General features: G+C 40.9%; 1 protein-coding gene across 4 annotated transcripts; it reads left to right on the top strand.

Moving 5' to 3' along the window:
* The first annotated feature begins 11,658 nt into the window (after positions 1-11,658).
* On the top strand, positions 11,659-63,603 carry TLE1 (TLE family member 1, transcriptional corepressor). Of its 4 annotated transcripts, none has more exons than XM_056523732.1 (20): positions 11,659-12,362; positions 14,039-14,139; positions 19,645-19,708; positions 19,794-19,838; positions 31,886-31,948; positions 33,069-33,143; positions 38,569-38,770; positions 39,331-39,347; positions 41,648-41,764; positions 43,096-43,149; positions 43,274-43,426; positions 44,720-44,864; positions 45,570-45,763; positions 47,203-47,279; positions 49,604-49,853; positions 51,925-52,172; positions 55,688-55,835; positions 60,750-60,900; positions 61,180-61,256; positions 62,661-63,603. In XM_056523732.1, exons 1-20 carry the CDS (start codon positions 12,339-12,341, stop codon positions 62,766-62,768), a joined length of 2,313 nt encoding a protein of 770 aa, XP_056379707.1. In that variant the 5' UTR covers positions 11,659-12,338; the 3' UTR covers positions 62,769-63,603. The 4 variants fall into 4 exon arrangements, with proteins under 4 accessions (XP_056379707.1, XP_056379688.1, XP_056379681.1 ...); XM_056523713.1 differs by having other exon boundaries at positions 11,660-12,362; positions 33,069-33,173; XM_056523706.1 differs by having other exon boundaries at positions 11,660-12,362; positions 33,069-33,173; positions 38,566-38,770.
* Positions 63,604-72,089: the final 8,486 nt, after the last annotated feature.

Genomic DNA, 72,089 nt, shown 5'->3' with positions numbered 1-72,089 from the left:
TCAAGAAACTCAATAATAAAATAAGACTGCCTATTGCCAATAAAAAGTTTTCAAAAACATTCAACATTGAACACGGCTGAAATCGGTCTAAATACTGATCTGAATGCTAATGCATTTTGATCCATAATGCTTCATAGAACCATTAGTGTTTGAAATGCATTGGAGTTCTTGTAGTTTTATTTATGATGTATTTTAACCTGATAAATAAATAGAGGTAACATTTATATGTTCCTGAGCTGGAGGTTTCTTTTGGATTTCATATTGTCTATTACCTGGCAGCCATCAGTATCGGTTTATCTATCTCATCTCTATATATCTGTCTATTTATCTATCATTTGAACTATTACCTATCTCTTTCATATCTGTCTGTCTATTTACCTATCTATCTGTCTTTGTTTCTATCGTTCTATCGATCTATCTATCTATCTATCTATCTATTTCCTCTCATATATATCTCGATCTATCTGACTATCTATCCTCTTATACCCATCTATCTACATTATCTATCTATCTAAATAATCTATCTATCTACATTATCTATCTGTCTTTCTATCTACCAGCAATGGTAGAAGCAGCACAACCGAAGTAGCAATATAAGTCGTGGGGTGCAAGCGGACTCTACAACAGAACCAAGGCCACAAGGAGGGTCCAGCTGCACACCAGTTTGGAAGCAAAACATGCTTTATTTAGCGCATGTATAGGTGGATGCTTACACCTATACATGCGCTAAATAAAGCATGTTTTTCTTCCATACTGGTGTGCAGCTGGACCCTCCTTATGGCCTTAGATCTATCTATCTATCTATCTATCTATCTCATATCTATCTCATATCTATCTATCTAGAGCAAAAAAGACCGTAGCACTCACAAGATGAGGTGAAGGAGTAGCTTTATTCCATCACAACATGGCTGGTGATGTTTCAGCTACGCAATTGCAGCCATTGTCAAGCAACATGAGAGTGGACATAGGCTAGTATATATATGCACAAACGTGATTGGTCAATTAATACAGGTGTAACATACATTAGGCATAATTATAGACATTTATCAACGGGTTTAGTCAGGTTTTCTTTACTATAATTGTCGCAAAATTGTCGCAACTGCGACTACGCGATTTTTCGGGCGACATTTTGACTGGAAAGCGAGAAAAGTAAGTTTTCCAAAAATTAACTATGTAGTAATAATTTTTAAATGGACTACGGGTAGTCAGGTATTTATTAACTGCGACAGTCGCAACTGCGCAAAAAAAGTCGCAACAGCGTTAAAAATTGACTAAATTTACTCCAGCTCAAACATGGAGCAGAAAAAGCTACTACGAAAGTAAAAAAGGAAAAATTGCTTACGTGAAAGAAAATTATCAACAGGCTGAAACCAGTTGATAAATAAGTCACACATAAGCAAAAAAAAGTAAGGAAAAAATTACTAAAAAAAATGCAAATACAAAACACAAAGCATCATCCCTAAAGGGTAGGTAGGTTGCTCTTCAGTTAGATAGGTTGGATCTTTTTCATATGCTTTTAACTTTCTCTTCCCTTTTTCCTCACCCAACCCCCCCCCCCCCCCCCCCTTGACTTTTTCTGACCCATCATTGAGTACTGGCATAGATCATCTATCATTCCACTATCTGCCACTGCCAACCATCTACACTACGCTTCCAAGAGTACAAGTTGGTGACACAAGACTCTTGATTTGCAAGTTACATGCCTATGCCATTGTATCTTGTTCCATTCTGTTATATTTGCATTTATACCATTGTTTTCCATTTGGCCACCTACATTCTTTCTCTTAGGTGATTGTATGAATGTGTGGATGACAGGGGTGGGACCACTCCGTGGTCACTGGTGGCGGTGGTGCCACGATGGTGGTCCTGCGGTGCCCACTATGTGGGCTTGCGGCTCCTCCACCTGCCACTTCACCAGCGTGACTGTTGGGTGGCCGCCTTCGTAAACTTGGGGCCGGGAGCCCATTACATGTATGTATGTTTTGATTGTCACCTATCATCCTCTAGGACTTATTGCCATCCTGTTCATGCACACCTTTATTCATCCTGGCTATGGCCTTAAATGGTATTATTCCTCCCCTTATGTTTGTCCCTGATGGCCTCCACTAGCAATTAGTCATTTGCTCTTTTTTTTATGTCACCTACTATACATCCTTGCTCTCTCTGGCAAGTTTGCTAGGTTTCAATATGGCTGTCCGCATCCCTCGCAGCACTGAGGCTGAGCATTAAGTCGCCTGTACGCCCATTTACCCACTGGCATCACTATACTATTTGTGCATGCGTAGCTCTGCACTAATCGCGCGTGCGCATGCGAAAACCTCATTCCTCTTTTCTCCTGCTCCCCACTCCTCCCAACATAGGCGCAGTATAGCTTGCGTCTTCATATCATGGCGCCGATGGCGTCCTCCTCCATGTGAGTCCATTCAGCGCCGCCCCTAGTAAGTTTTTATCCACTATCTCACTGTACACTATTACCCCTTTGGGGATGATACTTTGTGTTTCGTATTTGCATATGTATTGTCATTATGCCTAATGTATGTCATACCTGTATCAATTTACCAATCACATTTGTGCATATATATACTAACCTATATCCACTCTCATGTTGCTGCCCGCATCCCTCTGCAGCACTGAGGCTGTGCATTAAGTCGCCTGTACACCCATTCACCCACTGGCATCACTATGGTATTTGCGCATACACTGCACATCGCTAATCGTGCGTGCGCATGCAAAAATCTAATTTCCGGTTTCCCCTGCTCCCCGCTCCTCCCAACATAGGCGCAATATAGCTTGCGCCTCCACATCATGGCACCAATGGCATCTTCCTCCACGTTAGTCTCCTCCATCCAGTGCCGAGTAAGTTTCTATCCACTCTCTCACTGTACACTATTATAGAATTCCCCTTTGGGGACGATGCTTTGTGTTTCGTATTTGCATATGTATTGTCATAATGCCTAACGTATGCTCCACCTGTATTAACTGGCCAATCACGTTTGCGCATATATATATATATATATATATATATATATATATATACATACTAGCCTATGTCCACTCTAATTTTCCTTGTAATGACTTCAATTGTGTAGCCAAAACATTGCCAGCCGTGTTGTGATGGAATAAAGCTGCTCCTTCACCTAATCTTGTGAGTGCTATGGTCGTCTTTTACTCTATATCTCATCTGGGCCTCAAACCTCGACCGTGTACCTACAGCACCCGAATGCCACCTACACCGTCCAGAGTGTTGTTGCTTCTCATTCTAAAGTGTGTATATCTATCCTTCTCATATCTATTTATCTATCTCATATCTATCTATCTATTAGTCTTCCTTTTATCTATCTATCTCATATCTATCTATCTATCCATCTAGAAAGAAATACTGGAAGAGCAGCACAACACAAAAAAAAAAAGCGTGCAAAAAATAAGAGGGTGCAAGCAACTAGTTGGGCCTGGTATGAGGCCCCAATCCAGATACAGCCATAGAATATAGTTGCAGCACTCCAAAGTAGAAAAAATATAAAGTGGCTTTATTCCATTTCACAAATACAAATGCACTTGTATTTGTGAAATGGAATAAAGCCACTTTATATTTTTTCTACTTTTGGAGTGCTGCAACTATATTCTATGGCTGTATCTATCTATCTCATATCTATCTATCTATTAGTCTTCCTTTTATCTATCTATCTATCTATCTATCCATCTATCTATCTCATATCTATCTATTAGTCTTCCTTTTATCTATCTATCTATCTATCTATCTATCCATCTATCTATCTCATATCTATCTATCTATTAGTCTTCCTTTTATCTATCTATCCATCTATCTATCTCATATCTATCTATCTGTCTTCCTTTTATCTATTTATTTATCTATCTATCCATTTCATCTCTATCTATCTCATATCTATCTATCTATCTCATATCTATCTATCTATCTATCTCATATCTATATATCTATCTATATGTGTCATATCTTTCTATCTATCCATCTATCTCATATCTATATATCTATTTAGAAACCAAAGAATATTGCAGCACTACTCAGCCTCAATGTGTGGGTGCCAGCGTCCAAAAACTTCTTGACCCAAGTCCTTAGTTTAGATAAGATCCAACGACAACACAGCACTCCCAAGAACGGTGAAAAAAGTGTTGATTTCTTTTTGTCACATCAATGCTTGAAAATGGCTCCATAGGAGCAGAAACGTTGCTTGTATTGATGTGACAGAAATAAATCAACACTTTTTTCACCGTTCTTTGGAGTGCTGCGTTGTCGTTGGATCTTATATATCTATTTATCTATCTATATATCTCATATCTATTTATCTATCTATCTATATATCTCATATCTATCTATCTCATATCTATCTATCGATCTATCTATTTATCTCATATCTATCTATCTATCTATTTATCTCATATCTATCTATCTAACTTATATCTAGCTATTTTATATCTATCTATCTCATATCTATCTATCTATCTTATATCTATCTATCTCATATCTATCCATCTCTCTAATAACAATCTATCTATCTCATATCTATCTATCTCATATCTATCTATCTATGTATCTATCTATATGTCTCATATCTATCATCTATCTATCTCTCTGGTAACAATCTATCTATCTACCTATCTTATATCTATCTATCTATTTCATATCTATATATCTATCTATCTCTCTAGTAACAATCTATCTACCGTATCTCCTATCTATCTATCTATCTATCTCATATCTATCTATCTATCTATTTATCTATCTCCTATCTATCTATCTCATATCTATCTATCTATCTATCTCATATCTATCTATCTCATATCTATCTCATATCTATCTATCTATCTATCTATCTATCTATCTCTGTAATAACAATCTATCTATCTATCTCATATCTATCTATCTATCTATCTCATATCTATCTATCTATCTATCTATCTATCTATCTATCTATCTCTGTAATAACAATCTATCTATCTATCTCATATCTATCTATCTCATATCTATCTATCTATCTATCTCTGTAATAACAATCTATCTATCTATCTCATATCTATCTATCTATCTATCTATCTCATATCTATCTATCTATCTATCTATCTCATATCTATCTATCTCATATCTATCTCATATCTATCTCATATCTATCTATCTATCTATCTCTGTAATAACAATCTATCTATCTATCTCATATCTATCTATCTATCTATCTATCTCATATCTATCTATCTCATATCTATCTATCTCATATCTATCTATCTCATATCTATCTCATATCTATCTCATATCTATCTATCTCATATCTATCTATCTCATATCTATCTCATATCTATCTCATATCTATCTATCTCATATCTATCTATCTCTGTAATAACAATCTATCTAGCCATCTCTGTATCTATTATTCTGTCGGCTCTGGTATTCCAGTTCTTCAGGCATGTAATGAAGCGCAGCATGCACAGCCAGCGAGTTCACATAACATCCACTGTAACCTAATAAGTATTTATCTTTATAATCTTGACCATGCCGTGTTATTATGCTGACACCTGGAAATGTTTTACTTTGTAGATATATGCACTGCTGATCTCCCCAGGGGGATAATAAATGAGAAATGAGGAAATGTGTTATTTGGTAATAAGATGGAAACCATGACTGAAAATTCCCCTAAAATAAACATAATGCAAATCTTTAACCCATTTGATAAGCTGCCTGGCCTGGGAATGTAAAGGCTCTTTGTACTCCTTTGTTTGCATGATCTCTTAGTACAGCCCAGAACCTTGGTAATGTCACATGTTATTATGACGAGAGGATGACAGGAGCAAGGCTATCAGTAAACACAGGCTACTTGCTTTGCATACTGCTAATAAGGGCGACCCAGAGGCCTTGTGCTGTATTTCTAGTCATTTCAGGTTCACGTGTGCCTTTATTAATGGCCGTACTGTAGGCGCTGAAGGACTGAAGACTAACAGAAGGCCTGGAAGCCTGCAGGAGCATTAATCACTATATTATCCCTAGTTGGGGAGGATTATTACAATTATAAGCTAAAGATGCTTTAATTAGTCTTTACGTTTTTCTTGTTATGTTTTTGCTCTAGTTGGATTTCCCAAGTAATTAATGCTCTTATTTCACGCAGGCACCGGGCGCTGCATCCATATTTAAAAACACTTAGGATTGTAATTGATGGTAACAACCTCGTTGTCGTTCTATACGTGGAGCTACAATATCAACAAAGGCAAATCCTGGTCTGCTTATTATAAAGAAGGCCACAAGATTTCCCAGTCATTCCAGAGCACATAAACTATGCCACGTAATACATTTCACGTGGACTCCTTGCCGTATACCAGTAAGATGTATGTTTCCTATGGTAAACTACATCACCTCTTGGCAGACGGAATATATGCAAATACTTGAAAGGACCAGAAGTTGAAGTCATTTCTCTACAGTATTTATTCTACAGTAATGGGAAATGGATTGGATAAATGGGGCAAAGGAAGTTTCTGTATGTTCTCACCATACTTGGATTGGTTTTATAGAAAGAAATGGCTAGTCCGGTTTCAGACCACATTTTAGCCTCTGCAATATGTCCCCAACACCAAGACTCCACACTAAGATTTTGTGATATGTCCAATACACCTAAACTCCACTTGACTCTACGAAACGTACACAGATGAGCATGCAAGGTCAACCCTGAAATTCAGGCATATTCTAATAATAGGTTAAGAGAAAACTAACCATTCACGCACTTGTGCATTGCCCGGGTGTCTACACAGGCCCTTAATCCATTGCAGAGTTACAGAACCATTAAACATTACAAAAATCATGGCTTTACGAGCCGCTACGAGCCATCACAGCTGAAGGCACACTGTAGGGTCTGTCATTGGCGGATCCGCAGTGTTCTGTTCCATGTGAGCCCTGTGTCTGCAATAATGTTCAGGAGCTGGCTGTGCGTCACAGTTATGGCATTGCGCGTGGCCGGCCTCCGAACCTTATTGCAAACACAGGGCTGTAGCGAGGAAAACTCTGTGTCTGCTCCTAGCGCATACACATATTTCCCGCTGACAGGAATAGGCTCCTCTCACATTGCCGTTGTGCCCCATCAGAAAATGCCCGTTAGGCTCTTTTATTTATTTATTTTTATGCCTTTAATGTCCGTTATCCAGACCAGGCACAATAGGATTCAACAGATCCCATTTAGTATTATGGGGTCTGTCTGCGCCGTTGATTTTAAGACGTCGTATGATGTATATTTTCTCCCGCTATTCTCCCGTTTCCCTGACGTGTGTTGCACTGCCGTGTTCAAATGGCAATGTGAAAGAAGCCATACAGTGAATGGTGAAATTGTTATATACACCATTCACAATAGTCACAAATGATGGTCACAAATTCGGCCACATATTTTCACAAATTCGGCCACATATTTTAATTTGCTTGTGAATTCTTAGCTGATCGCAGGAAAAATGCAGCCAAATTTTTTGCAGGGGCATTTTTGCAGATTGCATCTGAATATGCACTAGGAAAAATGGCCAAATTTTAGGTTGTGTGAACATAGCCATAGGGATGATTTTCCTGTTTCATGTTCTTTGGTGAATGTTGTCTATGCCTACTTTAGTAGAAATGTGTGAAATTATAAAGACCTTAAAATGTGTCTGTTACAGGCCAAGTTAGACTGACCCTTCCACATGGGCCAATAATCGGGCAAATGAGGCCATTAGACCTCCTGTCAGGCCATGACTTCCATCCATAATACGCATGTGTGAACATAGCCTTAGGCTGTTTTACATCAAAGTATTTGTAAGCCAAAACTAGAGGTGAAACCTACAGAGACGAAAATGTGATGAAAAGATTTGTACCTTTTTTCTGTCGTCTGCTGATACAAAATATTGAATAAAATGCTGCCATGTAAAACATATTCACACACACACAGGCTGTGCATTTGAAGTGGTAAAATCCGCAATTGCCGATCCGGAACTGCAGATTTTACAACTGTGGACAAACAATTGTGAATCTGTTGTGTGTGAATACACCCTAAGGGTATGTTCATACGGACAGATTACCTGCAGAATTACCGCAGCATATTTTGCCACCATTGACTTCAATGGGTCCGTAGGAAAATCTGCAAATCTGTCTCTACTGCGGATTTTCTGCTTACCCATTGAAGTCAATGGTAACAAAATCTGCTGCAGATTTTCTGCAGCAAATACGCTGTGAAAATTCTACAGGTAATCCGCCTGTGTGAACATACCCTTAGGCTGTTAAGCTTCAGCTCCGGTCCAGCTTGGGGCACGGGCGGAGCTTAGTGACGTTACCGCTGCTGTTCTCTAGCAGCAGGACCCAGCAGGGAGCAGCAGCGGTGCGGTCACTAAGCTCTGCCCATGCCCCAAGCCGCTGCTGCTCTCTGCTGGTCTCACAGCAGCAGTGATGTCACTAAGCTCCGCCCGTGCCCCAAGCCGTGTGCCCTAGCTGGAGCTAACGGCCAAGATTACCGGAGATCCCCGCCACGGAACGGGACAAGGTGAGTACAGTTATCAGCAGTGTCACCTGTCGGTACCGACAGGTTAGTGCAGGTGACACTGGTGACAGATTTATTTTAACATTTCTAATATACTTCATAAGAAAATGTTATTTCCTTTTTAAAGAAATCATGACTTATAAAAAAACACCACTAGGGGTCCTTGTACTATCCAGAACATTATACCGTCTGGAAACAGCATCATCTTTGTCCAAGCTGAAATAAAGGCTGGGACAAAGTCCAGTAAATGAGGGTGGGAATAGCACTACTCTGTGCTCACTCCTGTTCTATCAGACTGCAGCATGAAAACAGAGAAGAGGGGGTTACAGAGCAACCTGCAGTGATTGGTTGAAGAGACTCAGCACACAACAGCAGACTCAGGGAGGAAGTGAATGCATGGTGAGTGAGGGTGAGTTCAGTGCTTGCTTTGGACACGCCCCTTCCTGGGCAGTGGATGTCAGAATGAGTGAGCAGTGAGCAAATACACACTGGACACACTAGACACATAAAAAATAATAATAATAATAAAAAACATGTAAAGCATCTGCATGTTCTAGTGAGTAATATATAGTTATAAGCATTCTTTTTTTCTGTCATATAAAAGGTAAACTTTAAAATATTGAGCAAAACCCTTAGCTTTATTTTATGTGGTGCTAATGTGTCCTGGCGCCAAATATATTAAATGATAACAGGGCAATTGACATTTTCTTGTGCAGGTGTACATTTCTGGAAGTACACCATTTTCTATGTTTTAATTGTGGCGTCAAATGTTGCAAATTTTTATCCCATTGCGTAAACAATGTTGCAACTTTTCTCCACCTACCAAAAAGCTAAACCATGTTTGGCTGGTGAATACTTGCAGTAGGTGCATTCGCACCACGTTTTTGCAATACAGTTCCCGTATACGTTTTCAATTTGAAAACCGTATGGAACCGTAATGTAAACCGTATGCATTGACTCTCCATTGAAAACCGTATGGAACCGTATTGTAAACCGTATGCATTGACTCTCCATTGAAAACCGTATGGAACCGTAATGTAAACCGTATGCATTGACTCTCCATTGAAAACTGTATGGAACCGTAATGTAAACCGTATGCATTGACTCTCCATTGAAAACCGTATGGAACCGTATTGTAAACCGTATGCATTGACTCTCCATTGAAAACCGTATGGAACCGTAATGTAAACCGTATGCATTGACTCTCCATTGAAAACTGTATGGAACCGTAATGTAAACCGTATGCATTGACTCTCCATTGAAAACCGTATGGAACCGTATTGTAAACCGTATGCATTGACTCTCCATTGAAAACCGTATGGAACCGTAATGTAAACCGTATGCATTGACTCTCCATTGAAAACTGTATGGAACCGTAATGTAAACCGTATGCATTGACTCTCCATTGAAAACTGTATGGAACCGTAATGTAAACCGTATGCATTGACTCTCCATTGAAAACCGTATGGAACCGTATTGTAAACCGTATGCATTGACTCTCCATTGAAAACCGTATGGAACCGTAATGTAAACCGTATGCATTGACTCTCCATTGAAAACTGTATGGAACCGTAATGTAAACCGTATGCATTGACTCTCCATTGAAAACCGTATGGAACCGTATTGTAAACCGTATGCATTGACTCTCCATTGAAAACCGTATGGAACCGTAATGTAAACCGTATGCATTGACTCTCCATTGAAAACCGTATAGAACCGTATTGTAAACCGTATGCATTGACTCTCCATTGAAAACCGCATGGAACCGTATTGTAAACCGTATGCATTGACTCTCCATTGAAAACCGTATGGAACCGTAATGTAAACCGTATGCATTGACTCTCCATTGAAAACAGTATGGAACCGTAATGTAAACCGTATGCATTGACTCTCCATTGAAAACAGTATGGAACCGTAATGTAAACCGTATGCATTGACTCTCCATTGAAAACCGTATGGAACCGTATTGTAAACCGTGTGCATTGACTCTCCATTGAAAACCGTATGGAACCGTATTGTAAACCGTATGCATTGACTCTCCATTGAAAACCGTATAGAACCGTATTGTAAACCGTATGCATTGACTCTCCATTGAAAACCGTATGGAACCGTATTGTAAACCGTATGCATTGACTCTCCCCCATGTGTACGGTGCAGCAGAACCCCATTTCTGAGCTGAGTATTTCAGGGTGTGAATACCGTCTAATGTGTGTGGCCAGTGTTTCCCCAATAGTGTTGGGCGCGAATATTCACATTTCAAATTTTTATCGCGAATATTGTGAATATATTCGCTATATATCTGAAATTACGACTATTCCCTTTTTTTCCCCTCATATGCGCATAAGTAAATATTCTCATATTCCTTCTTTTCACTTGTGGGCCAATTAGAATGATGCAGATACACTTGTCATAGGTTATCAATAACATCCATAGCAACCAATAGTAAAGTTGCCCACCCCCTCACTGTTTTCTTCCTCGAATATGCAAATATGCGAATATTCACATATGCGAATATAATGAATAAGCGAAATTTGTGAATATAGAACAAATATTTGTCTAATATTCGCAAAATATTGTGAATTCGAATATGGGCAATGCCGCTCATTACTATTTCCCAACCAGGGTGCCTCCAGCTGTTGCAAAACTACAACTCCCAGCATGCCCGGACAGCCGTTGGCTGTGCGGGCATGCTAGGAGTTGTAGTTTTGCAACAGCTGGAGCCACCTTGGTTGGAAAACACTTTTTTTAATATGAATTTTTGAGCCAAAGCCAGGAGCGGATCCACATAGAAGGAAAGGTATAAATACTTCTATCCTTTGTATCCACTGCAGCTCCAAAACCGCCATGTGTGACTGCAGCCTTATGGGGGCGTTCCCCCTTTCATCTATCCCCAAGCAGAAGCCCCATAATACCCGGCCATAGATTCTACTATTATAAACACACACGCTGCTTGACGCTCCCGGCCCCACGTTACTTTGATTGACAGTCAGGCAGCTACTTCTCCATCTCGCCGCCCTTCCCACTCTGCTGCCACTTAGCTCCTCCCACGCCCTGACGCTATTGGCTGCCCGTTGCGCCCTGCAGTCCGGGTGGAAGGCTTCCCCAGGAACGACAAGGGGAGAGCACTGATTGGCTGCAGCGCCGAGGCGACGTCATGACCCCACGTTGGTCCAGCAGCGCGGTGATTGGCCGGGGCGCGCCGAGCCTAGCATGGTCGGGGCGGGGCCGGGTTCTGGTTAGCTGGAGGAGTGTGAAACCGCGTGTTAATGTAACCAGTTGTGGAGAGGAGAGGGCGGCCCGAGTGTGTTCCGTGTCCCGTGCTGACAGTCCGACTCTCCGCCGAGGCCTGGATCCCGTGTTGGGGCGTCGAGTCTCCGGTGATAGCGCCGCCGCTGGGTTTTGGTGTGTTGAGAGAAGTTGGCGAGGAGGCTGTGCCCGTACCGGGGAAGGTGGGGGATGAGCGCTAGATAGCACCGGGATAAGGCTTTGTGCTGTGGATGGTTACTGCTCGCCGCCCGGGCTGCTGAGAAGAACCTGTCCGGATCTGCCGCCAAGCCTTGTGGATCTATCCGCTTTTCCTCGGAAACTTGTATAGCCCGGAAAGTTTTGTGGGCAGCTCGGTGTGTGGCCCCCCGGGCAGGGAGCGCCAGGGTCCGGGTTGTGTCGTTGTTCTGTGCAGACAAAGGACGCCCCGTAGTGAGGAGGAGGAGGATGCTGGCGGGCTGGGCTCGGTGCTTGTAGCTCCCGCCACCCGCACTCTTCTACCGCTGGAGTTACCGCAAGTCGTCAAGAATTGAGCTACAAAGGGGCAAAGCGGCGGCTGGGAGAGCCATGTTTCCCCAGAGCAGACACCCGGTGAGTGGGGGCATTGTGTGTGTGTGTGTACTGGCCTCACTCATGGCTGCCATCTGTTGTGTGCAGGGGGGCACATACTTATCTGCCAGCCTGGTGATCCCCATCCAACTTCCTGGTTACAGTGCACACACAAGCAGCTTTATTCCTCTCTAGTGTCCCCACGTGGGGAGAGCACAGCCTCCTGCCTCTCCACTGCCCCCTGGCTGCTGTCACCTGGATGTGTCACCTCATGGATGGACCTGATACCCCAGTGCCAAATTACTGCTATAGCATTGGGGTCTTTAGGCCTAGGTGTGAGTTCTGCCTCTATACCCCATGTGGCAGTGTGCCTCCAGCTGTTGCAACACTACAACTCCTAGTATTGTCGCTTGAGCTGGCTACTTACAGGGGACAATGGCACGCTTTGGACTGTGTATAGCCAGGACTCCACAAGCCCTTGACCAGTGCCCAAGGTAGTGTTTGCCAACCAGGGTGCCTGTGGCTGTTACAAAACTACAACTCCCAGCATGCCTGGACTTCCTTTGGCTGGTTGGGAAATACTGGTATAGAGGTAGTTTACACACTCGGGTCCTGTAGGCCGCAATACTATAATATTCTAAACTGCCCACAGTAAGATTGGGCCCAGGACCTATAGTCTTGTATGAGATCAATCAATTAGTCCTTGACCAATGCCTAAGGTAGTGTTTTCCCTACCAGGGTGCCTCCAGCTGTTGTAAAACTACAACTCCCAGCATGCCCGGACAGAAGTTTTTTTTTTTTTTTTTTTTCTTGGCATACTGGGAGTTGTAGTTTTGCAACAGCTGTAGGCACTTTGGGGAAACACTGGCCTAAGGCTGTGGTCACATGACTGTTAGTATACAATTTGCGTTTATGTGTAGACAGCACTTCTATTGTATACATGATTTGAATGCATTAATGTATAGTGAAATGTTTCTTTCTCATAAATCTATTTATTTATCTATTTCCATGTTAGTATGCATGCGATACGATTGGTCTTTACTGTATTGTAAAATAGAAATTAAATATACACTTAAGCTATGGACAGAAGTGTAGGCTTTTGCGCCTCTGTCCCACAAAGTATAAAGACAAAACTTTAGTCAAAAGCATGCACTTTGGCGCTCTATTTTGTCAATTGAAGTCAGAGGGCACGTAAAGCGATGCGTTTATTTTTCTGACTGAAACGTGCATGCTTGACTGTATTTCTGAATGATGTGTGTGGTCCTCGGAGGGAGCTCGGGCCTACTAGCAGGTCTGACTCCTTATTGGCGGTTCTGTAGCACTAGCTCCGCCGCTGGAGGGTATGACGTTTACACCTTGGCTAGTTAGGCTCGGATGTCAGAGTTGTCACCCCATGTGTATATTGTGGTGGGGAAGGCAGCTATTTATATGGTCACAGCTGGGGGGTTGGAACAATGTGTCACACCTATCCGTCCAGAGAAAAATATTGGCTGTGTTTGCTGGTAATCTTTTCATTCCGGACTCGGAGGAGTTAATCGTCGCTCCTGCTTTGCTTGGCAAGTCATATGGAAACATTTCTTGGTGGCTTCTATGAGACCGTTGTGGGAATAAGACTGCGGGGTATTATGTCTGCTTTGCCTCCAGTATCATTCGAGTGGAAGCTGTATTGAAGTTTTTGTTTTAATATTTAATTTCATTCCTGTCTTTTGGTTCCTCAGACGCCGCACCAGGCCGCAAGCCAGCCATTTAAATTCACCATCCCGGAGTCCTTGGACCGGATTAAGGAGGAATTTCAGTTTCTCCAAGCGCAGTATCACAGGTGAGTATCTAAAGCCTGGAGGATGGAGCTATACCATGTGTGTGTGTAGCACCTATTACCTGTCTCCAGCTGCTGCAGAACTACAACCCCCAGCATGCCCTGGTCATTCCACATGCTGATAGTTGTAGTTCTGACACAGCTAGGGAGCTACATGTTTTGAGTTTACTATCCTATTAACTCAAGCTTCAAATAGCTTAAGGTCAGCCCTTGTAATAGAGAATTAGATTCTATTTTTTCTTTCTTGTATCCCCTGCTATGATGGTGTAATATGAGCTGTCACAACATGTGGTGCTACTTTACGGGGACATGAACGTCTTTGCGTCCATGGTCCTGGGCAATGGGGTTATGGTGATGGGAAGAATGTGTGTTTTTGGGAATGCGGGACTGGAAACTCACAACCTGGTAGATACCTGCCAACAGGCTCGCCACTGGTACCGTAACTGTCTTCATATTAGTGTTATGGAATTGTCCAAATGCTGCGTCAACTAAGCCATGAGCACCACAAAACCAGGATGTGATGCCAGGGGCATCCCTTCACGATAGATGTGAGGCAACATCTCTACCAGGGCTGTTCTAAAGAATCCTATAGCAAATGCTTTAATTTCAGTGGGATGGGCCAACAGTCTTATTTTTTGGAGGGGGTGTCCTGACAGAAGACGTTTGGGGTGGGGGGTAGTAATCAGGCAGCTGGATATCAAGCAGGAGGTAAAGTCTTCATTAGAGGTGTCTGGCAGCAGCTCATTCTCCTCTGCCTACTGGGAACTTATGTACACTTGACCTTAGAGCAGTGGTCTTCAACCTGCGGGGGTTGGGAGTTGTAGTTTTGCAACATCTGGAGGTCAACAGGTTGGAGACCACTGCCTTAGAGTATGTATAAGGAAGGGGGCACGGAGAACTATGTGGGAACAGCTTTTGGTCCTTGAAAGCAATCTGAAGGCGTATGGCCATCTTATAATGCTGCTTAGCTTTATTAGGTTACACAAGTGGTCTCCAAACTTTGGACCTCCAGCTGTTGCAAAACTACAACTCCAAGCATGCCCTGAAAGCCAATGGCTGTCCAGGTAAGCTGGGAGCTGTAGTTTATCAACATGTGCTACTGGCCCTTTGATCTATTTACCAAATGCTTGATGGATGAGACTTATGAAAACCTGTGCAGAGGGAAAGTGGTGCCGTTGCCCATAGCAACCTATCTATCGATCTATCTATTTTTTTAACTTTATTTTGTCTTAAAATGAAGAAAGCGATCTGACTAGTTGCTATGAGCAACACCACCACTTTTGATCAATCTCCCATACTGTTTTTGTGCATGGGAGACCACGTTTTGAGTCTCATGCAGACAGCAGATATGTTCAGGGATTGGACCAAAGTAAAGTTAAATTTGGTGGGGGGGGGAGATGTTATGTTTGGAAGGAGTGTTTTTTGTCTATTTTTTTGGCACAGTTGTTGCCTCAAAAGTTTGCATCTTTTGAAAGAGTATTTGTAAGGTGGTCAACAGTAGTCAGCTTTTCATATTGGATTGGGGAGTGCTCATAAATTTACTATGTGCACTTAAAAAAAAACAAAAAAAAAAAACTTCCAGAATTCTGCTACAAACTGTACTCCAAGAAGGCCCAATCCACACTTGGTAAAGTGCCCATGCAGAGCTATTATTGGATGCCATTTAATCTGCACCAAACTTACCCCATGGTGTATGTCTGCTGATATCAACATGAGAAAACATGTCTGGCTATAAGTCAGGTGTGAATGAGCCCTAAAACAAACAAAACAAAGTTAGTGTCTCTTTAGCAGGCCATTTCATTCATTGATGGAGACTGCAGTTTTGTGCATCACCAGTAGGTGGCGATGCTCAGCAGAGTTTGTTGTTCACCCCACACTATTGTTTTCAGAATGGTTTGTCCTGTTCAAATAAACTTGTCTCCTTTCGCCCAGTGTTGTGTTTTCTACCTGCCTGAGAACTGTCAATATTTGCTCTTCGTTTTGTAACAAAATCTTGACTTGAAAACACCAGATGAGTCAAAGCTGTTTACCTACAGGAGCCTGCTTAGCAGTAATAAGGCTTTGTTTAAATAGGAAATTAGGTAGTGTTTAGAAAACTGACTGATGCACATGCAGACAGAAGTGACGGCAAGAACAGCTTAGGCCCCAACAATTTATCACAGGCTATTGCTTTTAGTTACTTCTAGGGAGTGTTCACACCTGTTGTGTGATGCAGATTTGCATGCAGAAGAAAAAACATTTGTACATAAAGGCTTTGGGAAAAATAGACACAGACTCTATAAAAATAATGACATTTTCCGTCCACAATGTGTCAGTTTGTTACTGATATGATTTGATTTCATAATCCAAACTTTATATTCCCAGCATTTCTGCCCTGTGGGTATTTCTATCTCAAAGTAATCCCCCTTTATAAAGGATAGTGAAGAACATTCAAAGGATTAGTCCAGCACTCCTGTAAAAATGCCAATCTTTTACTGTATTCCATTTAAAAGTCCATAATGCAGAACAACACGCCCCTTAGCTGCAAAGACATCAGTGAGGTTGGATACATTTCAAGTGCATGATCAAGAGCGCACATGCACTAGAAACGCGGCAACCTTACTGATGTCTTTGCAATGAGGTGGCGTGTTGTCCTGCATTATTGGCTTTTACATGGAATACAGTAAAAATTGGAATTTTAACAAATGTGCTGGACCAATCCTTAACACTTTTTCTTGTGGACTGTGTAAATCACCTGACCAGGAGAGGTTTTGAGTACACTACACAGCAGGTGAGCTGAAGATTTTTCTGTTTCTATAGCGGATACCATGCGGATCTGTAAGAGTCTGACAGCTGGGATGCCCACAAATCCAAAGCACAGAGACAAAATTGCTTCCAGAATGAATTGGAGCACATTGTTTATGCAGCCAGTGCCCCATTTTGCAATGAGAACAAACAAATTGCTTCCATGCATGAGCCTTGCGCTGCAATTATTTAAAGGGGTACTCTTCTGGCTCCAAACGCTGTGCGCTTGCTGCAGGGTTTGGCCACGTCCCCTCAATGCAGTCTATGGAAGGGGGCATGGCGGTGTTAGGCCCCCTCCCATAGACTTGTGTTGGGGGGGGGGGGTCTTGGCCTGATGTCACGGGGGGGTGGGGTGGCCCGACCTGTCCCGACCCCCTCAGCACGCACACAGCATTCAGATTTAAATGTTCTGGACTCAGCTGGAAGGCTGGCTAGTGGAGTACCCCTTTAAGAGGTCATTTTACCTCTGTTCTCTGTGATCTTTATGGTCGGACCCCCATAGAACAGCTTATCCCCTATCTTGTGGAAATGGGAACACTTTTTGTGATGGGAATACCTACATTGATATAGATGTAAACACCATGACATGCTGCTTCGACCCCATGACTTATGCCTGTTTTGGTTGTAGCCACTTCCACTATGGTGCATTTCCATGTGCCGATTTGACATAACTGCGCATAAGTGTAAGGCCTTGTCTACGCTTTGTCTTCATGTAGGACTACTGATCAGTGTCCCACAACATTACATATTTATATATGTGTTGCTTTGCACTTAAGCTTGCCACAAAAAATCAACATAGCCCAGGCCTGCCCTGTTTTGGCCGTCTATAAATGTTTACTTGAGCATAACATTTGTATTTAATGCAGTCATATATTTATCAGTGGTTAATGCTACATGTTCTGGACTGCACCTTTTTAAACAAGATACTTGAAAACATTCCCTGGCGAAAATAACCACCATACTCAAAGGATGTTCATCCAGTAACTTTTACACAAACAAATGAAAGGAAGTTTATAATAATGGTATATGCTTTCTTCAGATCAAGGGAAAATATGGAATCTCCTTGTCATTTATCTTCAGAACAGATTCTGTTGCAGGTTTTAAAATGTGAATTAATCTTCTGAAAAAAGGAAGGTACTTGCAGACTGGATTCAGCTAATTCCAAAGAACATGGTCCTAATAAGAAATTTTAATTGAAGCAATATAAAGGATTATAAAATTCCCGGAGGTTGGAAATCCTGGCAAAAAGATGTTGTTGGTTCACAGCCAGCTGTGTGTAAAAGTTTGTTGCAAGCATAAACAAAATCAGGATATCAAGGGAAAACATACAGGTAGACCAAGGAAGACCTCAAAGCATAAAGTTAAAAACTCAAAGCAATATGACTTGAAAAAAAGAGTGCACAATAAAACAATGTAGACAAGAAATTACGACTGAACTGGGATTTACATATAGAAAACCAGCACCTAATAATTTAGTGATACTCAATGAGGAATCATCAGTCTGCACTGGTCCATGATCTCTTGTCTTGTGCTGATCCAATGAAACCTAAAAAGATGCCTGAACAGAACCATCACTCAGTTTATGATATGAAGTTGTAGGTCAGGTGATGGATTGGTAACAGTTAACAATTTAACAATTCATTATTATCTTGGCAGTCAATGTACGGAAAAATTTTTTTTTTTTGTATTTTTTTTTTCCCCATTAATTGAAAATAGATTTGGTGATTAGTTATTTTGTTTTTCGGATGATGCATCTGCCACAGCAAAAAAAAGCAAAGTGCTGAAAACTTATGGTGGATATGAAATCAATTGGACTAATACAATGCTCCTTCCTGTAAAAATGGCTTGTTACTTGCTGCTCTTGGAACCAGCTTGATGTAGAATATGACTTATCATTGAAGTGCATATCTCAAATAATTAATGGCAGTAAAACGCCAGAAGAGGAAACGCAAAGTACCCATTGGGATTTATTTTTTAGGTTGTCTATTTATTTTTATTTTTTCCCCCCAAACCCAGAATAATTTTCTTGGTCTGAAGTATGTTTAGTAAAGTAAGGGTACATAATAGTCCCACTCCCTCAGTCTAAAGCATACAATCATACATAGTGTGTCTCTTATGCACCTTTACCAATAATGGCTAAAAGACCCTTCTGAGGATACTTTCTTACTTGCAATTTCTTTTATTTCCTATTCCTTTTGGATCCACTTGATCCCTAAAAGCGCAGTAGCGTTTTCTTCCCCAAAATGCTGTGACACCACTAAGGCTGCTTTCACACTATAAAATTCATCCGTTTTAAAGATCCGTTTGTGCAGCTATGAAAACCCTGAAAATCTGCCATTAAACGTCCGTTAGAAAATATCATAGGTCCGTTAGAAAATCCCATTAGTCTATGGGATTTTTACATTATCCGTTTTAATACGTTATAGTCCGTTATGAATAACTCCGTTAATAACTGACTATAACGTGTTGAAACGGATAATGCAAAAATCCCATAGACTAATGGGATTTTCTAATGGACGTTTAATGGCCGATTTTAAGGGTTTTCATAACGGAACATCAAATGGATTTTTCAAACGGATGAATTTTATAGTGTGAAAGCAGCCTTAGAGAATGCGTAAAGCTCAGTGAGTAGACTTAAATTGTGTTCTTACCTGTGTACAAGAAAACATGATGATCAGAAGTTGCATTTACTTGTATTTACGGTACATGTTTTTATTTCTACAGCCTTAAGTTGGAATGTGAAAAACTGGCAAGTGAAAAGACAGAGATGCAGAGGCATTATGTAATGGTATGTAGCCTTACATTGTGTATTTTCCTTTTTCATATTGCTATTTAGATTGATATAGTCACATTATTTATCTTTTAATCCACAGTATTACGAGATGTCCTATGGACTGAACATTGAAATGCACAAGCAGGTAAGTTATGTAGTGTGTGGCATGGCCTGACCTGTGTGCCAGTTATAATATTCAGCCATAAACTGTAGGTAGTGACATTTGTTAGAGACTCTGTATGGACAGATTCGTGGTCCTGTAGAAATAAAGATACATCTTTGAGAAGACCACTCAATTGTATTGAGAGGTTCCTCTATGGGGGGGATCTTGAAGAAAATTTCCACCATGCATAATGTATGGTAAACTGAAAATCCTTTTACATGAAATTTGGTCTGGATCAGGAGGTGATCTTTTGCAGAGGTTTCATTGTAATATTCACTTAAAGGGGTACTCCACTGCTCCAGAGTTCGGAACAAACTGTTCCAAACACTGGAGCAGGCGCTGGGAGCTTGTGACGTCATAGCCCTGCCCCCTCATGACATCACGCTCCACCCCCTCAATGCAAGTATATGGGAAGGGGCATGACAGCCGTCATGCCCTTTCCATAGACTTGCATTGAGGGTGTGTGGCTATGACGTCACAAGCTTCCAGCGCCGGCTTCAGCGTTCGGAACAGTTTTGTTCCAAACGCTGAGCAGCGGAGTACCCCCTTAAACACGTGGTAATAAACAAGTCTAAGGTAGTTAGAAATTTTAATGGTTGATCTACTTGGTCTTCAGTGATTGGATTGACCACATGGAGGTATCTAACATTTCAATTATTCATACTTGGAAGCTCCCCCCCCTTACTACTTAGCTGCTATTTCTGTGCTGGGTCAAGTTCAGCATGTTAACTTGGAAAATCTCAGCAGTTGAGGAGTACAAGTAGGTCACTGAAATTGGAAACTTGAGGTATATACATTTTGGTTTGTGCGTTCCCATAAAATTCTCACTTATGACCACGATAATGGTGAATAAAAAGAGTATTGAACTGGAACAAGGCACTAAGGGCCTCATAAGAGAAGAGCAGCTAAATGATTGCTCAACCCAGAGGACCCTCAATTGAGCTTGTATTGTCTGCCAAAGAAAGCATTACTGGCAGGGTGTAAGTATTCAGAAGATATGCTGACGCTTACTTTTTCATCGAGATGATGGTACAATAAGTCTTTAAGAAATCGATTGCCTCTTAAAAAAGATTATCATTAGATGAAGTTGCACAGTTGGACACATTTCAAAGTGCAACAATACACTTCGTGCCTGATGTATATGTGCTACTCCGTCTAAAATTCTTGTTTCATTAAATTAAAGAGCATGGCTGACCGACCAGGGCGCAGCAGAGGAATTGATTAGTTCAGGCTTCAGGTCTGGAGGAGATTCAAAGACCTTTAGCAGGCAATTGTAAGGAGCTGAGCTGCTGTGGGGGGTTTTTCTTAGTCTATATGTGGCTGGAGGGTAGACATTAGCATTCACGGCTGCTGTAAATGATTCCAAGGAAGGGGCTTTGTTCAATGCTTGTGGTCACGTGGGTCCTTGTAGAAGCAGATTGTGTTCCTTGCCTCCTGTGCATGTTCAGTGTAACGTGTGTGCATCTTTATTTAGAGAGCTGACAACTGTTATACGTCTTGATCGGTGCTGGATTTTCTATCTGTGGTGATGTTCGCGCTGCGCTCATGTTTTAGTAATGTGACAAGGCCTAGTGTAATAACTAATATTCTCCAAAGTGCTCTCTACTGTTTTCTGTATAGTGGAAAAAGGAAGCTCTTTATTGGTAATTTATACAGTGCTGCAGATTCACCGTGCACGCTGAATACTTATAAAGAAGGGGATTGCCCTGCCATTTATCAGTAGTGGCAGATTTTGCCACTTTATCCTTCAAAAACCGGGGCATGGGATGTTTTCTTTGGTTGCAGCCATTAATAATTGTATTGAGACATTTGATAGCTAGTAATCATAATTCTTATTAAAACGGGTGACGTGTAGACCCCAGGGTGCAGGCAGGCAGGCTCCAATTGCTGCTTTTTGCTGACTGATCACCAGCATGGCCTAAGTGCTCATTATGTTGTAGAAAGGGCCTTTGGAGCACTCATTACGTTTGACAGGAATTCTCTCTAGGGGAAAACTGGGCATTAGCTAGACTCCTGACAGGCTGAAATTATTCCTGCTTTATGGCTTATAACCAAATGGTAGCAAGGAATCATCTGGGGACGCAAAAAAAATGTCATTTCTGACAACATCTTTGTTACTGGGAGATGGGAAGAGGGGCAGAGGAAATCCATAGAGACAGCGTTAACATTCTTACGCCCTGGCTGCTGCTGTGTAGATGCTTCACGTACGTTTTGTGAAAGCCGCCTGACTACTGTCATCTCTTAGCACTATGATGCGTGAATAGGATATGTACTTGGTAAATATGTACAGACTTTTTTTTTTTTTTCCTTTCTCGCTCTCTTCTTTACCATCTGGTTTCCTTGAATATTTGAATAAGCTTTACAAGAACTATGGACACTGCAGCAAGCCTTTCCTCCCATAAAACGTTGGCGTTTCAGGGCCTGTAGTGTTATCATGCCTTTCTAATCTTCAAGATGTGTAATGTCTTAGTCTGATGGAGGCTTTAGTGTAAGATGAGATCTCCCCCTCCCCCCCCCATGGCCAAGTAACCCCTGGGAGATTGATCACAGCAGAGCCTATTGAAGAACCGTAAAATTGTCCTTGGAAACAGTATTCTCTTGCTAAAGTGATAGATCAAGCCTTTGTTTCTTTGCGTGAATAGGGATAATGTTTGGGACCTGCCCTGTAGTGAACGGTTTACATGTGCCTGTAATTCTGACCCTCTAGCCACCTGCATTGGTTCCCTGGGCAGGCCAGGGCAGAGTTGTTGTTTAACGTTTTGCCTACTACACATAATTGGCTAACTAATGACTTAAGTCATTTGCCTAATATTAGAAGTACATTTTTATTTTTTTAGATTTTATTTTTATTTAAGAAGTGACACCACTGCTGTGTATGATCTGCATCTGTTATTGCAGCCCGGCCCTATATTCTATTACTGGCTGAGTACCCGGCGTTGCCCGGTTTTTCCTTCCTAATCCATATTGTGGAGGAAAATCAACAGAGGAAGCAATTGACCTCCCATCCCGACCTCCTATCCCGAACGGTAATATGTGAACCAGGTATTGAAATATCTCCAGCCGTACGGAAGTTATGTGGGAACATACATTTCCCATTGATTTGCATGGGACTTTAAACAAACCCTGACCCTCACAAATGGGGGAAGTTAAGGGTTAAATTAACTATCCTACATTTTAAGTGGACATATAAGTAACATGTGACCAAGTATTATCGAAATATCTCCAGCCATTTGGAAGTTATGCTGTAACATATATTTCCCATAGACTTGTATGGGACATAAAACAAAAACCCCGACCCTGGCAAATGGTCGATCTCCTGTACGGGGCCCCGGCAGCCTGCGGGAAGGGGGCGTGTGGACCACTGTATGAAGCGGCGGCCGACACGCCCCCTCAATACAACTCTATGGCAGAGCCGGAGAGCTGCCTTCTGCAATCTCCAGCTCTGCCATAGCGATGTATTGAGGGGGAGCATCGGCCGCCGCTTCGTGCGGTGGTAGACACCCGCTATCTGGCCAGCACCCACTATATGGTACAGGAGATCGTGGGGGGGCCCAGCGGTCAGACCCCCTGTGATCTGAAACTTATCCCCTATCCTTAGGATAAGGGATTAGTTTTTCAGCACTGGACTACTCCTTTTTTAATGACCTATCCTATGTTTGTTGTTGACATATAAGTAACATGTGTGCCAAGTTTCATGTTAATATCTTTAGCTGTTTGGATGTGATGCTGGAACACATACATACACACACATACATACACACACACACACACACACACACACACACACACACGCATACATACACGCATTCACATGCATACACACACATACATACACATATGCATGCGCACACGCATACACACACGCACACAGCGCATTGACCGAACAGCAGCAGTGGACAATCTAAATTTGTGACCGTAGTGTATGGGGGAAATTGTGGTTTGTCTTCACATTCCACACGCGGCAATAATAAAAAAAAAAAACAGGTTTAGGGGTGCAGAAAAATGTGCAATAAAATACAAGATTAGCCGCGGTTTTCCAATGATCGTGTCTATATTTTTATATTTTTTATTCATACTGCTAGACGTGTCCTCACTGTAAATGTGAATCCTTGGCTTATTCAAATAGTGTTCTCATACTGACCACAAATGTTAGTTGTTTTTTGTGCTTTTTCTCTATCAGTGCATTAGAATAAGTCAAAAAGGTAAAATGAGGAAGTATTGAAGGTAAGCCAGGGTTTCCCAAACCAGACTTCCTCTAGCTGTTTCAAAACTACAACTCCCAGCATGCCCGGGCAGCCATTGGTACCCTAGTTGGGGAATTGCTACAGTAAGCACTGTAGGAGGAGAGGCCATTGGGATTTTCCATAAATAGGCTGCAGAACACACAGTTGTGAATATAGCATATTTAGCAGGGACCGGGCTGTTATGGATTTTTTCAGTAATATTTAGAGGCTGTGTTGTATTCTGTAGGGTTTTTTCTTTACATCTCTACGAAAATGATGGAGTTTAGTATCTTGTAATCTGAAGCATTAATAGACTACTCAGTACGGGAGAGAACAGATGTTTTTTTTGACTTTTCTGGACTCATACATAGTGTTTGGTCAGCTGCTAGATTTTACCACCATAAACAGCAAGGTGAATGGCAATTTACGCTCTGCAACTGCTTTTTAGAGCATTTTCAGTTTTACCTTTTTATTTTATTTTATTTTTCTTCTTCACTTCAATAGAAGAAAAATGGTGTCATGAAAGCACAAGGAGAATGGTCATACTGTACATAGAGTGGAGCTGTTGCTCATAGCAACCAATTAGATTAATTTTTTTTATGTTTTTGAGGCATTAAAAAAAATGTTAAAAATTGTTGCTATGTGCCATTGACATAAATATTAAATGGAACCTCTCTGAAAGTATAGTCCAGTCTATATAGGCATCATGTTATAGAGCTGGAGGAGCTGAGCAGATGATAGTCTTGTGGGTAAAGTTCCAGTATAACTTGTTTTATTTAATCTCCACTCATCCTGAACTAAGTAGTCATGTGGGTGGTCCTTTTTTGTGATTAATAACTCTTTATACACACTTTTACACAGATTGTTGTCAATCACTGTATAGGACCGCCCACATGACTACTGAGCAGAGAGTGACTTGAATAAATGACAAGTTATCCTGGAACCTAAAACTATATATGAACTCAGTCATGCTACATGTAAGATAGAAGACAAATGGTGTGAGGCTGGTTGTGTGTTGGATCAGTAATGCTTGTGAATGTCAATCCAAAAACTCTGCTAAACAGACGATTTGCTCATTGATTTGTAAAGTACAGATAAAAACCATAACAAATGGCATCTACTGCTTGTTACTATACAAAGGCACTTAAAAACAAAGTTAGGCCCCATTTACATTAAGTTCTGTTTACAGGAGGTATATGTTGGAATATTGGCAAAAACGGTAATCTGACTAATAGTGGGGAGTTTAATGACAAAACATGGTCTACTGCCAAATATGTACACTTTTTGGTGTGGGGCTTAGTGTATAAGTATACAAGCAGACTGGGCCGGATGTAATCCCTAGTAGACCACGCGTGGTCCCTTAAACTCTGTGAACCTGCCAAAAGTATGCTGCAACATATGTCTACTTAACTGTTTGCTGCAATGCCAACATATAGCTTGGATACCTTGGTAAAATATCAGCGAAATGGGGCCTTAACTTTTTGTAAGAAGGGGGATTCTTTGGAGGATATCCATACAATATTGGACACATGCATTCAGTTTCCTGTTAGCTAAAAAAAAAAAAGTTGGCATGTTTCCATTTTTTTATGGGCATGCTTGGTTATCTTACCAGAAGAAAGGCGTTATGATGTGGTGCCAATATTTTAAAGCCCCAAGTTTCTCGACCATGGGAGAGCAGTAAGGTGGTCATTTTGTTTAGGGACTCTAGTGAAGTGGTTGCTTGACACCTCCTTATGGTGGTATTCTGGTATTTGCTTGCTGTAGCTCTTAGTCAAGCCTTGTCATCTGTTGCTAATTGTAGCCTATAGTATTTTTATGTCATGACTGATGTCTAGGAGCCAAAGGTTCACTTTGTGACAACATGACACCTGCTTGATCGCTGACACGTTCATATGCTCAGTAAGTGTAAGTATTTTGAGTAATGCCAAATTGGCTTTCTTCCCCCCCCCCCTCCCCTCCCCCTCTCTCTCAGCCCTCACAAAGTTTCTCTGCTCTGTGAAAACACTGAGGTGTCTCGCAGACTTGTCAGGCACTCAAGGGTTATCATGTTTCAAACTATGGTTAAAAGTTCTGACATGCTAAAGATGTACAAGAGCAAAACTCTTGAGATCGTGACAAGGGTTTTCTGCTGCCAATTGGCTTTGTCAGCAACAGTTCCAGCTGCTAGTGAGCTGGACATTATTTACTCGCTGGGAGATGTGGTAGAGAACACTGGCCTGAAATCTTCATTCACTGATTCATAGGGTTCTTCTTATTGTCATTTATTTAAGAACCCTTTCTATTCATGGGTATTTCTCTTTCTCTCTGGTTCACATACTTAATCTCTGGACAGCATTTAGTCCTCATTTTGATCAGTTTAACTAAAACTAGGCGTGGGTCCAAAACACAGACAAAAGGGCAAAATGTTCCATTCTAGTTTTGTCTGTTCCACTCCTATATTTGGCTAGAAATTAATGTTGGCCAAATACTGCCCAAAATGCCACATGCAAAGCCAGCCTTGGGGTTAAAATCTACTTCCAGTCCAATTTCCAAGGATTTGTAACCTGGTAAAACAGTGGTCTTCAAACTATGGACCTCCAACTGTTGGCTATCCAGGCATTGCAACAACTTGGAGACCACTGTGCTAAAACAATGTGATCATCTGGGCCTCTTATAGGGCAGTGTCTACCTGTTCAGCCAATAGACCTGTGTAATGGTGCCTTTAGGGTATTTCTTTTATATTTTTTTGGGCAGTGGTCTCCTGACTCTAGACCTCCACATGTTGCAAAACTACATTTACCAGCTTGCTGGGCACTAGTTTTGCAACAGCTGTAGTTTTGCTTCTTTAGTGGGGAAAAATATCAAAACCACACCTAAAATGTTGTAGGTACTACAAACTACGTCAGTACTTTCAGCTTTCTATGCTGTGTGAACTTTAGCTGTACTATATCTGTCCGTAAATGGATGAAAGAAAAGTATGTAGGAAGGGCACGTGCAGATAGCGGTTCCTAATCCCAAATGCTCTTTGAGATACAACCTCTGCAGTTTGTCATCTTCCAGTTAATATGGCAGTAAAGAGGAGATGAATGTGGCTACTTTCCTAAGCCTTTTACTCGGGAGACCTGTAAATTTGATTGGCTGCTCCAATTCCAGCAGAATCATTCGATTTGAGAGCAATAGCGAGAGATAAGATATCCAATTACCCAAATGATTTGAAGGGTTAGCCAACGTTGTCATGGCAACGCGACTTGGAACAAATTAAATTTTGAGCAATAAAATAATTTTAAAGCTCATTTGGGATCATAGAAATTTGGCAGTGGCTTACACCTGAATTGATTCTTAGCTTGACATGCTGTTTGACATTGATATACTGTAGGGACTGCAGCTTCCAGATCTATATGGTTTTATTTTTTTTTACTTTTTAATGGATCGTTCCTTAGTAATTTGCAAACGCACCTTCCTGACGTTCACTTTCCGCAAGTTTTTGTCTAAATCAGGCATAGGCAACCTTCGGCACTGCTGATGTTTTGGACTACATTTCCCATGATGCTTTGTCAGCATTTTGGCTGTAAGAGCATCATGGGAGATGTAGTCCAAAACATCTGCAGTGCCGAAGGTTGCCTATGTAATGCCTGGTCTAAATGGTAAAAATGTAATGTTGTGAATGCTGTATTGTATATGTCTCTGCTTGTTATAATAATGGGCTGCCTTTTTAGAAAGGGCTTGGGGGAGGGTCTGCCCGGTTGTGTTTGTGTGGTTTCTCCTTAACCAATCAATTAATGGATTCCTGGTTTACATAATGAGTGCCAAGCATTTAAGAAGAGTGGCATGGATTTAAAAAGGAAGAATGCTCTGCGCAGAGCATCCGCCCCCCCCCCTTCCCATATGTCTGCTGTTAGACAGATGGAGATGAAAATTGCTCTGAGGTCAATAAGCCATTTGCAGCGTTCTCACTGCCTTCGATTTTTCTCTCATCCGCCACACAGATTATCTCAAATGATTCAGTAATGACAAAAAGTGCAACATTGACCTTTATCCCTTTGTGGTTTACAGTGTTGCATAGTATAAATGGCAGGAAGTCCATTTTTATGTCTAGGAGGGCTTCTGAGCTATCGAGCCAGGCCTTTTAACCCCATTTCAGGAACTGAAGGCCTGTTGTGCCACTTCTAAATGTAGGAAGTGATGGTTATTTTTATTTTCCATATAGGACAGCCGTCAACTGGGTTCTCTAGATTCTTGAAGATAAAGCATTAGCGCAATGTATGATTTGTTAGAGTCTTCTCCTAAGGGCTACTTCAGAAGGGGTCTCTAAGATATCGATACGAAGAGTGGAGTACCCCTTAAGGTTCGGCCAGTTGGAGGACAGTCTGGTTATGTTGAAGGTTGTAAATGGGGTTATTCTGCCTTTTGTGCACTACACTACCATCAACAATGAGGTATTCAGCAGTGTGAACATGGCAAAAACCACTACATAACAGAAAAAAATTATTCATTGGGGGCGCGTTCATCTAGCTAATGTATGTTTAACATAGCATTAGAATCAAAGCCTCAATGACACCTGTATTTCACAGATATTAACTATAAAATCTGAGTAAACTGTCTTTAGGGCCTTTTGACCATTGTACCGCTGTTCTCATAAATATACCTCATTTGGTTAAAAAAATGAAGAAGAAAAAAGTTCAAAATGAATATATTCTCTTACAAGCTAAGTGACAGGTCAGCGTTTAGCCTATAGTCTGCTTGCCGTAGGCACCACATATACTTTCAATCTAGCTTCTTCGATTTACAGAATGTTGGAGTTTTTCTACTAATTTCAACGATCCTTAGCGTAGAAGGACAGCTCTTGAATAGAGGGCACTGCTACAAGCTTGTCATTTACAAATAAACCCTGGTCATCATTGTTTAGATAGCGGGAACCAATGAGTGAGGTTGTGTTGCTCGCCTTTAATAGGCTGTACACTTGAGCCAGCTATTAAAAATGAACACACTCGAGAGAGTCGGCATTAGGAACATAAACAATTAAGGGCTCTTGAGATGTTCTGAGAGCTGCCATACAGATACAAGAGCCTTTTCCTGACATTGTAGGCTGTGGTTTATGGTGCCAAAGAACTTGGACAATTATTACTCTAGTGTCTGCCAGAGCTGCTTTAAGCATGAAGGATTTGGTTTATTCCTGCTTATCTTGATTTGCAGTGCGGGGCTGAATATACACGTTACGGATCTGTAGTCTGGCCGCAGATCCACTCAGAACACTACAGAGATGCATAATTGCTGGTATCCTTGACACACATTGCACGTCAGGATATTTGTTGCAGATCCTAAGCACTGCTTTTGTCTCCTGTACACATGCTGGCTTGTTATAATGTATTAGTGCATTGCCCGCCTCCATTTTTATGGTATCCAATTGTTTTGGTTGTTTAATGTAACACTGTATCTTGGCTTATACCATGGTTAATAGACTAGCTCTTATTGTCCTGAGGATGCCATGGCCCCCAAATGTTACCAAAGTCATGGTCCTAAAACATCCATTAACTTGGAAGTGGAAAGTTTGCAAGTTAAATCTTACGCTGGGTTCATTCTACATTCAGGCAGTACATTGGAGGTATATAGTGTAATACCAGCACAAAGGTATGCTCACTTATACATGGTGGAACCATTATACTTAATGGACCAAATGCCATCTACTAGTCACTACTTTTGATTAGTTCCCAAGCATATACTTTTACAGCAGACCATGCTGTTAAATGGGTACTCCACTGGAAAAAAAAAATTTCAACTGATGACAAAATTAAACAGATTTTTAAGTATGCAGGTAAATCGAAGAGAAATGAAGACAGTTGCACTCACCACTCCAGACCAAATTCTTCTTCAGGTAGCTTCGGGTACAGTCATAACTGATGCAGGGGCGCGTCCAGGGGGGCGGTAACCGTTTCGCGTGATGTACACGCTTCAAGCCAATGCTCAGGACTGAACAAAGGGGTGGGGGTTATCTGTGCACTCACCAGGTTAGCATAATCAAAAATACAAACAGTGATAAACATGAACTTGTCAGTTCTATCGTTAAGACAAATTGGTCCTAAGGCATTCAGCTTGCTTATCCACTTTGCCTCCGTTTGTAGGAGGATTGTTTGTTGTTTTCCTTCATTGCGAGGTGGTTTAACTATATGCAGTTCCGGCAAATTTCATAACATTACAATTTCCGCTGTGGTGTTCTCGTATGTGGACTATTAATCGTGGGGCTCCTTTACTGGTACGGATTGAATAGAAATGTTCATGTACTAGGGTAAATAGAGTTCTTATTATTTTTCCCACATAAAAGAACCCACATGGGCAAATCAGGGCATACACCAAAAAACTAGATTGATAAGAGATGAACTGATTGACAATGTGGGTATAGCTCCCTAGCTTGACAGTGCCATTCTTTACATTCTGAGAGCAGAAATTAGTGACCGCAGGCGAAATTTCCTTTTTGGTGCACTTCTATCCAGCCAGGTGCTTTCTTTTTTATTTTTATTTTTATTTATTTTTTAATATATAAAGCACCTGGCTGGATAGAAGTGCACCAAAAAGGAAATTTCGCCTGCGGTCACTAATTTCTGCTCTCAGAATGTAAAGAATGGCACTGTCAAGCTAGGGAGCTATACCCACATTGTCAATCAGTTCATCTCTTATCGATCTAGTTTTTTGGTGTATGCCCTGATTTGCCCATGTGGGTTATTTTATGTGGGAAAAATAATACGAACTCTGCAATGAGTGAATGAAATGAAATTTGCAGCCGCCGAGAAGTTTGTGATGAATCAAATTACTAGAAGTTTGCTCATCTCTAGTCTTAACGATAGAAATGACAAGTTAATTTTTATAATGTGATTGCTGTGCTGTATATGTCACTGCTGTTTATTGATTATGCTCACCTGGTGAGTGCACAGATAACTCCCGCCTCTTTGTTCAGTCCTGAGCTATGGTTTGACGAAGTGTGTACATCACGCGAAACGGTTACCGCCCCCTGGTAATGCCCCTGCATCAGTTATGACTGTACCAGAAGCTACCTGAACTTTGTCAGAGTAGTGAGTTCAACTGTCTTAATTTCTCTTCGATTCACCTGCATATGTGAACTGCGTTCTGACTGTCCTCCAGCTGACGATACCCCAGGCTGCTAAAATTGCATGCAGAGTTTTTGTATTTCCTGTAAAAGTGCCAGACATACATTGCTTTTTGCTAGATTTGTAAATTACTTCTATTAAAAAATCTTAGTCCTTCTAGTACTTATAGACTTCTGTACACTCAACAGGAAGTTCTTTTCTTTCTTAATTTCCTTTTCTGTCAGGAACTGTCCAGAGCAGGAGAGATTTGTTATGGGGTTTTTCTCCTACTCTGGACAGTTCCAAAAATAGACAGTTGTCAGCAGAGAGCACTGTGGTCAGACAGAAAGGAAACTCAAAAAGAAAAGAACTTTTTGTGGAGCATACAGCAGCTAAGTACTAGAAGGATTAAGATTTTTAAATAGACATATTTACCACCATATTTACCACCAAATAAGTTTGGGAAATTGACCAAACGTGTTAGTTGGTGGACCATGTTCAGACCACTTAGTGAGTAGGCCCATTGCAGGTATGTTGCAGTATATGTCCACTTGTTTCTGAACATGGTATGACCCCATTCTTACCTGACTTGATATGCACATAGTTAATCCTTTGCAAGCTATCCCTTCACTCTTATAGAAGTAAATGACTTTCCTTGAATTGTAGTTGCATGTTTTCTTGTCTTTTCTTTACGGCAATAATTTCCTGTTTTATTTACATTTTTTATTTTTTTTTTTCTCCACCGCAGACAGAAATTGCCAAGAGACTGAACACGATTTGTGCACAAGTCATCCCATTTCTTTCTCAGGAAGTAAGTAAAATGCTGGCTGCTAAAGTGCAATTATGCTACTTCTGTTTGCAAATTAGTTAGCTTTACAATGTTAATTTTATGGCGTTACATAAGTGTGAAGAACATCTGTTCTAGTTATGGTGTGTGGAGCCCCCTGCTTCTTTACATAACAGATTGCAGGGCAGGCTATGGGAATGGAGAACACGGGTGCTTCATATATCAAAGTACACTATTCTAATTACTGTACAAAAGCAAATGACAATAGGGCACACATCTGAGACCTGCAGATAGGTGATAAAAGACTACAGGAACTAAGACTTATGGTTTAATTACAATCACTATATGTTAGTGTATTTTCTCAACGGTGTATATTAACAATCCTTAGTTCATTTTTCAAAAAAAGCTTATATATTCTATATTTGTGTATAAATTTGCATACAGAGTAGGAATCCCAATATTTCCTTTGTTATGGTGTGTATGTGTATATTACCTTTCTCTGTCCACACAGAGGGGTGCAAGATGAAAGCATATATTGGTTTTGCATGCCACGAATGTGCCTTCATTTATCATCTGTCTCACATGTATACTATATTTCAGAGAATTGCCTCCATGTTGGCATCTTTTCCACACTTTTGCAGCTATATTGCCATTTCAGGCATGATTTTTTATCTAAGGCTAGGGCTAAAGCTAATGTTGCATTCTGCAGCTCAATCCTGGGCAGATACCTGTTGACTGCAGTGACCACATACCAGGGGTAAAGTTCTGGAAAATAAATTGTGGGAACTCTTCCACTTAATGGCTGGTCCTGCTGAACTCCTGCTAATGGGAACGGTGTTCCTGCTGTGGAAAAAGTGCAGGAACTCAGTTCCCACGCGTTCCTGCAGGGCTTGAGCCCTGCCACATACACTTGCATTAGTTGCAGTGCAGACATGCAGCACTGTCATATTGACAGTATGGCTTGTAACTGTCAAAGATGGTATACAGCCCTAGCATAAATCGAGGCCAAAAATGCAGTGGGAACGTTACACTTTTATTTTTATTTTTTATACGTAAAAAGAACATGGGAATGTTGTTTTAGGGGTACATTTATTTTTATCCTCTTAATATTGTTGCTTGAACAATATTTTTCTTCCCCCTATAGCATCAACAACAGGTGGCTCAAGCTGTAGAGCGTGCCAAACAAGTGACAATGGCAGAGCTGAATGCCATCATCGGGGTACGTGGCCTTCCAGGTCTACCTCCTACAGTGTGTATAACCAGCTTTCTTTACTTGTTTAATGTTTAGTGTTTTTTCCTGTTGCATAAGAATGTCTAACTTTTTTTTTTCCTGTCTAACCAAAATACTCTTCCCATGCTATTCCAAAGCGTTAACTGTTATTTATAGCTTATTTACTACCTGTATTTTCTGATTTACTTCCATGGACATAAGCTAATTTTAGGTCCCAACAACAACTCTAGATATGTGTTGCCTAGCTCTTTAAGCGTACCTCTGTTTTTCCTGTTGACAGGATATGTGTTGAAATTTTGCAGCTACTTCTGAGCACAAGACTATTGCACTCTGGAGGTAGATTTGCCAGAAGTCCCATATAATTGCATATAGTCTCAAACTCCAAATTTACTGCAAAAATGTAACAAACATCTTGCCAATGGCACCATAATTGGTGAGGTGCACTTTAGGTATACCCAATTGGAGGTGCATTTTGGTACACCTAATTGGAGGTGCATTTTGGTACACCCAATTGGAGGTGCACTTTAGGTACACCCAATTGGAGGTGCACTTTAGGTATACCCAATTGGTGAGGTGCACTTTAGGTATACCCCATTGGTGAGGTGCACTTTAGGTATACCCTAGCTACACAGCGTCACCATAAGATTTTACGAGTTTTTGCTGCCTGTTTCCTTGAACGTTGGTGACCTCTGACACACAATCAAACCAAAAGTTTGGTTTAAAAAACTAAACTGTGTGGTACGATAGAAACATCTGGTCAATGAGCTAGAGGATTTAAGCCATTAATGGCATTCATAGTTGGCAGAATGGGCAAATTGAGACTACACATTTGCATGGGCACAATGACTATTAACTTGTGTGTCTTCTGATTTGTCTTACCTTAATGTCATGTTATGGATATTAACACTGTGTAAATCAAAACTTGCTGAAATGGAAATCTTTTAGTCTGAGTGGCCAGGGATCTAAAGAGTCATTTAACTCCTTTCTGCCAGGTTTTAAAAAGGTTGTATGTTGTAATGTTCCTGCCTCTGTCAGCAGGTGCACATTATCAGAGACCCATCAACATTGTAACACAGGTCCAACACTGAATCTGTTCAGTTGATCAGAATAATGTTGTTTTGGCAGACAGCACAGGATTTTCTGCAGGCCCCATTCACATGAATGGAACGGTTGCAGATATCTTGTGCAGTATGATGTTGATCCCTTTAGTGTGTAAAAAGATGGATTGATTCCACCATCGGGAGATTACAACCTGTAAATGACAATAGTAAATCTCCCCAGAGCACTTATTGTCAGTACACGCTGTTGGATGAATCGTTGATACCAGTGTGTGAACAGGAGGTTTATCTATGTGGTTTGTGATATGGAGCGATTTCTGGATCAACTGACATCTCACTTATATTTAGTTTTAGCTCTTGGTTTTTATTACTTTTTTTATGAGCATTAACCTTAAATATGTTGAAATGTTGGCTGTTCAGTGATGAATTTTGGGTGTTGGGATGTTAATATGATTCATTTAACAATAGCCATACACCCAACCATCTCTGACTTGAATGAACAAAGATAATAGTTGGAACCCAGGAATAAAAAAAAAAAAAAAAAAAGAGTGAGAGATCCATTGAACATAATAAAGGTCTTTGTCATCTCATTTAAGCACCCTATTATGTATAGGTGACACAGTGCAGGGTATTAAAACTCCCCTTTCAATGACATGGTGCAAATTGTTCCTCCCTGTCGATGGACATTGATTAAATAGCCCCTTGAGCTTTGGCGAAGAATTTCTGTTTGTAAAATATGGAGCTGGACTGAGCAGCTTGTCTTCGCTTATATATTTAATTGCTTGACATGATGGTATCTTGCAGTTTTTTTTTCGACCACCCTCCCAGTCTCCCTCCTCTATCCTTGCTCTCTAATCTGTTTATTGCTTAATGCTGCCTCCGTGTGACTGTCAATCACAAGTTATTTGTTCCACATTAATGAATTCACTGAACCGTGCATTCCTCCCCCTGTGTGAATTCAATTATTCCCGCCACACAGTCTAGAGTATTTCTGCTGGGTTTCTGGCCTCTCGGTAGCCACACCGAGGAGCTGTCCTTTCTGGTTTTATTCATGTGAGCGGCTTGAGCTGATTCAGATTACTCATTTATCAATTTATGTTAATTGCTTGTGAGAAGATGCCCTGCTGGTCTTTATGGTTCCCTCAGACACTTTGTAATGATAATTAGACATGCTGCTGTATGGATTAACAGTGCCATAGTCCAGTGACGTCTGCAGACAATGGGACCAGTTAATCCATCTGTGCTTAAAATTACATCCCAACTGGAGACGGAGGGAAAAAACCCATAAAAACGCGGGAGGATTAGTGCTGATAAAAGAATGAGTCTCAGCTTGAAAACTCTCCTTTCATCAGTTTCTCAATTGCAGATCTGCAGTTGGTTTGCCTGTGGTAAGCCATTGGCAGTCAATTAGGTGAAATAAACTGGGAGGGTGACCTTCATTTCCTTTTAATAGCTTTTTCCTCCCTGAAATGGGGAGCTTCAGTGGATTTTCAGCTTACGTTTTATTCAAGCCGCTTTATTACACTTGACAGCTTAGCCTTGCATAAACATTCCCTCCCCTAACCTTCTTCACTCCGCTACCCTCCCCTCTAAACACAGCTCTTCATTTACATCGCCCACTCCCCAAATGCTGAGCTTATTTTACATGTGAACAGCTATTGAACACATTTAAATCAATATGCGTAATCCAATCTGTGTGCACAGAGATCCAGGCACTAATGTTCATGCAAAATAAATGAAACATACCTTCTATAAAAACTGGCGGATTTTTATTTTTTTTCCCCTTTCTAAATGATTTGCCAATTTGCATATGTTGAGTGATCAATAAGTTTATAGAGCTGCGCAATGATTCTCCTTCTCCGGCATATGCTTTCATTGCTTTAAAAGAGCCCTTTATGCATCCCGCAGAATCACAGGAGCAGAAAATTGGGTTGACAATTCACTGGACCTTTGCTCCCCTTCATTGAAAATGCAGTGTGTCAACCTGTATTCCTGGAGGGGAGGGGATTTGCGGAGCCTCTGTTGCTAGAAGCAGCAGCTGCATTGGAAGTATGCACTGGCCGGTTTGATAGCAGCTGTCAGTATTGTTGAGCAGGCAGACTTAGTAGACAGAACAATGGAGGGGGGGCGTGCTCCTGAGGAGCAGCGTCTTTCACACCAGAGAAAAGAAATAGTAATTTAACGGTTTAGACACCTATTAGGAGTGAGAAAGATCATGCGTTTTCTCATGCAAATAAGGCAGACATAATTCTCCTATCAAGTTTGGCTCCGCTTCCCAGCAGCAGCCAATTTGTGATGGTGGCGGGCTAAATATTTCTGCAAAAGGATCGACCAAACAATAAATATATATTTTTTATCCCCAAATATGATGAATAGCCACGTATAAATGTATGTTGATAGGACATGCTAGGGCTTTCACTGGATAATCTGCTTATTTTGTGCTTGGAAGATATAGGTTTGTTTATTTCTATTTATCTTTACCCCCGTTCCTTGCTGTTTGTTTACAGACGTCGCTTTCATGGCCCTGGCTTCTTAGTTAGCAATCTGCATATCAAATGGGTCGAATAGGTTTGCTGGCACGGGACCTTCCGCAAGCTGTGATCATTTCTTACATAATGTTTTATGATTGAGCATTCTGTCAAAAGTCTGTGTGCCTGCACCGAGCCAGCAGCGGCGGATTGAGTTGTCTGCCTCCTAACAGGCTCGCTTTGCGTGAGGTGATTGGCTAAAGGATTAGCAAGATGCTGGTTTATTTCGCTCCTTGGCTGTGGTTGCCAGCTATATCTAGGATTGTAGTGTGTGAAGCTTAAGAGGATGAGGTTAACCTCTTGAGGGCTTATTTGTGTGAGTATCTAGTTAATCCTTGGAAAGCCTATAAATAACCAGGTTGCCTATATTGTCATGCATGAGGCATGGAATATTATATGGCAGGTGTGGTAAACGCTCCCCCCATATTTTACAATGGCCTCTTCCTAAGATTGTCTTTTTGAAGGCCTTTATAAATAATGGAGGGTTGGAAATGTCCTTGTCATCTGTTGAATTAATCCTGGTTTGCTTTTATCTTTTCTCCAGTTTGTAATCTGTTGGCTTTAGTTTCCAATCCCTAGATTTAGTATCAGCTATCCACTGCTGACTGGTTCCAGAGTGCTGTCTCAGTATTTGGTGTAGTATTACGGGTGTTAAGTTTAAGCTCAATAGTCTGCTCCCTGCTTACATAGTGTGTATGTGATTCTGATCATTTTTAGCTTGTTTACTGTATATAGTCTTTCTAATGTCCTGGTGCATATAGACTTCTCTGCAGAGCTCCTATGTGATCACACCTTTTTTTGCGAGTAGTTCTGATCAGTTTTCTCACTCTTGCTGGTCTATGTGGGTGGTTGTGTTGTAAGATACTTATTAGTGTGACTTTTCTTGGAACAGCTGCTTCTGCTTGCGTCCATAGTTGAATATCGCACTAGAGTATGGTATCTTTGCCTCGTTGGATGTGTTCGTGCCTAGTGATGAACATATTTTTATACTATTTATACTCCCCATTTTCCTGCCAGGAAGATATTTTAGCAATACACCTAGGTGGCATATTTTACAAGTTTTTTCTGCCCAACATCAGCAAGCTCTGCCAAATTGGTAGTTTAGTCCTAAAGTGTATCTACAATTTGCTGTCTTTTTTTTTTTTTTTTTTTTTTTTTATATTCTAAATAATGCAAATTTTGATCTTTCTGGGTACTTTACTACTCCTGTTCTGTGTTACTCTTGCCCGTTAAACCCCCTCCAGCTCCACTAAACCATTCATGTACCCTGGTGGTCCGGACCTGTCCACCGTATTCCATGTGGGGTTTGACTAGTGATTTGAATGGTACATGAAATGTCAAATGTTTTAATCGGTCGCTCTTTGACCCCCACCAATCAGGAAAACTGGTGGGGATAAGCTTGTAGTAGCATGCTTTACTCCCTGTGTATGGATATGTGGAAACTCTGGTACTCTGAAACCTGAGTATTTGTTTTTAAAAGGGGTTGTATGAGACTAAAATCTGGCAATTTTGGCTGCCTCCTTCTAGAAACTGTAGGATAAATCTAGTATTACATTACAGCATAGCCCCGTCCACCTAAAAAGGTTATACAGATGCCTCCTATAGACAAGTGTGGTGCTGTTTTCTTGAAGCACGCAGCCATGTTTCTTCTAGTCTTTAAACTCTCAAATGTACATACTATAGGTGAAATAACCTGTATGTGTTTAGATTATATTGAACATGTACTACCCTACTTGTGTTTGCCCTTTCCATTTAATTCATATTTCTTTCTTTTTTTCATTTTTACTTGGGGAAAACCCTGTGCGTGCAATGAATCTCCAACAGCAGCAGCAGCTACAAGCTCAACATTTGTCACATAGTCATGGACCACCAGTGCCTCTAACTCCACATCCGTCAGGACTCCAGGCTCCTGGTATTCCACCTCTAGGGAGCAGTGCGGGTCTCCTTGCCCTTTCTAATGCACTTGGTGGGCAATCTCACCTTGCCATAAAGGATGACAAGAAGCACCATGATTCAGACCACCATAGAGGTGAGAGGCATGGAAAGCAGATGTAGGATTAAAAAAAAAAAAAAAATTCTATATTTTTGCATTTTATGTTTGCAAGATAATGTTTAAAATAAAGATAAGCACTCTGTAACTGTTTTCTCATTGTCTGTAGCCATAGCACTCAAGGTAGAGCTACATCACTTTACCTTTTTAAGGGTGGTAAACTTTACATGACTTGGACTGGAACATATATGTACAGATTGTAGTAGTCCTATTGCTTTTTTGTACAGTCTGTATAATCAGCCTGATAAGAATTTGTAAAATTCTGCAATGTTTTTTCATTGTATCAGACATTTCTTTTGTGTAGTGTTTGCCTATCACAAGTAATACAAAACTACACATGTAGTTGGCAACATAACAGCACATTTGCACTTTTAATGTTTTTGTTTCTGTAAAATGTAAATGAATGTTATGATTGGAAAATAAAACGCCCTTTAAAAACTTCTATGACTTCTAATTTGTCTTTATTTTCTTTTTTTGTTTGCGTGTTGCTTCTTTACCACAATGGACATGTCTGCATTTCTGGGTTTCCTCATGAGCAGAGAGAGAGCCAGGAACAGTAAGTAATGTTCATCATGCTTACATACTCAGTCCTCAAAAGTTCCTAAAAACAACCCGTCCGGCTTCAGTCATCCTTCACAGGGTTACGTTTTCACTTCCACATCCACTCCTTGGTTAATCTGAACTCATCTGTGTCATATAGACATTATTAGAACTGCATATGCAGTATGCAACATGGATATAGAAATCCAGCCACCTATACCCCTATTTATTGTATTTTTCGATCCCCTGCAGCTTGAATGTTTGTGTTCATCTACTTCTGGTTCATTATTTCATTTAAAACCGCTCTTTAACGTGTCGATCAGACAAGTCAAAAATGTGTTTTGGTCATTCCTCAAACCAGCTGTGATAGTGAGTTATTAGCTGGGGAAGCAGCGACATTACTGTTCACATATATATATATATATATATATTAATTAATATAAATGTGTTTTATTTTTTTATTTTTTCTACAATTGATCGATTCAACGGGGACAACCATTCCCTTTTTAAATAATTATCAATTTAAGATTCAGAGATTGGGTTAAAAATGGGTGAGAAAGCAAGAACAATGAGCCAAAGAAATGCACATTTAATTTATTAGACTTTTCATGCAGTCTTTTAGAAGCTGACACTTTTATAGATCTTCTGTGTCCCATTGTCAGAAGTTGCTCTCCCTTTTGACTTGAAGATCCTTTTGTTTTCCTTCATTTTTAAGTCTGCTGACGCCTGAAAACTAGAGCGAGATAAGCTCATTTACCTGTTTTATGATGGTTGCCATCAAACATAAAAGGGTTGTAAACTTTTATCCGTTTGTCCTCAGTTGTAAATGACCTGGCTCCCTTCGATACTTATTTCACAGAACCTTCCATAGCTTCACAGGGAATGTATCCATTCATCATTACTATATTCTCTATGAAGTTACTGACGGACCTATGCTGTATGCATCCTAAGGAGGTTGTTCACTTCAGTCGATTGGGTGTAAGCAGCAAAGAAAGTTAAAGATCAAATTTGCCTACAAATGTTCTCGTTTTGGTCAAAAAGTGCCCTAAGAGCCTCCATTTTTTGACCAAGAGTGCTGCTGCAACCTTCTTTTTTGTTCTCTATGCATAGATACGTTGGGGTGAACTGTGCTCAATCTCAATGCAACTTTATTTTTATTTTTTAAACTATATAACCTGTAAGTTCCAAGCAGAAGCTTTTAAACTTGGCAGCTAAACACTGGGAGTAGTCTAATTTAACATTGCCTTAGTATTCATGATGTACATGAGCTGTTGCATTAATGAACTCCTATGTGAAAAACCTAAATTTTGCGAAAAGTTGCTTAAGTTGATAAATAGAGATGAGCAAAGCTGCAGTGATTCGATTCGTTACGAACTTTGTGGCTCGTTGGTTGCTGACTTTAGCCTGCATAAATGAGTTCAGCTTTCAGGTGCTCCGGTGGGCTGGAAAAGGTGGATACAGTCCTAGGAGAGAGTCTCCAGCCCACCGGAGCACCTGAAAACTGAACTCATTTATGCAGGCTAAAGTCAGCAACCGCCGAGCCGAGAAGTTTGTGACAAATCGAATCTCTGTAACCTCACTCATCTCTATTGATGATTTTGATTAAAAAAATCCAGACTCATAGAGCTTCATGGGAAGTATTGCGAGCGTGCAGTGTGTATGGATTTATAGAAGGTCTGATAACTTCTGTTAAGTGATACAATGACACTCTTCCCTCAAGAAAGGGACTAGCAAATGAGGAATCCTGTCCCATTAAATCATTTATTTTTTTTCTTTAATGCGGGGTACTTTTTGAACACCAAACAGATCCTGTTAAAGTCAATGGGATCTGTCGGGACCCATTGGAGTTGCGACAGTGTTCAGCTTCCTTGTCTGCATTGGAGCTCCCAATTGCAGATGTGCATATAACCTTAGTGTGTTGAACCATCAAGTCTCATTGCAAGGTCCCAATCCAGATTTTTGTCTCTTGGCCAATAGTCTTAAGGAGTGTAACAATAGTTGTAATGCCTGCACTGTATTCCAAGAGTGGGCATCAGTGTAACAAACCTTGTTATACCTTAAATGCACCTTCTGCAAATTCACTCTGGGGGAAAAAGCACTGCTGACCATTAAATTATTATTCTTTTTTTTCAATCATTGGAAGTAATTTGTCCGTTCAACCATCTACCATCTAATATGAATGTATGTAAATGTGTTTTTGTAGAGTGTGTGTGTGTGTGTGTGTGTGTGGTACTGAGGTGTTTCTATCACAGTTTAGCTATTTACAGTAAATTATCAAGATAAAAACATTTATTTTTTTTTTTTTCCTTTTTACAGAGTAATTCTTTGTTGGTTTCTGACAGTCTGCGAGGAACAGATAAAAGGAGAAATGGACCAGATTATTCTAATGACCTCAAAAAAAGGAAAGTGGATGATAAGGATTCAAGTCACTATGTAAGTTGCTGACCCTTCCCTTCTGGAGTGGGTGCTCGATGACAGTTTTTTTTTTTTTTTTTTATTGTTTTTGGGGTCATTTCCTTTGCCACTTGGAAATTTAATTTATCTGAAATGATTGTATTTATGCCTTTAGGTGGCGTGACTAGAAAAGTGATTTTACCAGCTATGTTTAATCTTGTCAAAAATATAGTTAATATGGCAAAAAGTGCCCATTTTCTACTTGGTTCAGTTGCCTAACTAAAAAATTTTGGTTGCCTAGAAAGTACTGCCTGAAAACTCGGTGAAAAGACATTGTTGGGCACAACATTGTAACCAGCTCAAGTGTTTTTGTTAATAGTCTATTCATATGTACAGTGTCCTGCACATATTTGATGTGCAGGATTTGAAGCTGCAGATTTCCATGTAAATTGGAGTGGCCACTTTAAATCTGCATAAGCTCTGTACTTCCAGAAGGGATACATGTAATATAATATTTAAAGGCACTGCTAAAGAACATGCTTCATGGCCCTTTTATAGTGACTCTTGCCTACCCTGATCGTTCCTACTAGAGATGAGTGAAGTTAGCGATTCCATTCGTCACGAACTTCTCGGCTCGGAGGTTGCTGACTTTAGCCTGCATAAATGAGTTCAACTTTCAAGTGCTCCGGTGGACTGGAGACTCTCTCCTAGGACTGTATCCATCTTTTCCAACCCACCGGAGCGCCTGAAAGCTGAACTCGTTTATGCCGGCTAAAGTCAGCAATTGCCGAGCCGCGAGGTTCGTGACGAATCAAATTACTGCAAGTTGGCTCATCTCTAGTTCCACCTTCGCATTATTTTAGCCTCGGAAGGGCTGTTAAAGCAATTGGTGGCTTCACTTCAGAGATTTGCAATACGGGCTAAAGCTGCGAATGGAAATGAAATACTTGGCAGTACACTTAGGAGATGTGCTCTAGCCCTCTGATAACCCTGTCTCACAAAGCAAAGTTATTTCCTGTTTGTCTTTCAAGACGCCAGACACAGTTAACAGTCTTGGTTTTCCGGTTTGAAAGGCAAGCATTTCCAGTAGTTTCACAAAGTCTAGAACTGATGACAAAACATGCAGGGGACAGCGGGGGTCACATTTCTGGAACCTTTGAAGTGTCCTCGATATTCATTATTATTTTCTGTATAGTCATAGTTTTTTTTTTCTCTTTTCTCCTATGTTTAGTGTACAATATGGTTGAAATCTTTCATGGTTGGTTTGTTCTTTTACTATGTTTTCTTCATGTAATAATCAAGAAGTTGTGTGTCTTTGTTACTGTTGATACAAAATTCAATTTAGCTATTTTATTCATTTTTATTTATAGGATAGTGATGGGGATAAAAGTGATGACAATTTAGTAGTGGATGTTTCCAATGAGGTGAGCTTCTATTTTTCGGGTTTAGTAAAAGTGCATTTGAAGCGTAGTATGGTATTTATGTATGTATGTATGTATGTATTTATTTATTTTTTTGACTAAAATAAAACTGTTTGTACATTTGAAGGACCCTTCTTCCCCAAGAGCAAGTCCAGCTCATTCCCCAAGGGAAAATGGAATTGATAAAAGCAGGTTAATGAAGAAAGATGCTTCAAGTAGTCCAGCGTCTACAGCATCATCAGGGAGCTCCACATCCTTAAAATCTAAAGAAATGAGTATGGTAGGTAAATGTGTCCAAATAGCAAAATACTGCCAATGCCACCTACAAGGGTTAGTCTTGACCTGTGACACAGGTGCTGGTGGGGTGCCAGCAGGATGTGCTACCAACACGTAATGTAGAAAGTGAAGGGCGGTTTCCCACTACACATAGGAGATCTAATATGTTTACGGCCTAGGGCAGGTCATCCCTTTCCTCCTAAAAATTGTGTAATGTCCTAATTTGTTAGATATATCTAAAGGATATATCGGTCCCTTATAACTTTAATACATAATAAGCCATGTTTCAAAAAAATGTGGTTATGTAGCTGGTTTTCTGCAACAACTAACACTCCAGACCCCCCCAAAAGAAAAGAGCAAAAAAAAAAACCCCTGGCTTTTATTGCAGAAAATCCTTCTACTTCTCAGGCTTTCCGGCTTTCAGATCCTGCACTGGTCTCTACTTTCTGGTTCCTTTCAGCCAAGACGTTACTGCAGCAGCCAATGACATGCAGAAAGGGACCTGGAAGTAGACTAGTAGGGGGTCGGTATGACTTATGACAATTCTGAGCCATTCTCACAAAATTTTCAAGGGACTTGACGACTCCTTGAATGAATAAGCACTATATGGACTTGGCGTTGTTTGCCAGTGTTTTTAATGGCAAGTGCGGAGAGCAGTCGGTACCTTTGGAAAACACTGTTAAATGCATTGGAGGTTGGTTTTGTTATTTAAAAAAAATATATATATATAATTTTGAGTGGGAAATGATAGTTGTCAAATCTTTAAAATGTATGAATTTGAAATGTGTTTAAAACTTATGCCTTAAATGCATTGTAGTGAAAAAATACACCACACAGAACATGACGCTTGGCTGTGGTTCCTGCATTAAGTGACAGCAAATTCATGAGGCCTTTATTTTCCACAAGCTTAGTAGGACCATTTGGAAGTGTATTGGATGTAGAGCGATTTTGGTGCCAGATAGTCCTTAATTTGTCAAGCCCTGTGAAAATACCACATTGAGGGAATTATATGCAGGCTTAAAAATTTGTTTTAAACAATCTCCTTTATGCGGCTGTGGCTAGTAAAAATAAAAAAAAGTGTTACACTTTCTACAGATCTGAGTTTTCATTTTGGCAGTAGAATTAAAGGTCAACATTTCTTTCTCACAAGTTAATGCTGTCAACATTGTGTGGATTTATGAAAATTGGCTGAACGAGCGGGTAGTAGATGCCCAGTATCCCAGCTGCTGTTGTGATAAATTGTGTAATATGGCCTGGATTAAAAATAATACTCATTTAATTTGTTTAATGATACTAGCATGAAAAAGCCAGCACGCCTGTTCTGAAATCGAGCACGCCAACTCCTCGTAATGATGTACCGACTCCCGGCACAAGTGCTACGTCAGGTCTTCGCCCGGGTCTTGGCAAGCCTCCCTCCATGGACCCTCTGGTTAACCAAGCTGGTAAGAATTCCCTTTTTCTTCTCTGCTGTTTACATTGCATATGTTACGTACATAATACCCCATGAATCTTAAATATGTTTTTCTCCCCTTTCCTCCCATCAAAGAGGCCTGATGAATAACAGATGTTTGCACTCAATTTTCAGCAGCTGCACCACTTTCAGGCCGACTGTTTACACTTGGCTTTATTTTAATTCCAAATACTCCAATTTTCAGAAAGGCAGGCAGAAGATATCCATCTCCTTATTCTCAGTGTAATGCTGTTCTCAAACCCATAATTCCCAGTTCCAGTTGGTTAATATTTGCTATATGCATACAGCAAATGAACGCAGTAATGTTTACTTTCACAGGCAAGTCCTTTCATGTAAATCCTTGAAGAAATCTATTTTCCTTTGTGAAGCGACTATTAAAATTCAGGAGTCTGGCCTAGAATAAGATTAATTCCAGATCTCTCAGCCTTTATCTTTCAGTTTTGGCACAGACAAATATATTGTAAACAAAGATCAGGCTATGTTTTTTTAAGGAAAAGAGGGGTGAGATTCCTTTACAGTAAAATGAGTCTGTAAAGTCTAGTAAAAAAAAACGTAAAGTGCTCATATGCATTACTAGTCCTTTAAAGCACACTTGTCCAGGGCAGTTGCCATAGTGGAACATTATATACATTTTGTTATTGATTAAATATAGTAAACACGTATTCTCTTCTTGCAGCTGCTGCTGGTTTGAGGACACCGCTAGCAGTTCCAGGTCCCTATGGTTCGCCATTTGGAATGGTACCTCATGCTGGAATGAATGGGGAACTTACCAGTCCAGGAGCGGCATATGCAAGTTTACACAATATGTCCCCGCAGATGAGCGCAGCCGCTGCAGCAGCTGCCGTAGTGGCATATGGCAGGTCACCAATGGTGAGTGTAACGTTATATTGTGTCATTTTACAGCACATAAAGAGGAGGCCTCCAAAGTGCTCAGACTCATATGCTGCATTGCCTACTGATTTGTATTCACATTTTTAAAGGGAACATGTCACCTCTTTTCCAGCGGTCTGTAGCTTACTAGAGTACATACAGTAGTTTAGCAGCACCCGCATGCTGAAACAGGCAGCAAATGCCGACACTGCAGAATGAGTTACACATATTCATGAGGAGCAGCTAGCCCTACCCACTGGGCCGCTGGCCACACCCACTACAAATGATTGGCAAGTTTTTCCCTGTATAGTGTTAGCACATGCCAATCATGTGGGAGGACTGAGCTAGCTGCCCTTTAGGAAGACTTGTAACTTCTTCTTCTGCAGTGCTTGGCACACGCTGCCTGCTTCAGCATGAGTTCTCCTAAACTATTGTATGCCTTGTAATAAGAAACAGACAGCTGAAAACAGCCTGTGCTGCTATGTACTGCTGCCCTCAGCAAGGACACGATAACTTGTGTGACAGGTTCCCTTTAGCACTATACATCATTAGGTTCCTTGTGAAATAGAATATCTGTACTAAAGATCTCCCCTAAACAAGCAGAGCGGTGAGAGCACTGATTTTCGAGCTTGTTACTCTGGATGAGGCTGGTCTCAGATGAGTGTAGTACAGCCAAATTTATTTTCATCCATATTATGGCTACATTTACTAGTCATAGCTAGGGTGTTTAGATTGGGTCATCAGACCTATGGTTGTAATCCAGCTGTATTTCCCTTGTCTGGAACCAGTCTAGGACTGTAGAATTAGAAGCCCAGGTAAAAGTCATGCTGGTTGAGTTTTTTATTGGCTTATAATGCAGATGTGGCTATAGATTTCACCCTTACCTCTAGATGGGGGGAGGGAGCTGTGACCTAATTCTCTGGAGAAATTCTACCATGTATAGCACATGCTACAGGCTTGAAAATCCACAGTATGTCTCTGAAGCTGAATTTTTCTTCTGCATGTTGATTTTTGGTGGGTATTCTGCTCTGTAAGTAGCATGGCTATGATTAGTGTTATCCCAGCTTAATCGTGCAGTACAGTGATCCCCCAAACTACCATGGTCCAACATACAATTGATTCCACTTATAGATGTGCACATTGTTAGTTGAATACAGCATCGGGTTATGATGCTTCTCACTTGAGTATGTTGGGGGCCATCACTGTACAGAAGCAGCTTTTTGGAGGAGCTAATTACAGTTCCTGCAGGGCTTCTTTATTACGCTAGCCCCCCCCCCCCCCCACCCCGGTCAGGCTCCACTGCATACAATGTGTAGTAGAAACTCAGTGAGGGACTCAGTCTCTAGATGTTCAGAGTCGATGTGTGTTGGTTGTCAATAATGACTTTTACCTGAATAGTGCAGATATTAACTGTATTAACTCTTCTTACATTTGTAAAGGTTGGCTTTGAAACTCCTCCTCATATGAGAGTTCCAGGAATGCCTCCAAACCTAGCTGGAATCCCCGGAGGAAAGCCGTATGTATAAGTTTATATACATCTCCATGTTGTTCTCTGTAGCCTGAAAAGTAATGTCATGATAAATGTGTAGCCTATGTTGTTTGTTAGCAGTGCATTATAGAGCTGGAGAAGCTGAGCAGTTGGTACCTAGTTTTAAGGGAAAATGGTTATTACAGCCTATTATTTTAGATCCTGTCTCATTCTAGCCCTAAGTAACCAAAGAAAGCCCTAATGCACTGACAGCAATTTCTATGTGCATTCTAGGGAGGGAGACATAAGTAGAACAAAAAATCTACTTGATATCAAAATTAGTATTGTCCTCCTGCAAAAATGTGGACTTTAACCCCTTAACGACGCAGGACGTATATTTACGTCCTGCGCCGGCTCCCGCGATATGAAGCGGGATCGCGCCGCGATCCCGCATCATATCGCGTCAGTCCCGGCGCTAATCAACGGCCGGGACCCGCAGCTAATACCACACATCGCCGATCGCGGCGATGTGCGGTATTAACCCTTTAGAAGCGGCGGTCAAAGCTGACCGCCGCTTCTAAAGTGAAAGTGAAAGTGACCCGGCTGCTCAGTCGGGCTGTTCGGGACCGCCGCGGTGAAATCGCGGCGTCCCGAACAGCTGATCGGACACCGGGAGGGCTCTTACCTGCCTCCCCGGTGTCCGATCGACGAATGACTGCTCCGTGCCTGAGATCCAGGCAGGAGCAGTCAAGCGCCGATAATGCTGATCACAGGCGTGTTAATGCACGCCAGTGATCAGCATAGGAGATCAGTGTGTCCAGTGTTATAGGTCCCTATGGGACCTATAACACTGCAAAAAAAATGTAAAAAAAAAGTGTTAATAAAGGTCATTTAACCCCTTCCCTAATAAAAGTTTGAATCACCCCCCTTTTCCCATAAAAAAAATAAAAGTGTAAAAAAAATAAACATGTGGTATCGCCGCGTGCGTAAATGTCCGAACTATAAAAATATATCCTTAAGCCGTACGGTCAATGGCGTACGCGCAAAAAAATTCCAAAGTCCAAAAAAGCGTATTTTGGTCACTTTTTATACCATTAAAAAATGAATAAAAAGTGATCAAAAAGTCCGATCAAAACAAAAATCATACCGATAAAAACTTCAGATCACGGCGCAAAAAATGAGTCCTCATACCACCCCATACGTGGAAAAATAAAAAAGTTATAGGGGTCAGAAGATGACATTTTTAAACATATAAATTTTCCTGCATGTAGTTATGATTTTTTCCAGAAGTGCGACAAAATCAAACCTATATAAGTAGGGTATCATTTTAACCGTATGGACCTACAGAATAAAGATAAGGTGTAATTTTTACCGAAATATGCACTGCGTAGAAATGAAAGCCCCCAAAAGTTACAAAATGGCGTTTTTTTTTCGATTTTGTCGCACAATTATTTTTTTTTCCGTTTCGCCGTGCATTTTTGGGTAAAATGACTGTCACTGCAAAGTAGAATTGGCGACGCAAAAAATAAGCCATAATATGGATTTTTAGGTGGAAAATTGAAAGGGTTATGATTTTTAAAAGGTAAGGAGAAAAAACGAAAGTGCAAAAAACGGAAAAACCCCGAGTCCTTAAGGGGTTAAGATGTTCTCCCAGTGTTAAAAATAAAAAAATAAAAAAAAGCATGGTTGTTAAAAATTTACAAATACAAAACAAACCTTTTTAATACCCATAGGAGCCTGCTTAATCCATCTGTTGTAAGAAGGTAGCCTGTCCCGATTCATTCTGCTTGTGGTCCAAACAGCATGAAAGTGACGGGTTCCCTTCATGGTCCCGTATGTATTTCTCGAGCATTCTGCATTGGCTGTCTGTTTTGTTTTAATCTGTTAAATGCTATATAGAAGAGCTGTATGGAAAATGGTATTGATGGAGTCAAGGTGGCTTCTTCTTTCTAGACTATCTTGCTGCTTCAGTGTTTGAGTGTAATGTAAATAATTCCCCAGTGGAGGGGGTGAACCAAATATCCTACTATAAGAATAGGGCTTGTAGTGTCACAGGCTAAAGTACAGTAAGTGGAAGCACAGATGTTCCTACTTAGATTGTTTAGCTGTCAGAGAAGATGTATGTCAGGAGAGAAAATACTCCTATGTTTAGAGATTTCAACTTCTAATTGTTTTCCATGCTTCAGGCCAAATCGGAAACTATATTTAATGAATGTTAAGTGTTTTCCTGCTTGCTGCATGACATCTATGTGTTTGTGATCTGTAATAATTGCCTGGTGGCTCTGATGCTTTTCAAGACGTTGTAGAGCTGCTCGCGCTGCAATCTAGGTGTTCCTTGCATCATTGTTTAGTGTCATTCCCCTCTTCCCCAGGGCATATTCATTTCACGTTACTGCAGACGGCCAGATGCAGCCGGTTCCATTCCCTCCTGATGCTCTCATTGGCCCAGGAATCCCTCGGCACGCGCGACAGATAAACACACTAAATCATGGAGAAGTGGTTTGTGCAGTTACCATCAGCAACCCGACAAGACATGTGTACACTGGTGGAAAGGGATGTGTCAAAGTCTGGGACATTAGCCAACCTGGCAACAAAAGCCCGGTCTCTCAGCTGGACTGCTTGGTAAGTGAGCAGGAACTTGTGTTCTAGGTAAAATCTCCTTGGAGAGTGGAAAAGGAAATGGTTTTTCTGGTCTTTAATTTGTGTTGTCTTAAAGTTAGTCATTAAAAACTGCTTTTGACATGTTGTTCAGACATGTCAAAAGTTGTTGACCGAATCGGGTCTCACTCCTTAGAACCCACTGCAAGCACAAGTTATAAGCTGGGGAATCGAGCTGCATGGCCCTTCACTTACCGGCCATCTGAAAGATGCGTTCATTTGTCTCCATAAGTTTTTACCTTGAAATGTACGGTTCTCTCAGCCTACCAGGAATGGAGCACAATGCCGCTAGCTTACCTGGCCTATAAGTAGTGAGACTTGGTGCGATCAACAACTTTTGCATGTCTGATCAGTGTCAAAAGTTGTTTTTAAGCCTTGAGTATTGTCTGGACACTTTTCTCTAGGCACAATTTTTATATTTGGTCAGCTTGTGTTTATTTTTTTTGTAAGTAGTGCCCTAGGTTATTTTTTTGTTTTTCTGCCAGGGCTTCCTTTTATAGTTCTCCTAGTATTTCAGGTGTGATCATGAGGCAAAGTACACTGCTCCTAAAAATAAAGGGAACACAATGTAACTCAGTCAATCACACTTCTGTGAAATCACTCTGTCCATTCAGGAAGCAACACTGATTGACAATCAATTTCACATGCTGTTGTGCAAATGGAACAGACAACAGGTGGAAATTATAGGCAATTAGCAACACTCCCAATAAAGGAGTGATTCTGCAGGTGGTGACCACAGACCGCTTTGGCCACTTTTGAATGCTGGTTGTGCTTTCACTCTAGTGGTAGCATGAGATGGAGTCTACAACCCACTCAAGTGGCTCAGGTAGTGCAGCTCATTCAAGATGGTACATCAATGCGAGCTGTGGCAAGAAAGTTTCCAGTTTCTTCAGCGCAGTGTCCAGAGCATGGAGGCGCTACCAGGAGACAGGCCAGTACATTAGGAGACATGGAGGAGGCCTTAGGAGGGCAACAATCCAGCAGCAGGACCACTACCTCCGCCTTTGTGCAAGGAGGATAATGAAGAGCACTTACAGAGCCCTGCAAAATGGCCTCCAGCAGGCCACAAATGTGCATGTGTCCATTCAAACAGTCAGAGACAGACTCCATGAGAGTGGTATGAGGGTCCGACATCCACAGGTGGGGGTTGTGCTTACAGCCCAACACCATGCAGGACGTTTGGCATTTTGACTTGTTTTAAGGACATTACATCAAAGTTGGATCTGCCTGTAGTGTGGTTTTCGACTTTGATTTTGAGTGTGACTCCATATCCAGACCTCCATGGGTTGATAAATTTGATTTCCATTGATAATTTTTGTGTGATTTTGTTGTCAGCACATTCAACTATGTAAAGAAAAAAGTATTTCATACCATTAGTTCATTCAGATCTAGAATGTGTTATCTTAGTATTCCCTTTATTTTATTTGAGCAGTGTATATTATGCTTAGCTGTTCATCACTGGCATAAGTATTGTATTCCAACTGCTTACGATCACTTTGTCTCATGTTCAGCTCTACCTAAGTACTACTTCATTGTGTTATAGTTGGAAGAATTGATTCTCATGCACTGTAGCCAGAGCCTTGGTGATCTCCGCTCTGTGTGTTTACACTGCTTGTTTGCCAAGTAGGTGGTTGGAAATTGTTAGATGACGGTTATGAAAAATAATCTTAGGACTTGGCGTTTCTATGATGAGTGTTTACCCAGGGTTCTCCAGTCGTACACGTACAGACTGCATTTGTCATCAGTTTGATGGAATTTACCTGTGCAAATAATAGTATAACTATTTATAATATGAGAGTAGTAAAAGTATTTAACTTGCTTATAACCACAAAAAGGTAGAGTAAACTGAGGTGTTCATGTTTACTAGTTGAGTCTGTCTTGTGCCTGGAGGAAACGGGTTTTTTTATAATTTTTTTTTTTTTTTACATATTAAAGGGTGTCCATAAATACATTTTGTTCAAGAACTACACAAAATGCAAAAACTAACTGTTTGTTTTTAATTTTTTTTGTTTGTTTTTCTTTTTCCCTTCTATAGAACAGAGATAACTATATTAGGTCATGTAAATTACTTCCCGATGGATGCACTCTGATAGTTGGAGGGGAAGCCAGCACGTTATCCATATGGGACCTGGCAGCGCCTACCCCACGTATAAAAGCCGAGCTGACATCATCTGCTCCTGCCTGCTATGCTCTGGCCATCAGCCCCGATTCCAAAGTCTGCTTCTCCTGCTGTAGTGATGGCAACATTGCAGTGTGGGACTTGCACAATCAGACACTTGTCAGGTAAGTTATAGCAACTCCCATTGATATTGAAAAAACAATGTTGTATTTTAAGAGACTAAAAAATGTAATTCCTTTTTAATTCTTCCTGCTTGGAGATTGACAGTGATATGGCTGTAGGTAGTTTTGTGTCACAGGAGGTTGCATTAGATCTTTGAGATACACTGCATATTTCTATTTTTAAATAGTTTTACTGTACCAAGAACTACAGCCAGCAGTGTTTTGAGCAGGTGTGTGATCACTTGGATTGATACAGTAACAGGCAGAAGCACTCCTACCTGCTGTAAACTAGATTATGTATTTTGTCTTGTAGCATTAAATACAGACCATCTGTAGTCTGAGATCTGCAAATGGTAGAATAAAAATGTTTACATCAATTGTGATTCAGAAGATTTAGCTTGGTACTTCTTGGAGAGTGTATTGAAAAGTATATACTTTCTTAGGAAATCTAAGACCATTCTTTGGCTTTCCAAGGAGAACTGCGCAGAAGTGATTGAGCTCAGTGCCTAATACCAAGTGACAACTTGACTTTTTGATGGCGTGTTGTGCACCTTTCTAAATGACATGGCGCAGACTGCATAGAAAGTACTGCTGATCATGTAAAAAAAAAAATCAGTAAAATGCTGATAAAACATGCATAATCTGCATAGGTTTCATTCAAGTTTATTTTTAAAGGGGTACTACGCTGGCCAGCGTTCGGAACTAAATGTTCCGAATGCTGTTTTTGTGCTGTGGGGGTCAGCCACGCCCCTATTGATGCCACGGCCACACATCCTCAATGCAAGTCAATGGGGGAGGCGTGATGGCAGTCTTGCCCCCTCCCATTGACATGCATTGAGGGGCGTGGCAATGATGTCATGGGGATGACACTGATCATACAAAAAAAAGCATTGTAATGTGTACATTTTTATATAGCCAAAAAAATTACAAAACAAAAACTTGTCAAACATACAAAGAACACAGTGTGAATCCAGCCATAGTATAAGAAAAAAATTAATCTCCAGGTTCCCATAAAAAGGAGATAATAGCTACAAGGTAGAACTAGTTAGGTGTGTATTATATGGCCAGTTTTTAACTCTGTTTAGTTTAATGGTCACCTGACATGACTCTCATGCTGCCTGAACCATGAGTCATTGGAGTAGTCTCCAGAGTCATCTTACCTCCTCTCCACCCTTGGATTCTGCCTGTTTGGGTATAAAGAGGGATCCGTTAATCAAGGTTGCTGGGTGGGAGGAAGACTCTGCGGACCACCTCAGTGACTCATCTTAGGACTTGGCGTTGCTATGATGAGTGTTTACCCAGGGTTCTCCAGTCGTACACGTACAGACTGCATTTGTCATCAGTTTGATGGAATTTACCTGTGCAAATAATAGTATAACTATTTATAATATGAGAGTAGTAAAAGTATTTAACTTGCTTATAACCACAAAAAGGTAGAGTAAACTGAGGTGTTCATGTGTACTAGTTGAGTCTGTCTTGTGCCTGGAGGAAACGTTTTTTTTTTTTTATTTATTTTTTAACATATTAAAGTGTGTCCATAAATACATTTTGTTCAAGAACTACACAAAATGCAAAAATGGCTACAAGGTAGAACTAGTTAGGTGTGTATTATATGGCCAGTTTTTAACTCTTTGTTTAGTTTAATGGTCACCTGACATGACTCTCATGCTGCCTGAACCATGAGTCATTGGAGTAGTCTCCAGAGTCATCTTACCTCCTCTCCACCCTTGGATTCTGCCTGTTTGGATATAAAGAGGGATCCGTCAATCAAGGTTGCTGGGTGGGAGGAAGACTCTGCGGACCACCTCAGTGACTCATGGGTCAGCTACCATGAAAGTTAACAGGTTGCCTTTTAATATATAGTTGCTTAATTGACTTTATCTCCAATGTATTTTGAGGTTGTGTGTCTAATATTGCATTACTAGATAGGAATCTGCAGTGGTTATCTTTTTATAGCCAGAGAAATAGAATCTCTTCTCTTTAAATAATGGCAGATATATTCTGAAGGCTTTCCTTGAGGGTAATGTCATTTTATTAAAGAGAAATGCTGACACAAAGTTCTGGGGAAGTGACCTTTTGTATTTTATGTTTCATGACCCTGGCAGTTGGAATATCTTAATACCAGCAGTGGATGCCAAAAGGGTTAAACAAGGCTTAGCGGGATTTTTATTTAATTGCTCTTAGAGCTAGGTTGTATGTAGCTCACATCTTTTTGAATCCTATTAGGTTGGCAAACCTGCTTGTATAGAAGGCCAGCAAACTATTCTGTCTGGAATAAATCCACGAGGCTTTACAGGCTGTTTGGCAGGCACATGACAGATTTGGGACTCTGATAATTCTCCTCCCAACCTTCAGATGTAATTTTAAGCACAGCCAGTGTCCTCCTGGCATAAGTTCCCTTACCCCCTCCCCTCTCCTCAAAGTACTGTGTATCTGTTAAATGCTTTTATGGGTCTCTTACATGAAGAAAGGTGAGAGCTGTAAAAGACACAATAATCTTTACGCCTGTTAATGTTTTCAGCATTAATAGAATTAGCACTGTTACAGTCAACATTTGAAAACTAGAGTATGGTTTAAATGGAAACTGCCAGCCAATTCACTGCACTAAACCCAATACTGGGTTATAATGCGGGTGCAGCAGATTAAAATGAGGTATAACTTACCCGGGTCCGTGGTCCAGTTGCTGAGATACACCAACTAATAATGGTTCTATCTTCGTAAATGGATTATGAATCCTAATCTTGTTCACCCACACTATAACTGTGTATTGGGTTTAGTGCAGGTTTTTGGCTTTAATCTGGTTTTATTTTCTTAGCTTAAAAATCAATTTCTATACATTTTGAGTTAGCTGCCTTCTGCCTTTAAAGGGGCACTCCGCCCCTAGACATCTTATCCCCGATCTAAAAGGCACCCGATGTTCGGTGAGAGCATCAGGTGCAGCGCAGAGGCTCGTGACGTCATGGCCACGCGAGCAAGGCGTGGACGTGACATGACGAGCCTCTGGCCCACATCGCCAATCATCGGGCACAGAGCGAAGTTCGCTCTGTGCACCCGATGTCTGGGGTGCTGCAGCAGAAATCGCAGGGGTCCCCAGCAGCAGGACCCCCTGTGATCAGACATCTTATCCCCTATCCTTTGGATATGGGAGATGTCTAAAGGCGGAGTACACATTAAGGGATAAGTAGCCCAAAAGTTCTGGGCATGAATGATTAGTTTAACGAACCAGTCCAGAATTCCCATAAAAAATTCTCCTCCTAAATTATCGCTTGTTGGCAACAGCTGATGGGTGCCTTCTGTCAGTCATAAAATAGACATGTAGCCTTTTGAACTTGCTACAATAATGCTTGTAGTTTGAACCTGCGGTTGTAGTTTGGATTTGTTAGAATGGGAGGAGTGGTTCCATTTCACTGGATTTACAAGAGATGACACATGTAGGGAAAGTCCAAAGCTAACAACGCAGCAGTGTTTACCTTGACTACTGGCAGGAAATCATTATTCAATCTTGTTTGTCTTATCAGGCAATTCCAGGGCCACACAGATGGAGCCAGCTGTATTGACATTTCTAATGATGGTACCAAGCTCTGGACTGGAGGTTTGGACAACACAGTACGATCCTGGGATCTGCGAGAAGGCCGACAGCTCCAACAACATGACTTTACTTCACAGGTATAAATGTTACTTAACTTTTTGAGTTATACTTGCAACTTTTTTTTTTTTCTTTGTGTGTCTTGGCCAAATTTGAGGCTCCTCTTCATCATGCCTGACCTATTCTCCAATCTTTTGCTATACCCTGAGCAAACCTATGCTTGCTTAACCCCTTAAGGACCCAGCCAATTTTCACTGTAGGACCCGGCCATTTTTTGCACATCTGACCACTGTCACTTTAAACATTAATAACTCTGGGATGCTTTTACCTTTCATTCTGATTCCGAGATAGTTTATTCGTGACAGATTCTACTTGATGTTAGTGGTAAAATGTTGTCGATACTTTCTTGGTGAAAAATGCCAACATTTTTTTTTATTTTTTTTTTACTTTGAAGCTCTCTGCTTTTAAGGAAAATGAATATTCCAAACAAATTATATATTCACATACAACATGTCTACTTTATGTTTGCATCATAAAGTTTACTTTTTTTTTACTTTTGGAAGAAATCAGAGGGCTTCAAAGTACAGCAGAAATTTTCAAATTCTTAGCAAAATTTTCAAAATCAAAACAGAACTGGTCCCTGAAAAATTTTGAAGTGGATTTGAAGGGTCTTCATATTAGAAATACCCCACGAATGACCCCATTATAAAAACTGCACCCCTCAAAGTATTCAAAATGATATTCAGAGAGTTTAACCCTTTAGGTGTTTCACAGGAATAGCAGCAAATTGAAGTAGAAAATTCTAAATCTTCATTTTTTACACTTGCATGGTCTTGTAGACCCAGTTATTGAATTTTTACAAGGGGTAAAGGAGAGAAATCTTCCTAAAATGTGTAACCCAATTTCTCTCGAGTAAGGAAATACCTCATATGTGTATGTCAAGTGTTTGGCGGGCGCAGTAGAGTGCTCAGAAGGGAAGGAGCAACAGTGGGATTTTGGAGAGTGAGTTTTTCTGAAATGGTTTTTGGGGGGCATGTCACATTTAGGAAGCCCCTATGGTGCCAGAACAACATTTTTCATTTTCACAGACCACTGTTCCAAAAATCTGTCAGACACCTGTGGGGCATAAATGCTCACTGTACCCCTTATTACATTACGTGAGGGGTGTAGTTTCCAACATGGGGTCACATGTGGGGGGGGGGGGCAGTGTTCTGGCACTATGGGGGCATTGTAAACACACGTGACCTTCAATTCCGACAAATTTTCTCTTCAAAAGCCCAATGGTGCTCTGAAGAAATGGGGTTACAAATTTTGAGGGGCTTTTTTTTCCTATTTTTCCTTATGAAAATGAAAAAGTTAGGGTAACACCAGCATTTTAGTGAAATTATTATTTTTTTTTCATTTTTCCATCCAACTTTGAAGAATTTTCATTAAACACCTTAGGGGTGTTAAAGCTCACTATACTCCTTGTTACGTTCCGTGAGGTGTGTAGTTTCCAAAATGGAATCACAGTGCACTCTCACTCCTGAGCCTTGTTGTGCACCCGCAGAGCATTTAACGCCCACATATGGGGTATTTCCGTACTCAGGAGAAATTGCGTTACAAATTTTGTGGGTCTTTTTTTCCTTTTAACGCTTGTGAAAATAAAAAGTATGGGGCAACACCAGCATGTTAGTGTAAAAAAAGAGTACGGAAATACCCCATATGTGGCCCTAAACTGTTTCCTTGAAATACGACAGGGCTCCGAAGTGAGAGCTCCATGCGCATTTGAGGCCTAAATTAGGGATTGCATAGGGGTGGACATAGGGGTATTCTACGCCAGTGATTCCCAAACAGGGTGTCTCCAGCTGTTACTAAATTCCCATCATGCCTGGACAGTCAGTGGCTGTCCCGAAATGCTTGGAGTTGTTGTTTTGCAACAGCTGGAGGCTCCCTTTTGGAAACACTGCCGTACAATATGTTTTTCATTTTTATTGGGGGGGGGGCAGTGTAAGGGGGTGTAAGTGTAGTGTAGTGTAGTGTGTTAGGGTACATTCGCACTGGCGTGTTACGGTGAGTTTCCCGCTAGGAGTTTGCGCTGTGGCGAAAAATTTGCCGCAGCCCAAACTTCAAGCAGGAAACTCACTATAAACCTGCCTGTGTGAATGTACCCTGTACATTCACATGGGGGGGGGGGGCAAACCTTCAGCTGTTTCAAAACTACAACTCCTAGCATGTACTGACAGACCGTGCATGCTGGGAGTTGTACTTTTGCAACAGCTGGATGCACAAAGGTTCTGTTACCTAACTCAGTATTTTCCAACCAACCAAACTGAAGGTTTTCCAGTGTGCCTCCTGCTGTTGCAAAACTACAATTCCCAGCATGTACTGATCACCGAAGGGCATGCTGGGAGATGTAGTTGCGTACCCCCAGCTGTTGCATAACTACAACTCCCAGCATGCAAAGACAGCTGTTTGGGCATGCTGGGATTTGCAGTTTTGCAACATCTGGAGGGCTACAGTTTTAGAGAACACTGCAAAGTGATCTCCAAACTGTGGCCCTCCAGATGTTGCAAAACTACAAAGCCCAGACAGCAGACAGCAAACAGCTGTTTGGGCATGCTAGGAGTTGTAGTTTTGCAAGATTTGGAGGGATACAGTTTAGAGACCACTGTATAATCTGATGACCCACCTGGGCGTTTGCACGGGATGCCTGCTGAATGATTTCCATACCGGCACACCATTCCGATCCGCGCACGGCAGGGGCCAGAATTCTCCATGACGTACGCGTACGTCATGGGTCCTTAAGGGGTTAATGTCGTTATGTTAGTTGACATGCAATTGATCTTGACTATTCACTGTTCTATACTATGCCCAATACCCCTTATATTTTATCTGCTTTTAACCCCTTAAGGACTGAGGGGTTTTCGGTTTTTGCACTTTCGTTATTTCCTCCTCACCTTTTAAAAATCATAACCCTTTCAATTTTGCACCTAAAAATCCATATGATGGCTTATTTTTTGCTCCAACAATTCTACTTTGCAGTGACATCAGTCTTTTTACTCAAAAATCTACAGCAAAACGGAAAAAAAAATAATTGTGCGATGAAATTGAAGAAAAAACGCCATTTTGTAATTTTGGGGGCTTCCGTTTCTACGTAGTACATTTTTCAGTAAAAATTACACCTGATCTTTATTCTGTAGGCCCATATGGTTAAAATGATCCCCTACTTATAAAGGTTTGATTTTGTCGTACTTCTGGAAAAAATCATAACTACATGCATGGAAATGTATGCGTTTAAAATTGTCATCTTCTGACCCCTATAACTTTTTTTATTTTTCTGTGTATGGGGCGGTATGAGGGCTCATTTTTTGCGGCGTGATCTGAAGTTTTTAGCGGTACAATTTTTTATTGATCGGACTTTTTGATCGCTTTTTATTCATTTTTTCATGATATAAAAAGCGACCAAAAATACACTATTTTGGACTTAGGAATTTTTTTGCGCGTACGTCATTTAATTAATGATATACAGGTATTTAAAGAACTGTACAGTACTGTATGCGATGTCACACATCACATACAATACATATACACACTATACACCCCATACATCAATGTTTCCCTATCAGTGTGCCTCCAGCTGTTGAAAAACTATAACTCCCAGCATGCCCAGACAGTCAATGGCTGTACATGCATGCTGGGAGTTGTAGTTGTGCAACAGCTGTAGGCACCCTGGTTTGTTAAACACTCCCCATACACTCCACATACAATGGTCATCCCAGAACCAATTAGCAGTTTCCCATAGAGATATGTATTCAACATACAATGGTTCCAAGGCCCCAGAACCAATTACCATTTTTACATAGACATATGTACTCGACATATGATGGTTTCAACATATGATGGTTCTCCTGGAACCAATTAATATCATATGTTGAGGGACCACTGTATTTTTATAGTTCGGACATTTGCGCACGCGGCGATACCACATGTTTATTTTTATTTACACAGGTTTTTTTAATGGGAAAAGGGGGTGATTTGAACTTTTATTAGGGAAGGGGTTAAATAACCTTTTAACTTCCATAGGGACCTATAACACTCCACACACTGATCTCCTATGCTGATCCCTGCAGAGCCATAGCTCTGCACGGATCAGCGAGATAGGGGCTCGATTGCTCAAGCCTGTAGTTCAGGCTTGGAGCAATCAAACCCTGATCGGACGCCGCGGACACAGGTGTCCCGATGTCCCGATCAGCCCGACTGAGCTGCCGGGAAGTGTTTACTTTCGTTTTCAGACGCGGTGGTCAATTTGATCGCCGCATCTGAAGGGTTAACAGTGCGCGGCACAACGATCGGTGCCGTACGCTGTTAGCCAAGGGTCCCGGCTATGATTAGCAGCTGGGACTGACCCGGTGTGATTCAGGGTCACGGCGTGACCCAGTTTTTAACACCAGGAGCGGGGTCAGGACATACAGGTACGTCCTAAGTCCTTAAGCGTTAAAATGTGCGCATGTGGACTACCTGTCCTGTACAGATTACTTTCCAGCAGTGTCCTCCTTATCGCATAATTTACAGTGAAAGGAGACACAAGTATATAGAAAAGCCCACCATGTACAATATCTGAAACTCACAGCTCAGCCTTTCCCTCCCTATTGAATGACCTCTGTGCAGGTCAGAGTATCCAGTATAGGTGAATAGGATACCCTCCAGTCTATTCTTGCCTATGTCCATGGGATTTGCTGTAAAGCATATATCTAAATGCTGTAAAAAGCACCATGATGACTACCCCCATAATAATGTACTGAAAATAATTTTGCAATCAGAAACTGGTTAGAAAACAAGAACATTTCAGTAACTACTCTGTAGTCAGTAAAAAATAAAAATCATGAGCATGGCTAAGCTAAGTCTCGATGGAAGATGCCCAACATGGCCTGCACCTACAATAGATTCTCTTTAGGACTTTTTTTTTTTTTTTTTTTTTTTATAATTTAACGTGATGCTTTTGTGATTCTTAGATATTTTCTCTTGGATACTGTCCCACTGGTGAATGGCTTGCAGTAGGAATGGAGAGCAGTAATGTGGAAGTTCTGCATGTTAATAAACCTGACAAATATCAGCTGCACCTTCATGAGAGCTGTGTGTTGTCCCTAAAGTTTGCCTATTGTGGTAAGTATATTTTGTTTGTTTTATCTTCAATAAAATCCTTAACACTAATATGTTGATATTCAATGGAATTGCTTACAAAATGTCCAGTGAAATGTCTTCCTTGTGACCATTACTTTATCCTGAGGATATTAGATTCTGAGAGCCTGCAGATAGTTACAGGCACATGTAAGAAAAAAGAAATGTAAAGTTTCTTCCAAAGTTAGATGCTTGCAGTTCTGCAACAAATAATGGTTTCAATAATGTTTTTCTTGTAATGGCAATACTTTTTTTTCTCTTTAGGTAAATGGTTTGTGAGTACAGGGAAAGACAACCTCCTTAATGCTTGGAGAACGCCTTATGGAGCCAGTATTTTCCAGGTAAATTTACACTATTACAACCTTTTTAAAGGGGTTTTCTAACCTTGCCTATCTCCAGAATAGGCCATGAGTATCAGATTGGCAGGTGTCTGAGTGTGATCAGCTGTTTGAAGAAGCCACAGGTCTTCTTAAAGTGCCACAGTCTCTTCAAAGTTTATCAGTGCTCATACCTGTACTTTCTTTATTTTATTTTTTGTTGTAGGGGTGCGATGCAAGGTTCCTTCATTTAAACAGATGGCTCGGTAGTACCAGTACTGAGATGCAAACACTAGTAAACATTGAAAATGCTGTGGCCTCTTCAAACGTTATCAGAGAGTTTGACCTTGCCAATTTGATATTGATGGCCTAAAGACAACTTTTTAAGGAATTGTATTTATATTTATGATGCCAAAAATTTAATTTTAGTGTTCATTCTACTGCCACCTTGTTTCACATGGCACTAGCTGCTTTGTAATGTGCAGTGACATTTCATAAGTTATACAGCGTAATGAGGTCTGTTTTAAGCCCTAATCTCTCCTCTCCTGAACAAACTTCGAAGGCTGGGTTCACACTACGTTTTGTAACTACGGTTCCCGTATATGACTGGGAGGAGGGGTGGGCGGGGCTTAATCGCGGCGCCCGCACTCAGCCGTATAGGGGAACCGTATTTAATGCATGTCTATGAGCCGAACGGAATGAACCGCAGCCTCCGGTCGGCTGCGTTTTCGGCTGTATGCGGTTTCCCGACCGCAGGCAAAAACGCGGTCGACATTAAGCCCCGCCCCCTCCTCCCAGCCGTATACGGGAACCGTAGTTACAAAACGTAGTGTGAACCCAGCCTAAGTTGATTCTTGACCAGAATCAAGTTGCTTTTTTTTTTTTTTTTTTTTACAAGGCCCTATATTGGCTTAAAGGGGTCGTGCGCCTTTCGGAGCTCCGCACGCAGTGTGCGAAAGTTCATTACTCCAAACGCTGTGTGCGGGCTTCCGTGTTCGCTGCCTCGTGACGTCACGCCCGCCCCCTCAACGAAAGTCTATGGGAAGGGGGCGCAACGTCACGAGGGGGCCGGGCGAACACGGAAGCCCGCACACAGCGTTTGGAGTAATGAACTTCCGGACGCTGCGTGCGGAGCTCCAAAAGGCAGGGCAGTGCACAACCCCTTTAAGAGTGTTGGAAGCACACCTATCAGGCTGCTCCTTTGACAGAATATCACTGTTAAATGAGAGCAGCCAGCACCATTTGTGAAAACAAGGAGGCTGCAGAAGAGAAACCAAGATAGTAAAATAAGAACTATGGAGAAAACTTTTAACCAAAGTAAAAGGCAGAAAAATACAAAGGTGTCCATAGCATTTAATCACAATGGAGCCTTTAATAATTCTTCCAGATACTTTAGTGTGAATTAACACTTTCTCAACTCTTTCATAGTCCAAAGAATCCTCATCTGTGCTGAGCTGTGACATCTCTGTGGATGACAAATACATTGTCACTGGATCAGGGGACAAGAAAGCCACAGTCTATGAAGTAATCTACTGAAAGTGACTAAAATGCTTTGGAAAGAGTATCTGGGCCAAAATCTGCTTTTTTGTGTAGAAGTAGAAAGACTGTTCTAAAAGAGAAGAATGGATTTTTTAACATGGATTTCCAACTCTATACCTGTCTATACAGAGCGTAAAAAGGGACTTGCATCTATATATTGTGGTTCAATAAAGACTTTGAACAAACTGAAATCAAGAAGATGGACATCAAATGTCTTAATGTGTCTGCTGATTTTTTTTTATTTTTTTTTTGTGACTCTCACTGAGGCGCAAACGTCCCAAAGTCAGGCGACTTACCAGAATCTTAAAACACAAGTTTCTTTATGTCCTAAAATGATGTTCATTTTGTTTCCTTTTTTTTTATTGTATTTTTTTGTTGAAGGTCAAGTTTTTGTACAAAATGTAAATATTTGTTTTCCTACAGTAAAGGCTTTAGTACCAACAGCATTTTTTTATTGTCAAATATGTAAATTGCTACCCATGGTGTATATAGGGTTTGTAATAACTCAATAAGGTTGTTGAAGGTCTATTTTACTTTTGGTACACTGTAATAGGTATAGTGAAGTTGTAAATGTTGTAAAATGCAGCTGCAATGAACGGTCATCTGTGTAGTAGGCTGCTAGTTGAAATGCCCTATATCCTGTCTCTTATACCTTTTTTCTCTATCTCAACCTGCTTGTAACTTACAATGCACCTATGAGGTCTTCCTCTTAACTCTGACATTCAGGAAACGCTTTCTTTCTTGCACAAAACGGAGAAACGGTCTTTCTGGAACTTGTGAAGAGTCAGTGGGGGAGAGTTATCAAAACCGATGCAGAGGAAGAGTGGTGCAGTTGCCCATAGCAACCAATCAGATTGCTTCTTTCATTTTCCACAGGCCTCTTTAGAGGCCTGTGGAAAATGAAAGAAGCAATCTGATTGGTTGCTATGGGCAACTGCACCACTCTTCCTCTGCACAGGTTTTGCTAAATCTCCCCCAGTCTGTGTATATACAACTAAACACGTTTTGTATGATTAGAATTGTACACTTACATATTTTTATGTTCATACAAGGCTCCAGATCATATTTAGCCTGACCCTTTTTAGTTGGCTCTTTGTCTTATATACTTGCCCAGCCACCTAATTCGATAATGTAAATGATAGTGTTTTAATGTTTATATATAGAGGCATGCAGAATACGGTGTTCTGTTGCTCTAGTTTAAAAGAATGGATACCTGTTCAATGACATTTCCCCAGTTTGTAGATGCACGTATAGATGACCACCTGCAGATCTTGGAATAGAAGCCTTTATGGCTTGTTCTAATCGTGTGGGAATGTATGAGCCGTTCACATGCAGTTTGTTACATTGTAGCCTCCAGGCTATGAATTTGTGGTAGCGGCATAGAAACAATGGCTGTATTTGTTTTCCCTCTGCTTCTGCAAGATCACAATCAATGAAAACCATTGTGGTACTGCTGCTCCAGCGCATCTATCATGTACAGAGCCTTAAATGCTAGGGACATTTTTTTTTTCATTTTCTCTTTACTACTTTTTTTTGTAAAAAACATGACCATTTTTTTCAAATGTGGTGGAGTCTTTAAACTGATTTATTTATTTAAAAATTAACACCTTTTTATATAGTGGTCAATAATCCCAGTACCATTTCTGCTTCCATTGAGTTGGGATACATCATTCAGTGGTTTTAAAGAGTAACTACTTTGTTAATGAAGTATAAACTTCAATAGTATGACCGAATAAACCTTTATACACAATTACTTTTTTTACTTTTTTTTTTTTCTACCTTAATATTCAGCAACTTTTACTGTACTATTTTCGGCCTTTATGTACAACTTGCTGTAAGGAGTTACTTATGTAAGAAGTTACTATTGTGTGAGACACATGCATGCAAAGGTTTTTTGGGGGGGCACAGTTATTTGTGAGTCTCCTTCCTTGAAAGGAAGTGGTTTAGGTAATCTGTTGTTTATGTCCATGCACCGCTCATATAATTCCTTGACGATTTATACAATATGAATAAGAAACCAAATATTTTTAAAAAAATGGGGGAGGAGGAAACTGTTAAATGGTTTTCCAGGGAGATTTATCCAAATCCATACAGAGAATTAGCTGACCACTTTCCCATAGCAACCAATCAGATTTTTTTTTTCAGAGGACTTTTCAAGATTTAAATCTGGTTGCTATGGGCAGCTGCTTCACTTTTCTTCTACACAGGTTTTTGATAAATCCTTTTTTTTTTTTAATCTTTAAAAGATAAACATAAATTTAGACAAGAAATCCATTCTGGGACAGACCAGACTGCCAACTCCAAACACTGTTTATATCCCTAAATCCCCAATGAATAAGAAAGCAAACTGTTTTTCCTTAATAAAATACCTGCAATCCTTAGCTGTGGATTTAAGCAAAATATGGCATTGACTTGTGTTGCTAAATCCCTCCCTATCTATCTTAACAATTTGGAGTAGAGATGAGCAAAGTTAGTGATTCGATTTGTCACAAACTTCTCGGCTCGGCAGTTGCTTGCTTTAGCCTGCATAAATGAGTTCAGCTTTAAGGTGCTCCCGTGGGCTGGAGACTCTTTCCTAGGACTGTATCCACCTTTTCCAGCCCACCGGAGCACCTGAAAGCTGAACTAATTTATGCAGGATAAGTCATCAACTGCTGAGCCGAGAAGTTCATGACAAATCGAATCGAATTTACTATAAATTAGCTCATCTCTAATTATCTCCCAAGAACCTGAGCAGTGGGTTCTCACCTAGAGACTAGTAGGTTTCTTAGATAATAACAAGGTGCCATTCCTCATGGGTGAGGTGCTGACCGGGGACACCTACTTTTATGGTGAACCCCCCCTATTTTTCAGATAACAGCATTGTGGGGTATCTCGCTTATGTGTTTAACGGGGAACCTTAGTGGTAGATACACTCTAGGTGGCACTGGAAGTTAGCTTATGCCTTTCTACCCCTGACCTTACATACCAGATTTCTGGGAAAAATACAGAAAGAACAGTGCTACAGTCTCTTTTCTGCCCCCAAAAGTCTTTTAAAAAAAAAAAAAAAAATATCCATCTGACAGCTTGACCAGTGAACGTATGGAAATCTAGCATTACATTTTCTTGACTTTAACCATCCTAATGTCTCTGAGATTGGAACTCCTTCAAGAGGGTTTAAAGGGGTACTCTGGTATTCCAGCATGCTGAACATTTTGTTCAGAACACTCTGAGCTCATGACGTCACGGCTACGCACCCTTGTGATGTCATGCCCCTTCACTTGTGACGACGCAACCACTGCCGCAGGAACCCAGCGTTTTAGAACGCTGGGTGCTGCAGGAGATCACGGGGGCCCCAGCAGCAGGACCCCCACGATCAGACATCTTATTGCCTATCCTTTGGGTAGGGGATAAGATGTCTAGCAGCGAAGTATCCCTTTTTAAAGCCAGCTACTCTAAAAGTTCAAATGTGTTCTTCTAGGGGGAAACATTATCAAATCCTGTGTAAAGGAAAAGTGAAGCAGTTACCCATAGCAACCAGATTGCTTCTATTTTTCATAGGCCTTTTTTAAAAATAGAAGCAATCTAATTGGTTTCTTTGGCCAACTGGTCAAACTTGCTTCTGCACAGGTTTTGATAAATCTACCCCTCCTTACTGTAATGCAACATTCCTTGTCTTTAGTAAAATGCTGCCACTATTTAGATTTGCCCATCATATTCAATCAAGCTGGTTACAAAAGATGCAGTAGGGAAGAGCAGGTTATTAAAAAAAACTGGCTTTGTCTGATAACAAGGCAGTTTATATTAGTGTTTATTGTTAAATGAACAGAGGCAGATTTACTTTTGTAAAAGCAACAAAATACTGGTACCGCATTTACTATAACATTCTGCTGCGTCTAAATTAGGCAAAAAGTGGAGGAAAAAAAACTGTCAAAACAAAAAAAACTGTTGTATAATAACCTGCACTGATACACTATATACTGTATTAGTTACACCATCGATAATGGTTAATGTTCTCCTCCCCCTCATTAAATGGGCCCTGTCACCAACTTTATTTTTTGATATGTTGTAGTACTTATATACTACAACATATCTCTAATATACTTTTATTTATTTTTTAATTAAAATAGTTTAATTTACATTTGAAAACCGGCCACTAGGCGTCTCCCTCCTAGTGGCCGGCTGCAGCCTGGCGTGACGTCACGCCTGAAAAGGGACCGTTGCGGCCGGGCATCGGTCCTTTTTCATTCAGCCTGCGCTCGCTCCCTGCTTGTCAGACAGGCAGGGAGTGAGCGCATTGGCTCCCCGGCCACTGGCTGGGAGGCCACTCCTCCCGCACATTGTCGCCGCCGCTGTCCCTGCACGCCCGCTGCCGGACTCTGCAGTAAGTGTAATGGGGGGGGGGGGGAGGGGACGGGCTAGCGCCGCATGTAACTAATAGTTTATCTACACAGGGTGCCTCCAGCTGTTTCAATACTACAACTCCCAGCATGCCCTGACAGCCAATAGATGTCAGGGCAAGCTGGGAGTTGTAGTGATGAAACAGCTGGAGGCACCCTGTGTAGATAAATTAAGTGCGGAAGTCCCCCCCAGCAGCCATCAGTGACGTGGTGCCTGCTGGGGAAGTCTGCCTGGTAGTGAGCACACTGCCAGGCAGACAAAAGGCATTTTTAATATAGTAAAAATAAAAATTTAAAAGCAAGGAGGGGGTTAGGGATAGATTGACAATAGGCAGGGACAGAAAAAAAAAAAAAAATAGGATGGTGGGAGCTACCCTTTAACCATAATTGTTTGTGATATATATTTACTGATTCACACAGATCTAGTATGTAGTTTGGCGCCAAAACCAGATATGTATACAAAGGAGAGACTTATAAATCTTGCCATTATATTTACTCTGTATTCAAGAACTAGTCCTGGTTCTAACGTCAAAACCTGTCCAGAGGAAAAGTTGCTGAGCTGCCCATAGCAACCAATCAGATTGCTTCTTTCATTTATAATAAGGCCTCGGCAAAATGAAAAGTTATCTGGTTGCTATGGGCAACTGGGCACTGTTCCCTTTGCACAGGTTTTGATCAATCTCCCCCCAAATGTGTAAATAAGGCCTTACAATGTTCTTGTTTTCGCACAAATGTGTATATTTCAATAACTTGCAGAAGTGGATTATATTGGGTATATGTTTGAAAAATATAAACCTAAACAAAGCAACCATCAATATAATGTTTTATCTAGAGATGAGCAAACTTACAGTAAATTCGATTCGTCACGAACTTCTCGGCTCGGCAGTTGATGACTTTTCCTGCATAAATTAGTTCAGCTTTCAGGTGCTCCCGTGGGCTGGAAAAGGTGGATACAGTCCTAGGTGACTCTTTCCCAGGAATGTATCCACCTTTTCCAGCCCACCGGTGCACCTGAAAGCTGAACTAATTTATGCAGGATAAGTCATCAACTGCCGAGCCGAGAAGATCGTGACGAATCAAATTTACTGTAAGTTCGCTCATCTCTGGTGTTAACCTTCATTCTTTATTTTTCTGCATTGATTCTAAATATCTACTCTATCTGCCCTAAAAAAAAAAAAAAAAAAAAAAAAAAAACATAATAGTTCAAACAAGTATAAAAAATTCCTTAAAGTGTACTGGGCATTTCCAATGATTTTTCAGAAAAAGCTGTCTTGTGTACATGAGGAGTAGCACTATTTCTGGCCATTATGTTACACTTGGAAATTCCATTGCAGCAGAGTCCCATTGGTGTTACAAGATGCACACAGCGGAATGTCTGTGGCAGATGTTTTTCCGGGCTGATATTCTGCCCATTTTCAGCAATGCAATGTTTATTCCATCTGCTTGGTTCATTCTTTCGAAGAAGTCCAGAATTTTAATCTCCACTGCGGATATTTAACAGTGTGCATGGTGCAGCAGAATCCCACTGAAAACCTTCGAATTTCAGATTTTCAGAGTGGATGATAGTTTACTTTGGGTGAAGAGGAGAAAGAAGCTTGAAAGAGGGAAGAGAAGCATTTTTATCTGATGAGATGCTATGCTACAAAGTTTCTTATTCAGTTGTACTAGTCATCTATGCAAAGTTTGTTGAAGTGAGTATTTGAATGTCCCTCAAATCAAAGATCCTCCATGCCTTTTATCATTTAAGTTGCTCATCTTTGTACTTTTTCCGTCTCCAGGACATCCTTTTTATGAAGAGGTCCCCAGAATAGAACTGCTCATTGCAACTAACACTACCTCAATACCTTGTTATGTTGCCCTGGCCATGCATCCATTCCTCTTTTAAAGGAGTACTCCGGGATATGAAAATGTATCCCCTTTCCCCAGCGGTCAGGCCCCTGTGATCTGAAACTTTATACCCTATCTTTGGGTTGGGGATAAGTTTTCATATCCCAGAATACTCCTTTAATACATGACATTATGCTGCTGGCTTTTTGAAGCAGCTGATTGACATTGCATGTGGTTATGTCTGTGATCTACATGTACACCTAGATCCTTCTCTACAAGTGCATCCACTTTTTTTTCCCTCCCTCTATTATGCATAGTGCAATTGGTTAGTACCCAGTTGCCTATCTTTTTACATTTACTCACGTTAAACCTGATTTGTCAGGTGGGTGCCCACACAGTCAGCTTGTAGTTTATGAACATCTTCAAAAAACTACTATACTATAGATAAGCAGCATGTACAATAATAGAAACAATACTATTAAAGGGATTCTGACACCAGGGTCACCCACACTAACCTGAAAATTCAGGTAGACAATGCGGGTGACCCTGTTTCTAACATTTCTTACAATATACACATTGATGCAGCTGTTCTTGACATGTGCTTCTTGTTGCCGATATGTAAATTCCTTTTTGGGCACAATGGAGGAAGGCCGCTTCAGTATTTGCAACGTTTTCTCCTGCACACTCCAGCCAATATCTCTGCCCCCTTCATGAATATTTATCCTTTCTTCAATCTCAGAGCATGAAGGGGACAGTGACATCGGCTGCGGGAGATAGTGATAGCTGCGGGAGGGAGTTGCTTAAACATCAGCGTCCAGTCTCCGTTGTGCCCAACAAGGAATTTACATAGTAGCAACAAGAAGCATATATCAAGAACAATTGCACCGATTGATAAAAATAGAATAGACTCCCAAAACATAACCTTCTAGAGGATCCCTGGGCGATGCCAGTAAAAATGGTCAACTGGCAGCGCCCTGGGATCCTCTAGGTCAGCAGTTCTCAATCTGTGGTGGCGACCCCTTTGGGGCTCCAGCAGGGGCAGACCGGCCGGATGGTCCGTTAGGACATGGTCCAAGGACCACGCCGGGTAAAGGGCCCACCGCTGCTACTACTGAGATTCAGGCTCTGCTGCCTATACCTCTCTGTTGCCTATACCTAATGTGTTGGAACTCTGCTGCCTATACCTACTGTGGGCGAACTTTGCTGCCTATACCTAACATGGGGGAACTCTGCTGCTTATACCTAATGCGGGGGAACTGCTGCCTATCAATTCATAACAGTAGCAAAATTACAGTTATGAAGTTGCAACAAAAATAATTTTATGGTTAAAGGGGTAGTCCAGTGGTGAAAAACTTATCCCCTATCCTAAGGATAGGGGATAAGTTTGAGATCGCTGGGGCCCCCTGCAATCTCTCTGTACAGGGCCCTGGCTATCCGGCCAGATAGCGGGTGTCGACCCCCGCACTAAGCGGCGGCCGACACGCCCCCTCAATACATCTCAATGGCAGAGCCGGAGATCTCCGTACAGGAGATCGCAGGGGGCCCCAGCAGTCAGACCCCCCGCGATCTGCAACTTATCCCCTATCCTTAAGATAGGGGATAAGTTGTTCACCACTGAGTCACCACTGGACTACTCCTTTAAGAGTCACCACAACATTAGGAACTGTATTAAAGGGTCACAGAATTAGGAAGGCTGAGAACCACTACTCTAGGAGGTTTGGGAATCTATTCTACTAATGTGAAACTGGCCTTTATGTTTAGGTCTTGCTACTTTATATTTTACTTGCCATCATTTATCATTTGTTCTCTGTTTTAATTGAAAATTAAAAATGTGACTTCCAAAGTATTGAAATGTGACTAGCAGATAAAGGGGATATCCCATTAAGAAAAATGGGTCTATACTGATGCATTATGTGAAATTAATCGTATTTCAAGCATTACTGGAAATGTCCTGTTTGAGAGACATAAGGTTACTAATCTTCTATGTGCCTGCTTTGTTTTGATATCTGTTACCCTTGGTGGTTAGGACCCACTAAGGTGGTCACACATGCTCAGTTCAACTGCAATCTCCTGAAGGTAATAGCAGTTGGTCACGCTCCACATGTAAGCAAGGGGGCAATGTGGGAAAGTGTGTGCTCTGTTGCCTGGCAACAGCAGAATCGGAGAGGAAACCAGGAAGCGATCAGATTTATGGGGGAGAAGAATTCTACAGTGATAATATTTGACATAAAAACATTTGCATATATATATATATATATATATATATATATATATATATATGAGAAAGGCTTCATTGTGAGGCTGAAACGTCGCACTTGACTTGATGGGTGAATAAACACACCTTTTTTCTGCCATTGGAGTGCCGCTTTCCTTTTTTGGAGGTGTTTAAGAAGGGTTTGGAGTTTGAACCTGTGAAGGCTGAGCACCCGATTTGGACTTTAAGTCCTATTTTACAGTGCCGGTTCCCTAATTTTTACTATATATATATATATATATATATATATATATATATATACAGATAGATAGATAGATAGATATATATATACAGTATTATTAACTTTGTGGGACAACCCCTTTAACTGTTGGACTGTTGCATGCTTACATCACTTGCAGATAGTGTTCAATTTTCGCAGTCACATGACATGACATCACTGAAAATAGAGGATTGATGGTAATGTAAAAAGTACATATATCTAAACATTTTACATTATTTAAATTGACAGCTATAGTGTGATTAATTTCTGAAGTAACAGGAAAAAATATATAAAAAATCCCTAACACAATACATGCCAAACCAAGGATAGCTTGAGAGATCATTTTAGCAGTCGAAATTCATAAAAAATTAAATCCATCTGCTCATTTCACACTCTTTGTTACACTTCCCTGAAGAAATTCACTGTGGACTGCTCCATTACTTTAGAAACTGGATGTAATTATGATAAGCTAATAACTCATATTTTCTGGTTAACTGCATTGTGCTTTTTTGGAGAACTACCAAGGTGTTTTTTTTTCTTCTTTTTTTTTTCCTTTTTGCTTCTAACATCTCGGTAGCTTCCTATTTAATACTAGTAATCATTCTTTTAAATTAGGTTTAAGACAAACATATGCTGCA

Source organism: Hyla sarda, chromosome 1 (genome assembly GCF_029499605.1).
Source record: "Hyla sarda isolate aHylSar1 chromosome 1, aHylSar1.hap1, whole genome shotgun sequence".
Lineage (NCBI taxonomy): Eukaryota > Metazoa > Chordata > Amphibia > Anura > Hylidae > Hyla > Hyla sarda.
Note: the sequence above shows the minus strand (reverse complement) of the source record. Positions and strands in the feature narration are given on the sequence as shown.

What these genes read in the sequence shown, in the direction of transcription:
- TLE1 (XM_056523706.1), top strand. Translation starts at nt 12,339, where the DNA reads ATGTTTCCCCAGAGCAGACACCCG. An exon ending in TTCCCCAGAGCAGACACCCG is followed by an intron (nt 12,363 to 14,038) that starts GTGAGTGGGGGC and finishes TTGGTTCCTCAG; the next exon opens with ACGCCGCACCAGGCCGCAAG. An exon ending in AACATGACTTTACTTCACAG is followed by an intron (nt 55,836 to 60,749) that starts GTATAAATGTTA and finishes TGTGATTCTTAG; the next exon opens with ATATTTTCTCTTGGATACTG.